Source organism: Galendromus occidentalis, unplaced genomic scaffold (assembly GCF_000255335.2).
Source record: "Galendromus occidentalis unplaced genomic scaffold, Mocc_1.1 scf7180000077446, whole genome shotgun sequence".
In the NCBI taxonomy this organism is placed as follows: Eukaryota; Metazoa; Arthropoda; class Arachnida; order Mesostigmata; family Phytoseiidae; genus Galendromus; species Galendromus occidentalis.
This window is the reverse complement of record NW_003805434.1, coordinates 283,020-347,202: the sequence shown is the minus strand read 5'-3', so window position 1 is coordinate 347,202 and position 64,183 is coordinate 283,020. Positions and strand designations below refer to the sequence as shown.

The window sequence follows — 64,183 nt, the reverse complement described above, 5'->3', positions numbered from 1 at the left end:
CTCCTATACTACAGCATTACGAAGAACCATCTGGAGGGGCTATAGCCCCTTTAGCCCCCCCCTGCGTACGCCCCTGCTCAAAGAGGAAGGGCTGCTCCGGATCGAGTGTCCCGTTACGAATCGCGTCCGAGAGATCACTCTCGGGGGCAGGTTCCCTTCCTCCGCTGGGAGCTGCAAGAATCCTGGAATATGTTGGTGGAGGATAAACATGATGAAATACGCACGTCACCTGCGAAGGGAATGAATACCTTCCGGACAGGATCGACTCTTGTCGCGACCTGCACCGCGACGGTAAATGTTGACTCCCCGAGTCCATTCTTGCGACTGTTTCCACCACATAGATCAATCGAGGCGAGAGCTGCGTTCTCCAAGTAGGAGGTACAAGGAAATCCACGAGCGAGCTCCGTTGCGAGGGCGGTCGGATGGTATGTTTTCCAAGATCCTCGCACGGGCAGAGTGAACGAGACGTCTTGCGAAGGCGATTCGCTCGCAGAAGCCTCTGGCAGCCTTCTAAATGCCTGGATATTCATTTCTCCTGCCTTAGGTATTTCTTTGCTCACGATCTTGCCTCGATATCATCGCCGACTGAGGTAATGTTTCCAGTCGCTCGATCACCGGGGATCGGGGATAAAGGAAGGGCTGATGGGAAAGACAGATATTTAGTCGCTCACAGTTGACTGAACCCCGGTTTTATTTATAGGCGAACGAAATCTCCGGACTATGAGACCGTCAGGCTCCCCTAGATGCATAGAAGAGGCAAGTGAGGCACTACTTGCAGTGGTGTATTGTTCTCTATTCCGTGGTCTCCTGGAATTGATTAGGTCTATCAAAGTACCTCTGCCCCTACTCGACACCAGCCGGAAGTATAGGCGATCTGTGCGAGCTCATCGTGCCGAGAATTCCGTTGCTCAATGTGGACACTGGCATAGTGGAGGTAGCCTTCAGCTAGCCTTGCTACACGCGCTGAATCTCTAGCTTCTAGGAAGCAACACTCGGGACGAGTTGCCGCGAGACGCAAACAGCGCCGACAGATTGGCGAGGAGTGGTGCGTGCTCGTACATGTAAGACAGGCAGGGGAGGGAACCCGAGATCCCTCGGGCTCACTATTGTGTTGAAGCTCGCCATTCGTCTCAGTAAATCTAGCCATGGGAGATATGTACCTACGTGGGCATCAGCAACGTACAGAATCCTCAAGCGACGAGTTGAACGAAGACATACGCCCGCACGCAAGGAACCGGAGCCTCTAAAGCAGAACGAACGGGATGGCTTCTCTCGTTGATCGGAAATCCTGAGGAGATATCCGAAATACGATGGGCAACAGTTTCATGAGATCGGTAGTAGGGGCGGTAACCCCCTCCCCCCTCCGTTGACCGACGGCGAGCAGCTCTGCTGCGGGGAAGCCTCGCCATTTTCGTCTAGCGAAGAGTTCCTCGCAATTTTTCGTCCGACCAGGATGCGAATCGGAAGTCCTGGATTACAGCCGCTCCCTTACAGAAACATTCTGCCGGGTTTCTCACGGATGATTACCTCAAGAGCGAGGTTCCCGGCTGCGAACGAGGGAGCGCGTAATCTCCCGTCGAGCAGCAAATGCTGGAGCTTGGAACTCGTCCGTCCTCTGTCTCGACCACGAGCGGTGTCGGAATATTTCGACATCCGCCGCGCCGTGGTGAGAATTCCGAGAGCGACCTACGTGTGTGACCCCAGAACAGTATTCATCAAAAAGAACAATAGACAGAGGCTCGGTTCGGAGTAGAGCTTGTCTTTCCCGACAAGGGAGTTCAGAGAGTGAGCAGGGCAAAAGGCTCCCCACCGCTCGCAAGGAAAAAAGCAATTTTGATAATCCTCCCGGACGCGAGCTCACACACATTTGCACACTCCGTCTGATCCCATCCGATTTGAGTTCTGTTCAATTTACTCGACAATCAAAGAGAGCTTTGCGAAAGAGCGGACAAAGTTCCAATCTGTCACGCATTCGCCGTCGGAGGCAAGCGTCCCAATGAGAAAGAGATAGAGATGGGGGGAGAGAACGGAGGGGAGGCCGGAGCTCTCCGCAGGGAAGTCTGCGTTGATTAGAAATCTAACCTTTCAAAGACTCGATAAGACTCGCTGACGCAGAGCGCCTGCAAGTGACTCACTCGGAATGCCTCTGGAAACCATCAACTACCACCGATAGTCTGACGCCCCGATCCGAGGCGCAGACACGTCGCATGCGGCTCCCCCCCTCGTGCTCGAGTCCACCCGCCTGATTCAGATGAAAGGGACGAAAAGCACCGGAGAAGGGTCACGAGCCTCTCGGAGTCCCATTCCGAATCAGATATTATTGCCCCCGAACCTTGCGATCAGAGTCCTGGCGAATAATGAGTTCAAGGTGTCCTCACCGGCCATTTTTCGGGGACATCTTGTGATTCATTCTCGGCCGTCGAGTCGTGAGGTAACGCCGACGGCGTCGTTCCGGAATTGTAGTCTATCTGCTCGCAGCTGGGAACGCATCAGAGAGAGCGAGTCTTGCATCGAGACTCGGCTCAGATCTGCGAAACCGTTCTGGATCGGAATGCTGACCGACACCGTCGTTCTCGGAAGCATCGTGAGGGCTCTACCTGTCCGGCGATTATTATCAGCATCGATCCGGGCGGGGTAAGGTGTCGTTTATGGAAACATCGGAATACATGAGACAATTGGATCGAGAGGTATTGAAGGTTCGGAGCGTCGATCACGGAGGTGCAAATATCGAAAGCCGCCTCATCGCATCGATGAGTCTGATGTTCGTCTTTCGGGAAGAACGTCGAAATTCACCGAGCAAGGGAGAAACTCGACCCCGACGGCGTCGGCGAGAGCGTTCTCACGGGGCGCCAGTTCGTGTCGGACGAACGTTCCTGTGGAAGCTTTGAATTCCCATTCCTCGAATTTCTTCTGATTCCTGCCATTCAGCGGAGCAGGCGCGATAACCACGTGACTCCTGCCTCGCTGGCGCTCTCGAACTCCGGGTGGAAGAGCGCGGTACCTCGCCTATTAGTTCTTGACTAGTTTGGAGAGCTTGATTGGATAGAATCTGCGACTTGCTCACGGCTTTTCTTGATGCCGTACACGGGGGCGACTCGAATGAGAAACTCATTTCTCTTGTTAATTAGTAGTTCTATTCGAGGACAAGGACCCGTGTCTGGTGATCAGGAGATTCTGGCATTGATGAAATGCGGAAGGCGAGTTATCAAACCCTTCCGAATGAGGGGATCCTGGCCTGGGGGCTGGGGATGATTTATGCTCCGACAGAATGGAGAGTAATGGAGAAAGCAGATATCCGATACCACTGCGATGACAGGCTATGCTAGAGCCACCGCGCAAGAAAACTTGATTTCCGAACAGGCTGATACGACAGTGGAGAGATTCCAGCCTCCAGACGTCGCTGCGAAGAAGCCTCTGAGGGATCGAAATAAGCAGGGAAGCCAAGGTCGGAATGGACTCGAGGCATCTCCACAAGGATGGAGGTCCCTAGGGCGAATCCGGATCGAGCACGGACTTCCACCAGCAACGCTAAGTTTCGTGCTATTATTATGTCTATCCTCGAAGGTATCAGACATTTGATGAGGCTGTGACGGGCAAAGTCTGTGCTGTATAGGTTGTAGTGAAGGTGTCATCAATCTAGAGTAACCTTTGGAGCCGGCGGGAGCTAACAAGAGATTATCTGACGGTTGATCATCGCTCACGCGCCAGGTCCCGTCAGCGCTCCCGAGAATGAGGATTAGTTCATTCACTTGGAGAATGGAGTCGAACAAAATCAACGCGACGAAAATTCTGCGGGCATTCACAGCTCATGAGAGTGCCGTTCTCTCCGAGTGGAACCGCGTATTTCTTTCTCGCACAAATCACAGAATGAAGCCGTTCTTTCCGAAGCTCATGAATACATCTTGACATTAGCTCGTCGCTGACAAAATCTCGAGAGAATTGTATAGCCAACAGACGACGTGTCCTGCCGAGTCGAGTCCGCAGTTTCTCTAACATCGTGTACTGTCCATTCGCTCTGGATTCGGAACAAACTGAATCAGGATATGCTCCAAATCTCCCTCAATGGGAACCACTAACAAAAGACGCTCTAGATAGATCAAACTGTCTCTAAAACTCTCCATCGAGCTCGAGAAATTCAATCACGCAGAGGGCTCCCGAGAACGCTGGCTCTTTTCTAAAGGTCGCAAACGGATAGAGCTCAAATATTTCATCCTCTCTGCTGCGACCCGCTCGATTGCGAGGAACTCTTTCAGGTAGAGGTCAAGTCCGAACGAATGGTTTTGATCTTATCTTGAGAGTGGGGGAACCTCACTTTTGGGAAAGATACCCGAACCTTTACAAGTTTGAAGGTTCTCCGTACTGTTGTATCAGGGAGCGGAGCTCCATGTGCGCGGAAAAGCTGAATAGCGGCGCTCAACTAAGTTCTATGAGGAATCACATATTTTTTCCCCGGGAAATATGCGGAGGTTAGCTGAGAGAGCCGGGAATTGCCGAGTGAAGTTTCGTTCTGCGACTGTCTTCGAGGGGAGATCGAGTGGGTCTGCTGTAGCATCCTGCGAATTCGACGCTGCTCAACCGATATCTCACGTATGGCTAACTTCCGGAGAGCGACACCTTGTAATTGAATTCCGAGCATGCGGCTCCGGAAGCGCCTCTCTTCTGCGGTCGCTTTTCTTCTCTCAAAACTGTTATACGGCGTTAGACTATCGATAATGAACCCCGTAGGAGGACACGCTGCTTGATCTCTGAGGGTTAGACCGCCCCGCGAGATCGCAAACGCTGTACGAACGCTCGCTCCCAGTGTGAGTTGGAGATGGGGCGTACTGGACGTGGGGAGCGCGAAAAATCCTTCGAGACGAAGAAGTTTTCCGCTCATCGGTGGAAATTTTCCTTGTCCCACGAGATCCCAATGAGCGCTATCCCTCAACATATGATAAATGGAATCGGGGGGGGGGTTGAATCCCGGAGGAAAATCGCGCCATACGAGGAGAGTCGGAGCAATTCGAGCAAGGGACTTCTTCCCGTGAACAGAAATTAAATAAAATGAAATCGTTGCTCAGCTACTCGTTCAAAGGCGTTAACCTAGGAAGGTCAGCAGGAGCATACGCCTGGACGGGGACCAGCCGAGAAATGTAAATACCAGTAAATCAGGAGAGAAGGTGGAACGCTTCAGCGACACACGGCGACTTCGCGCGAAACGAGCCGTCGTCTCGCTGAGATCCTGGAAACTACCGGCTTTCCTGGACAGTGATGCGCGGAAAAGATCAGTGAGTTTCCTGAGAGATCTCTCGAGTCTCCTATATTCGACTCCTCGATCGGGGGAGAGATTGCAGAGCTCGAAAACTCTCGGACCCCTCCCTTTCAAAGCTCTTCAGTATCATGGGAAACCTATGGCGAAGCCGAGGATCTCAGTGAGTTTGATCGGGCGAAAAACACGGCGTAAACCGACCTGAGAGGTGGCTTTGGGCAAACTGTCCCGTTGAAGACGCGGGAGAGAGCGGAGAGTCGGCACTCTGGGGAATCGACATTCCGCTTCTATTCAAGATGGTTTCGAATCAGAAGGTGAAACCGACTATGGAGCTCAAGTGTATCACTCGTGCTTCATCATCGCCGGAAATGCCTCCAAAAGCCCACATTCGCAGAAAGCATAACCGAACAGCGCCTATTCTCACGAGGTCAATCGAAGCTTTCAACCACTCATGTCGGCTCATAGAGTTGAAACGGGCGATGTCCGCACGAATGCACGTCGTCCCGGCAGGCCCGGTCGGCATGACGAGGTATCTCGGAGTATCTCATTCACCTGATTCGGATCCAGTCGAATTTTTGTGTCTGCGTTCAGAGCGCCGGCCTCATCTTGACAAGACCGACCTTCTTTGTCGAACGGAAATTCGAGGGTCGGGAATGATAATAATTCACTAAAAATTCCACAAAATATGCTAACGTTCTAGCTGCTTTCACTTGTATGAGTGGAAGGAATGGGAAAGAGAACGCGAGGGCACCTTACGTCACCTTCGAGTCTAGCTCACTTCCTGTTGGGAGCGTGGTCAGCGTTCAAGCTCTCAGTAAGAGTTGCAGCTTCTGCTCGGGATCCGATGGAAGGCCACAACTGTAACGGTGAGGTCGCAGTAGGATCAGACCAGTTGCTATTACCCCTCGATAGTTTGTAGTCCAAATCATTATTCTGATTCAATCAGTATGGTAGTCCTCCGCGCGGGGACTAGAGCAGACGCGAGTAACTTTCGTTCGCGTAGTGCGCGGAATACGCCCAGAGGATCCAATGTACGAGGATCGTTTCGGAGTGATAAACTGATGCTCACGACATGCGTCATGGTCGTCCTGTTTCACCGACGGAGTTAGGCAAGTGACACGTGGCTGTGTCACTCGTCTTCTCATCGAGCCTGCGCGACCTCCTCTCGGATCTTATATAAGACTGTCACTTGTCCTATGGGGAGTCTCGAGTCTGGGTAGATGCTTGTGGGATACTCGAGCTTACGCTTGTCCCATTGATGCCGCAGTTCCGTCCCGCTCATTTTCCGTCGGACGTTGAACGTGGAGTTCCAGATTCGTTCTTGATGATCCGCAGATCGCGCAGCGCCGGACGAATGATCTTATGGGTCTGATCGTGACTTACAGGTTACGAGCATCAGTGCGACTGGTTCTACCCGTACGAATCCTGTGCGAGCGCCGGTTTCGTGGAAGATCACCAAGATTGCTACGATGTAAGTATTTCGCGATCGCACTCTAGTCAGTCAGGGACTTCATGACTTTGGGACTTCATGACTTCAGGGACCTCATGACTCGAACCCGTAAGCTGAAGGATTCTTTCCCGTTTCTACGACGTTCCAGTCCCGCTCGCTGCAATGTTTCCAGAATCGTCGCTTGAGCGTGAATGAGCACTTCGTCCACCAGGAATACACGATGCCCGTCGGTCGCTACAATCGTCGCTCGTCGGTGACTTACAGCTCGTCAACCTATTCGCTCCCTAGCACTTGCTTCACTCAGTGGCAGCAGCCCTACACGTGCGCCGGGTACGAATCGCAGCACTGCTGCGCCTGCAGCGAGGAAGCTTCGGAATCGGACAGCGAGGCCGATTACGCGCCGTGCGGACGACGGCGCGGGGTGTGAGGGAGAGCCAAGCTCGGGGAACATGCTGCAAGATGCCGATGATCTGCCGATGGTACTGGAAGATTTTCAGAAATCGCACTCAAACCTATCGCCTGCCGAGATCATAGCTTGTTGCTCGCTCCATCGTCTCCGATCGGATCCAATCCCATCCGGCGCGTTACTCCTTCCGCTCCGTCGCGCATTGTGATAATAAACGGCCTCTGATGGATTTCTGCGTTTTCCATGGGCTCGAATTCAGTACCGAGAGACAAGACCACTGTTTCTCCATCTATAACGTTTCTATTCTCTCATGGATATCTTCCGATGAAATGCAGTCTTTCAGTCCCGATTTCGGTAGGACGTTGGGAGGTTCGAGAGATAAGCCCAGTAGATTCTCCAGACAATTCATTGCATCCGTATAGAACACCGTTGCGTCTGAGATCCTCATTTAGTTTCAGCAGCTTGGTCTCTCTGTTGCACCCCGATTCGAATCAGCAAGGGTCACGATTCAAACCTTGAAGGTCAAACTCGACCCGGACTGAGAAGTATACGGTAAAACTTTGAACGGCCGTTTCGGGGAGTGAATTTGAGGAAGGTCGAGCTCAATGCGTGGGTGGGCTCGTTTGCGGAACGTTGAGCAAGACTTCGAACCGTCCTTAACGAGTTCCAAGGAGTCGCGCGCCTCAGCTGACACTCCTACCGCTCGTTGGATACGTCGAGGAAGCTTGAGATAATTAATTGATGCACTGAGTTTGAGCGAGGTGTTTCTAAGTCAGGCTCAAAGCTGCTGATGAAAGACTCTGGCATGCAGTGACAGTTTCCCAGCGTATCGGCGTTGTAGACGATCGCGTCAATTCCCTTCTTGATCCCCTCCAGAGTATTTCTCCTGGCTTCACCGTTTCTCTCGTGCCCGATCGAGTGTATTTCGATCATTCTCGTCGGTTTCGGTCGGAGCGTAGATCCGTCCCCTGGGGTGGTTGCCGAAAGCCGTAACGGATTATCCTTCGATCGCGTGGGAAGGCCGCTCCGCTTGCTCGCAGGGATCTACTGCGCATATGGGACGTTCGAGCGATGTTCCCACCGGTTTTGCAAAACCAAAGCGGCATTACGCAGACAGCCGGGCACGTGGTCGCAGCCGCCGTGAGTGCTTCATTAGACGGAGAAAGAATGAATGTCGCAGGACGGAGGCTCCAAGATCAAAAGCTGATTCCGCGGTCAAGCGGTCCTTGCGCTTGGTTCAATCGCACGAGGGACACGATTCTATAGGGCGTAGTCCTCCTGTTCACAATCCAGAAGGAGAAGCCATGTTCATGCACTCGAGCCGGAATCGATCTGATGGCTGACGATCCAGCGACAGAAAAATGAGAGTCGGATAACTCATCACCGAAATATATCCTTGTGAATACGGCACCCGCTCCCGATTCAAACGCGTCAAGATAGTGATTTCGGGATAGCCCTGATCAAGGTCCCATGAGTTCGAGCAGATGCGGTCTCCACGCGCTCCCCCTATTTTCCTACTGATCTCCGCTCTTAGGGAGAACGCCGTTCTCGATCCGTCGATTATTCGGTAGCGGAATAGTCGGGAGCTGAGACGGGAAACTTGGATCCTACGCAAGGTCTTCGCTGCCTTACACCACATTCGTGATAGCGATCGACCTCCCCTTTAGGATTCGGTACCAGTCCTCCTTCAAAACCAGTATCGGGTCATGAAAAATCAGGTTTCGGTAGGAAGCTCTAGAACCTAGAATCTACATATACGAGTGACGAGGGCAGATCAGCTTAAAGAATCCCGAAATATCGTCATTATCTGACGTTCAAGAATATTAGCTGCAGCGAATTGTTTATACTATATAACCCTTATTTACGGAATACAAAATACAAAGAGTGATGCGAGATTTCTCCTGAAGGAGAGCCTCACCGGCAAAGATTCAAGATCGCTGCTGAGATTGGGGATAAATTCCTTCAACGACGATAATTATGTCGAGGAGAGATGCGAGATACAGTCTGTGCGATTTATTTAAGTTCGGGGTCAATCTACAAGCTCGGGGAGTAGAAAATATACACAAAGATTCATTTTTCCCATCAAGGCTCAGCATCCGGTTCGCAGTAACACCCAATCCTTTTGGCAGAGGGGACATCGCGGGTTTTGATTCACCCAGTTTGACATGCAGCAGTTGTGGAACGAATGGTTACATTCACCCCAGACGATGGCGCACGGAGTTTGATCGCCCGATTTCTTCTCGCTGCTGCAGTTCAAACAAACATCTGGAAACAAATCCGATTGATGGGCTACGTGCTCGGTTTCCGATATCCATCATCGACATTGAAGAACAGTAATAGCCAGTTTCTTTCGCTTATGCGCGGCCTCGGAACACACCCATCACTTGGATTCTGCATATGGCGCAAACATCGCATTCTACGTCCCAACTCCACATAGCGACGGCATTCCATTTTTTCAGAGTAAACATCTTCTCGTTTTTCGGAACCTCTGATGTGTCTAGCACATCATCCTCGTCGGCAGGACGCATCACGGGGGAGGTGGGGTTCTTCGCCATGATCCTGCAAAAACGGCGAGTGAGTAAGTGAGACCCCTGTGAGCAAGTCTCCCAAGCAGGTCGCGACGGAGACCTATACCAAGCCAGCACGCCCCCGGAAGAATCAACTTGTTCACCCGACGCGACTCCAACTTCGATTTTTTGCGCAGGCTGGAGACTCGCTAGGGATGCGCGAACCTCACGCTTGTAAAATACTCTTCGAAGCAGCCTCATTCACGGAAGCCCCGACAGCTCATCTGGCGTCGTTTACGAAAGTCCTCAGGAACAGTGGTTCCGCGCCAATTCGTATCTTTCATGCAAACTCCGAGGACTCGTCGCGTTTCCCACGATGGGAACGACCACGTCAAGGCGCTTGACGCTGCGAACGATGGCGCCAATCGGCATGCTGCAGCGACTCAGCAAGGATATTGAGGATGAGTCCTCACAGTATTAAGACGGGAATCGTCAATTATCAGAAGAGCTCGAGACTCGAGGGACATCGACGAATCGGAGACGACTTTTTCGCCAATGTCAAGAGGATACGATCGACTGATGCGTGAGTCTAGGAATCGCCTGTCGCGATTCGAGATCCAAGAATCCTTCATGAAGATCATGTTCATGACAAAGCTCCACAATGAGTCCACGCGAGTCACATCAAACTCGGACTGATCTCAGGACTTCATACGGAGAGACCTTACAGAGCAATTGTCATGCAACACCGAGTCATTGATCATAATCTCGAACTCACCGATGCGAACGAATTTGCCAACTCCGATTCCCACTTTTACCTCAATTTCTGAGGTGATCTGATTATCGGCTGCTCGATCACGAGAATCGGGATGGCCCCAATTGGCAAATCAGTGCGGGAAGTGATCTCATCCAACAAATTTTAAGTGTATTTCGTGAGACCGTGTGTGCTGACTTGTTTTTGTTTTCACTCTTCCGAGCGGCGGCTCATCACGAGAGTGCGAATCCCAGACACGCTTCCTTTTTCAGCAACGTAGCTACAATATAGCCGAGCAGACGAATTCGCGGGTGTTGTGGTTCCCGAAAGCCTGAGACAGACGGAGACCATCGACCGAATTAAACCGTCGTTGCCGCCTACGGAGAAATGATGATTTCATAAGTGAACGTTATGGAGTGTCTCGGTTGTATCCGAGCGTTTTTTGCGGCGAATCAACAAATTCCAGAGTATTCGAGGCTGCCTCCGGTCCATCTTGACACGCACTTCATGGGCAAGTAGTAGTCCAGACGGTGATCCATTCCGTTCGGTGAATCGAAGCCTGTCTTGAGTGGCTGTCGAGCTTTCGGCTCTTCCCATCCTAAACAGTGTGGCGAAGAGGGCCCTCAACGGATTTGATGATTTGCCGGGTGATTTTAGATTCCAGAATCGAAACGTGATTTTTGAGGGAACTTTCCGAGAAACTTCTCTGGCATTTGATTCCCCACGGAGCTCTGCGTGCAGTCGGTTGGATGGAGGCAGAAAAATGAATGTCGGACCATGAGCTTGGCCTCGCTGTTCGATCGTACCGCCCGTCCAACTATTAGAAGGCTCGACCGAGCTCCGAATTCGCGCTCGAGGAAACTATGGAGTACCGTTTCCCGGTCTGCTTGACAGCTCGAAACCGAGACTTTTCCGCCCGAGCAGCAGATTGGGCGATCAGCTGATCCCGTGTCAGGATCGTCGAGAGAGAGAGAGATCGATGGATTCGTGCATCTCGGAGAATTGAATAAATCTCTAAGCGATTCGCGCAAGCCTGTGTCTATTGACGATTTCCCTGAGGGGCCCAACCTTTCTCAGAACACAGAAGTGCACGTCAATAGTCGGACGGATCAATTCTGCACAACTTGTTTACTGTCCCAATGAGCACTAAGCAGCAACAATAATTTACGCTTTACGCGCTGATGCGACTCCCCAGAGTGTCCGAGAGCAGAGCGTTCGCGAGGCGGACATTCGGCATACTTCGATCGTGTATCCAATCCTTCTCCCTTTCTGAGTCTTGCGATCCATTTCCAGGAGAAAATGCCGTCATCGTCAAGAACGGTTATCGGTTGTGCGGCACAGGAGGCTCCTTAGCGAATCAACCTATCGCTCAGAACAAAGCCTACTTCGAAGTCAAGTTACAGCAAGGCGGTATCTGGGGCGTTGGCATTGCGACGAGGGAGGTCGACTTGAACAAGTTGCCTCTAGGAACTGATTACAGGTAAGAATGATTGCTGTCCTGACGTCTCTGTCCATATGCCTCGGCTCGATCGAACGGCTGCCCATGAATATTGATACCCTGATTCCCTCGACAGAAGTGTAGTCTTGAGAGACGACGGATGCGTTGTCGGTGGTGGTCAAATCCGGCACCGTCTGCCGCAACCGGTACAAGAAGGGGATGTGATCGGCGTCGCTTATGATCACGTGGAGCTTCAATTCGCCCTCAATGGTGTAGACCTGCAGGTCGCTACTTCCGGTATAAAAGGAGAGGAAGTCTATCCTGTCGTCTACGGTGAGTGATCTGTCATGGACTGCAGTCGGCCTGCAGAACTTCAGGATAGAATCCGAGTAGATTCTGGAGGAGATCAGGGAATGCTCCTCCTTCTGGAGAGGTTCGATAAAGAAAATTGATGAGAGTATTCCTCCGCAGTGGACGGAGGAGCCGTGATGGAAGCTGCGTTCAGCTCGTTCTACCATGCGCCACCGGCGGGCTACCAAAGAATTCTCGTCGAGCAGTCCTTACTGTAAACGCTGCGACCGCCGGAACGCGCGTCTTGCGCCCTGTTAGCCGTTTCTAAATCGTACATGTTCTCTCCTCGATGGGCCGGGTCGTCTGTCTCTCGAGACCTGGCACTCAAAACATTCCTCGTTTCGGTGGACTAGTCGGTTTTTCTGAACCATGATAGAGACTGTGTGCTTTTGCGAGTTTCGATCTTCGTCGAATGAATAGTACGTGTGATTTAAGTTAATTCTTCCCCATTGACGGACTGAATACCGGGTCTGCTGAGCCTGTAAGCATTAAGGATGTGTACAAATTGAGCAAACTTACTGACCAAAGATTTCCTTGCGTGGGCATCTCCGCCGAAATTAGCTACAGGATCCATATATGAATTATTACGCGATCGATGGAGCGAGAATAGTGAAGGCATGATAATATATGAATTGCGAAACCACGAATAAAGAATCTCTATGATTTAAAAGGCATCAGCTTTCTTATGTGGTATGGTCGTTTTATTGGCTTCATGGTTTCTCCCGAGCTAAGGTACGTAGTCTGTGGAACACTCGACTCTGATTCTAATGAATTAGGTACCACGGATTCACTCCGGCTTGGTCGAGGGGAGGCACTGATTTTCCTGAGAAAAATATCGTCGTATTCATATTTGCAGAACGTGACTGAGAATCCCAATCTGCTCAAAAAACCCATCATCATGGTCCATTCCGCTCAGAGATTGCTCTCGGGAGACGCAGACTAGAGAATTAAGTAAAAAATTCGATCTGTCCGGATTAGAGCATCTAAACCTGAACATCCGAAGGGAAAAAAGGGCTGACACAAGTTTGGCTTTGGCGGTTTCCATGAACTAAGCCGCCTCATCGGAGAAGTCTATACATCGAAATATCGTTACCAATTCTCCTCTAGACATCGCACAATACCCCAACGGCGACCGAAGGTCCCCAATAGATACGTCTGGAAGGATATGCACCGTCGCGACCCAGGGAGCCGTATATTCCTTCCCTGCTGCTGAGGGAACGATACCTAGCATAATCTGTGGTTCTTGCAAATACTGCAAACAAAGATTCGATGTGGTGGTTGTCGCCGCTTGACTCGCACTCCCCGCGCGGAGCACAGCAAGGTTAAGTAAGTCGCAATCAAGACCTTGTGTCGAAATGTACCTGAATCCTCATATTTGTTCAGAACTCAAACCTGTCTCCCTAAAATTGTCGTCATTCAGACAGCTCCACTCCTGATATCACCCACTTGCTTAGCCTAAAACCTAGAGAATATTGGATAAGCCTTAATTGAAAGATCAACACACATTCTCACGCATTCCAAGAAGCACACCGTGAACAAAACGTGCCTATCGTAATTCTCAAAAGTCATCGAAACTCTAAACAGTCGAATCAACTTTTGTTGAGCACTTTTTTCGCAGCCTTGATCAGGGGCACTATCTGACTCAAAGGGCACGCATTGTCCAAGAACGGATGACTCAGGAGCTCCTCAGCTGTCGCTCGTTTCGTCACATCGACTTCGAGGCACCTGAAGAACGAGGAGAGACATTCAAAGACTCGCAGACTGGCTCCTGAGCCTGACATTATCGAAACTCCGTCGAACTAAAGTCTTAGCGATCACTTACCTGTCAAGGAAGTCCCGAAGTTGCGGCGAGAGGTTGTCACCCTTGATTTCGGGCTTCCCGTTGGAAGTAATTAGGAACAGTGCTTTCAGAGGAGTTTCGTTCAGGTAAGGCGGTTGTCCGTCGATCATTTCCACAATCATGATTCCGAGCGACCAAACATCCACCTGGAATCGGACATTCGGCTTAATGGAGCAGGCTCGAGCTCGATGTCGACAATCAATCTCCCAGGAATCCACTTCGCATACGACGTCAACTATCCGCTTGATTGTTCACCTTGTTCCCATACTGTTTCTTGGCCACAACCTCCGGCGCCATCCAGTACGGTGTGCCGACCATGGTGATGCGTTTCTCATTCGGGTTCGAAATTTGGGCGCAGAAGCCGAAATCTGTTATTTTGACAGATCCGTCCATTCCCAGAAGAACATTGTCGCTCTTCAGATCTCGATGGATTATTCCTCGAGAATGTAGGTGCTTCAAGGCCTGCGAAAGGGGAACGTACGAATTACATCACTTCTCCAATAGGCCCGTGGCGCTCCCTTCCGAGCTATCGGTTTCCTCCGACACCTCTGACAGCAAGGGTTGGTCTGAGCTGGAAGGTTACTCGAGGGGATCGAGTTTCCTGTTTTTGCGTTCCACATGAATAGGTGCCGATTCATGTTTCCGCCGATTCCTCCAAGAAGTGGCTTATTGCTAGGAGATGACTGCATTTTCGGAACGCCAGACATCTTAATAGATTCAGCGAACAATTTTAAGCAGGATTGTTGTTTGTTTGGCACTTTCGAGCGCTTCATTGCATATGCGCGTGATTAAAACAAGCAGCGTCGAGGTCGAGCGCTTATGAAATTTCTTCTCTCAGAAGTCCGAGCAATGCTGCTGACAGCCTTCTCGGAGTGACAATCCCGCGCGGTCCTCGATTCCCGGTGCGGACGCAATTGAATGAGAAGCATCATCACAAGAATCACTCCGGGATAAACATCGGACGATGTTATTGATAACGACCCTATCTGCTCTTCTCCCGAGCGATGGCTAACTGCGTTTCTCTCAACCCCGGCTGTTAGAATTACGTAAGATAATGTCTCAACATTCAGTCGCAGAGACGCGAGATCATCCTATCAGAATTGGAGCCTCGCTTAGAACAATAACGTATAAATGTATAGCACAGTTAGGAGCACTGTAATTGACGCAGTGCGAAATGAATCGACGAGCTGTCGGATAGTCGGAATTCACTGGCCCGGGCTCGAGTCCGCAAATATTCGCTCTTTAACCGAATAGATGTCTACCGGGCCGCCGCGTTCCGCCTATCGCTTCAAGTGCGTGGGTCGAGATCAGTACGTCTTGCTCTGACTATGTTTCTTTCGGCTATCTGTCAGCTAGATGTTACGAAATGTGGGAATCCACAAGCCGTGGATGGACGTTCTCCTTAGAACGCTAAATCGACCTTTCGGTGCGTACCTTGAGAGTTTCCTTGCACACAGCAGCCATCTGGGAATCCTTCATGATTGTCTCGCAGACGACGTCCGTCAACGGACCGCCGTCCAAGTATTCCATGACCACCCAGAGATCGTTGTCGTTGACCAGATAGGAGGCGAGGTAGTTGACCAGGTTAGGATGGCTCGAGGTTTTCATCACGAGGATCTCATTCAAGATCAGTTCTTTTTTGGGTTGTTGAGAAAGATCGATCACTTTGATGGCCACCTGACACCGAGTTTGCTGGTCCATTGCTTTGTACACGACGCCGGAGGCCCTGCAATGACGAACGGTCGACCGACTTCAGAGACGTGTAATTTCCCGGAATTCCTTCACAACCCCTTCACGCTAGATTTCTGCCGATGGAGACTGGAAAAAGTACATTTCAAGCGGTTCAACTGAGTTCAGCACGATAAGAATGCACCCCGAGACCTTCTCCGGCATCACAAGATCGGACCACGACTTCCAATGATGGATACATTCGAACTTCCCGAGAGATCAATCGTGAATTTTGACGAAATCCCCGGATGGATGAAGTCGATAAATACCCTCTGTTCCGGCTCCGATTTCCAGTGATCGAATTCGAACTCAATCGATCGATTCCACCCACTCGCGTTTCCCTGCTGTTTTCCGGACACGGTGACACCGTTCGGAAAACGACGTGAAACGCGCCGACGATCCGGTGACGAGTAAAAAGAAACCTCCGCTGAATCAGAGACCGCCGCACAATGTGCTCAAGCTCTGCTAGTTTACGCCTATACGACGAGGGTCTTCGAACGACAAGCGAGAAATCATGTCATATCCATCACTCCAGCTGCCCCACTTTAGCCGAAAGCCCTGACGAGTCGCAAGCAAGCCTTCCAGAAAATTAGTCGTTGCACAGAGAAGTGTTCTGCTCCGAAGTCAGTCAACCATGCAACCGAACACAACGCAAAGAGGTCACTGGAACTTCACTTGACACGGCGACTCATTGTTCGCTGGTCGCTTGCACAAACATGTCATACATCTTGAACATGATCTCTGCGGTCAGACACCGCATGACAATGCGGTCTGGAACGAATTCTTAGCGGAAAAAAAGCGAATCCACTCACCCAGACCCGACTTTGGAAATCAACGTATATCTCGATTTCGGGTCGCCTTGATCAACGGCTTCTTGCAACCTCCTAATCGCCTCTTCCTGTGACATGGTCTGCCGCTTCTTAGGTCGGAGCGAGGGCTTTGTCTTCTCGGGAGGTTGATTCTCATTGACCTGGAATAATTAATGGATGTCATTCGTTGGGACATACATAAGTCCATGAATGTAATTTTTCTTTGACTCGGCGGATCATTAGGATTCGAATTGTGGCCGAGGGCCGTGAAATTCATCCGTCCTCGGGACAACGATCTCTTCATGAGGACGAGGGAATATTTCATTGCGTCACGGTGAACCGGCGTGAAAATGTTCCGATTCACGCTTGAATTATTATTCCTTGAACGGAATCCAAGTTGGGTGAAGTCCGGAGTGCGGCGAGACGCGGTACATCACGCATGCACACACGCGGTATGCCGCGCAAGATCTCAGAACATCGTAACCACAATTAAGCTCCCACCCACAAAAGATGCTGACGCGGCAGCGATTCTGCATAACAGAATGACACAATCTTTACCGGTCGAGCCCGATTCGGAATAAATCGACTTCAGGAGATTGATCTTTTTGAGACTGAGAGTTTCTCGAGGAGATGACCCAAAATGATGGGAGTCGATCCCTCGGATCCTCCAAACTCCAAGCAGAACGATCCGGAATCGATGAGCACTCACCTTGTCGAGATCCGGAGGGGAATCCTTCTTGTCTTTGTCTCGAGGTCGTCGTTCCGGAGGAATGAGTGGTTTGACATTGTCATAAACTGGCAGTTCCTTAACCACTGTTCGTTTCAAGGGTTTCGGAGTTCCCTGAAATCAGAATCGGTCATGTCTACGATGATATATCATTGAGTGAGCTCTACGTCTGGAACTCCAACTTCCCCTCGACATCTTGTCCCATGTTCGAATTTAGTTTGACGCCCCGCAAAAGTTCGACTCCGATATCACATTGTACGCTTCCGGCTGTTCAAGACCTTCGCACCTCCGGAGTGTGAAGACTCGAACGCCCCCTACTTTTCCATCACGAGCGTTCTGGTCGTACCGAAAGCTGCGATTGGACGAGAGGGATCACAGCGGCATTTTCGGAAAAATGTTTTGTTTCTCCTGGTAGCCAACTCGTCCTTGGCTGTCCAGCCACAGAATTCTTTCTTTGCGTAAAAAGATAATCACAGAACTGTGTAGTCCAAGTCAATCGTTCGTGATATACTGAATCTACACTCAAAAGGAAAGGCAACGAGGGAGGAAAACTCTAACAAGTTTCCACTTGTTTCGGACATGCCGCGCTGAGCATGGCCGCAAGTCGAACGATCGTAAATTCCTCTACGTCCACGAGGAAATTCCCGTCTGTGTAGAGAATGGGTCGGGACGGGTTCTCCATTCGCAGAACTCATCGGAGAGTTTCAAAAACGCAGGCACGACGTGGGCTCTGAGCTAGTATAGAAAGGATCCTCGTACGGATCCATTTTCGCCCGTTTCCTCTGGTATCCGGATCGACAAAGTAAGGAACGACCACGCAGCTACACACACATACATCGAAACCCGGTTGGAACGTCCAGATGAACTCCGTTTTGAGCAGCATTGCATCTCTCGACTTCCACACCATTGCTCAAACCTTCCGACACAGTCGTGGCATCCGAACTTCACCGCCTTAGAGTCATTCGCGCACTGCAAATCACTTCACCGTTAAATCGTGAAGCGATATAGTCGTCCCAACGAAGGCGACCCCGTCGTTCTAGCACCGTAGCGTCTACGAGCTGCCCTTGCAGCGGCGAGGGCGCAACAGACATCCAGCGAACTACAAATGTCCGTTAAGCCGTAAAAATTCACAATTCTCTTCAGAGCGAACATCGACGGCTCGGACGAAGGCTGCCGATCGAAAACACCGAAGTCTTCCACCGCCAATTAGCGGTGTTCGAGAGGTCGAGAAGTTGCCGTAGCTCACCGCGGATATCGAGGAAAAATCCGAAATTCTCGATTTTAGCTCAGCTGAAAACTTCGTTCCCCCCATCACTCCCACGCTCAACGCGCCGCCCCCAAGTCACTTCTCCGACGAAGAAATTGACCGACAAGTCAGCATGTCATATCGCGTGACGGCTATCTCCGCAGACGGAGAAAGTAGGCTGTCAGTGCCGACTACGCGAAACGCTCTGTCACCCTGTCGGAGTGACATCGAGCTCGGTCAGCGTCCGAAATCGAATGGGAGAATCTATAGAGGAAAAGTTTCTTCTGACAGTGTTTCACTGCAGCTGAGTCCCTACCGCCAATCGCAAGTAACCGCGAGCTCTCGCGATCGCGGAAGTAATTCACGCCCATCGACGTGGGTCCCGAGCTCAGATCATCTGGACTGCTCGTAGGTATTATACGATGAGGCGCGACCGATACCGCAGCCCAGAGCTCATTGAAGTCGCGGGAGCTGCCGCACATTTTGGACAGGTAGGATTGTCGGCAACAACATCTCGTCCATGGGTTGTCCTTGATTCGGTGGCGAATCGCCTCATCCAGGTCACTCGAGCGTAGGTGCCGCGATAAGTTCGAATGATCGAGGAAAATCTTTCTGGAATGTCTAGTGCCGACGGTAGCCCTCCGTGATGGGGTGGTGGACGTGAAATTGAGTCGCGCTTCAAAAGCTCCAGCACATAAACCTTCCCCGACGAGTATTCCTCAAACTTTGAGGGAAACGCGTCGCGGACCACAGTCGGGAACAGGAGGAAGGTGATCTTCGCGCCCCGCGGACTTCAGAAGCTCCCAGCCGCTGGCTCCTCAGGACATCTAGGATGGAGGCTCTGATTTCTACCTAATATCATGATCCGTGGCTTTTCTTGGCAACAAAACATGACGACGCGACGCTATCAGAATAACACTATCGAGTTCCGATGAAGTCTGCCGCGGGATCTTGTTTTTAGTGAGAGCGCGGATTTGATGAAAACTGAACGCTCGATATGGGAAGTATCTTTGTTTACGCTGGCTGTTGTGTTCCCACGCACTCAATGCTAACTCTCGATTGAAGTCAGCGCATACTCTCCAATGGTTTACAAGCAGCGCTCGGCTTTCATATTTCTTCATCCTGCAAACACTCTTTCGCACTGCGCAGCTCTGATGTGCCAGGTACGCCTCGAAAACATGAGATTCTCGCTAAAGTAGCAGGATCCGCTAGGATGGCTCGGAACTCTTCCCCGTTAAAATATCTCCCCGGAATAAGAGCTTCCTCTCTTGAGTAGTAGGGGAACCGTCGGGATAGCGGGTCACGCTACAGTTCACGCACCGAATATCTGTACTCGAGCAGAGGGTTCCTCGGTGAGATTTCAGCGCAAGGATAAAACCATGCGTTGAGCATGGTTTCATTCTTCGCTGTTCGCCCGATAATAGCGGTGGACTCAGCGTTGAAACAGCCGGAGCAGCACCTTTTTGTACAAGGATCCGAGACCCGTCGCGGCGAAAGGAAGGCTCATCAACTCACCGTAGCGTGTTTCGGGGGCGGAGGAGGCGGAGGGTCGTCATCGTCCTCGAGGCTTTGCTTTTTGAGGAATTTGGCGTGAGTTGCGTTGTCCTTAATATTGTGCTCATAGAAATCTATGGCTTGAACTACTGCTTGTGGGTTTTTTTTCTGTTCGTTTTTCGATATGTTCGCCTCCTTCAACAATTTCACCCATTCCGGAGGCAAACCTTCGACGGAGCCGGAGTCGGGATTGTACTTGACGTGGACCTCATGACAAACCTGTAATTACCAATAATGGAATGTTATCATCCAGAGTACCGATCTCATATCTCCATGTTCTATTTCTGTCTCCGGGTAATCTCGTCCCGATCTCCGTCCCCGCAACGCTCTAATCGATATCTACACGACCAATTTAATCGGACGCTTGGAGCTTTTTCGAGAAGTTGATTTCGATCGGCTTGGGAACAATGTCGTAATGGAAGAAGCGGACGCTAATCGATCGACCGATCCACGATGCAGCCTATCATCAGTCCGAAATTCTGCGTTCCATCGCGTCGAACAAGGTTTGATTCCGACGGTATTGAAGGAGGAAGAACAAAACCTTAAAACTCCTGCGATACTTTGAAAGAGCTCTCGAGATTACTGTTGATAGGTTTCCGATTGTTCTTTGACGTCGTGATTTACTAACAACGTTTGCAGACGATCTACGATTCGAGGCAGCGGATCGCATTCTTGAACTCACCCGGAACGGTGTCGATATCGAGAGCACCTCTTCAGAAGAAGAACTTTTCTTATTCCCGTTCGAGGACGACGACGATGACGACGAATTAATGCCAAGTTTAGATAGAAGGTTGTTCATTGTGGTCGTCACTGCAAAGAAACGTCACAGTTAAGAGGCTGCATCCCTAACCACGATCTCCACCGAGCCGCTCCCGCCACGCTTCTGCAAGATGAATTCACGGCGAGTAGCCATCCGATTCGCGGTTATCGAATTGAGCACGTCTCCGACGCCGGTGCATCCGGATCGCCGAAGAGAATCGGCCAATGTCGTCAGGAGAGCGATGCCAGAGCATCGAATGGATTCTACGCCGACGCCGCCACACCCGTAAATACGGCGCCCGCGGGCGCGCATGCAAGAGACCAGGAGCATGCTCGACGGAGAGCATAAAACAGAACACGTCCAGTCACTTCCAGAGAGGCGAATGCTCGCATCTTTGACAGAGGAGCAATGTCAACAACGGAATTCGTCGTAAAAAGAGCATCACGAGCTTTTTCACGCAGATCGGAGCTCCGCTGGATATCTTGAACCTCGGCAACGGTGGAAACCTTTGCCGGTATTGAGCACGGAACGAATCAACGGGAGCAGCTGAGCGCTATACGTACTATTGAGCAGTCGCTGTTTCGGGCCGTGTTCCTCCTACGTGCGGGCCCCACGAATCCAGAGGAGTATCGACAGATGGCCCGGCTCTCCGCAGCAAGCTGAACCGGAAAAGAATTCAAAATTTCTAAAAAGTTGCGGAGATTATCTGCTCACGGATGTTGCACAATCGTTCAACGCGGCCGGAATCCGGCCGAACGAAGAAGAGTTCTTCGGCGGCGAGAGAAGTCAGGCCAAGCTGCACTCGCCGCGGAAAGGCCTTGACGTCATTTACAAGACGTCAGGTCGACTCACAATCGAACACTCTTTTGTGGTAAACTCCCAAAAGTCAGAGAATCGCACTCGACTCGAACAGTCGACCGGACGACCTCTTCCGTCTCGGACAGCCGAGGACGAACGTTTTGAGGGACGAATACCAACGTCACTCAGGAGTGACCCTTCTGGAGGTTCGGGAGGTCTCCAATCGAGTCAGTCTTTTTCCAGAGCCGTTCGTTCCAGAATGATCTATGCGAGGGGAGAGTCGAGAAAACTGATTCACGTTAGGCTCGGGGCTCTCCGTCCCGGGCTCCAGTCTCTCCAGAACTTCTGGATCGCCATGCCAGCCCATGGAACATCGAGCCAGGTAATGCACAAGGTCGCCGCGCCGCATCGGGCGCGTCGTATATACCGCTTCGCCGAAAATGACTGTCTGACTGAGTGACTGACTGACTGGCTGGCTGACTGACAATGGACGGCTGAATAAGACCTGCTCGCCTACATCACCAGATCGTTATGAGAAGAGTGAGCTACCCGTATCGGAGCTTCGCATGGACCCAGATCTAATACATACTTCAGGATTTGATGATTGATTCCAGCTCTCGATAAGGGAGGATACGTATAAATAAGTCGAAAACTCGCTCCGAGTGTGGAGAATTTCAGCAGCCCGGCCGATGCTGACTCCGGCGGAGGTACCGAAAGGAGATCAGCAGGTTATCGGTACGATCCAAACCCTTGGGAGCAGCGTTTCGATGATTCATGACCAGTATTCGAGGCCTTCTCCGAGAGACTGCTCGCTACCTACTCCAGTTGACAATCTAAATGAGAACGAGAACGATAATTACAGGTCACAAAGCCAATCTATGAATCATGGTTCAAGACGATCGACGACCCGTCCTATTGTTAAAGATACAAAACGGATCAATGCACCGCGGACGTTTCAACGCTTGCGAGCTGGCTCTGTCCGATTGCAACTCTTCCATAAAGGTCGCAAACAAGCATTCGAGTACCCTTCGGTACTTGGAGCTCGTAAAGAACGCCATCAGATGCTTCTTGTCTCTAAAGAGTCGCTGAGTCTTCGTTCGGACTCGGGACAACGTTCTCCGTCTCTGTCGGCTCTGTGGTACAAGGAGGATTATCGGGCTCGAGTCAAATATAAGGTTCATCGAGAGAGAGAGACGATCATGACAAAGCATGCGCAGCTCTCGATAGTCCCCCGCGAAAATCTTGGGAAATTCAAGGAGGCAATCCAGGAAATCAATTCGAGAGTTTCGAGCAGACTTCGAGAGCAGGGCCATGGGAAGTTTTCTTTCGAAGACCACAATCAATGAAGACCGCTCCTGATGTGCTATTGACGGCAATTGTGACAAGAATGATATCACGGATGACGTTCAGCTCCCTGGACGGAGTGCTTTGGGAAACCGCGTATATGTATATCACACGGAACTAGGCTATACAGTTCCGGGATTAAATAAGTGTTGCACACCTGACGACGCAGATGAGCAATTGGAGCCCCCGAGTCGTTTTCTACGGAATAGATAGGAAAAATTCGGCAGACTCATATCAGACTTCTGCCACGGAACATTTGTGGAGCACGTCATAATGATTATGATGTGAAATCTGTCATTCGATAACCCATCCCGGAGTGCAGTCCCTCATGTTCTCCGCCGCGATTCCGAATTTCCGAGTTTGAGCGAGTTCCCCCGAGTATCCATGACGAACTCCGCTGCGGAGCTAGATTAGAGTCATGAGACAAGACTTGATCCTCCAACTCCGGAGAAATATTCAAATGACTGCTTCCCGCCGGCGAGCCCGTTTCGGCCCCGGCGCGCGGCCTACGGCGACGTAATCGAGGTTGAGAGCGGGGAATGCTCCAATGCGAGTCGCTTAGAATACCCATTTTGTAATTCGTGTCCATTCTCTCTGAAGGGATGTGCCGGGTAATAGACATGAAGTCTCGACAAGCCATACCCGGTAGGCACCGTGAGAAGAAAATATTCACCGTCTCGCCGCAACCCGTGTACATCATCCACAGCCGGAGTTCCAAACCCAACTGATACCTTCCCGTCACAGATTGATTCAGAAAGCGCGTCACGTCTAAATCCGCGTGAAACTCCGATCCATTCGAATCTACTCACTTTTTTTCTCCTAAGATTCGGGGCGGACCGGTGGATCCTCCCGTCCTCGAACGAGTGATTTCCTCCCGTCTTATCAGCAGCATGCAACAAGCGCCGTCCGAGGTATTCGAAACTTTACGAGTTTCCGCATTCAAACCGAACTCACGAGTCGTTTGCGAGAAAAGGACGCGCGAATACCTGTGCTCATTTTTCCAGCTCGAATACCGCTCGAATGTGCTCCGTGAGAGCAACGAACAGGCTGGAAATCGTCAGCCGCTCCAGTCATGCAGTCCACTCTCGCACCGATAGTACTCACTCGTTTCTGGACAGAGTTCGCCGACGGCTTAGAGCTTCATTGACGGGTAAACTTTCCGGAAACTTTTGCAGTCATCGCACTGCTCCGCGCTGCTTCGAGTAGTAAGCAGCCCGGACTCCCTGACATAAATGGTGACTACTCACGACGGCCTACCTGGGTGAGTCAGAGACCGCTCCCTTCCAAAGCTGCTGAAGCGTGGAGTTCAGCAGCCCGCTGTCGCGCGTTCGATATTCCCGTGAGCAAGATGCGAGCAGCCGACCAGGACGCCTACATTCTAGACCTTCCGACTCCGAGCCTATCTCACTGCTCCTCCTACACTGCGTTGCGTTCTCACTTCTTACAGAAACCAAACATGCGAGCCAGCAAGCGCATGAGAGGCCGTTCGGGATCCGACTTCGGATTTCGACGATGTGCTGTCTCAGCTGCTGAAATAGCCTCCGTCTCCTGTCCGAAGGGGGATCTATGATAAATTCGAGGAGGATACGTGTCCACGGTGACGGGAATCGCTTTCAAATCGTGACTCCAAGGAACTCCGATATTTTCCTTGTTCCGCTGACTAATACAGGAGTTTCCGAGCTTTAAGATCCAGACGGCGCGAAGTCATGATATATCCGGCATTGAGGGTTTGCGTTCGCACACGCGGACGTAAGCAAGGGATTGCAGAAAGGAATACGTATGCTGAGACTATTGGATATTTGTTCAGGTAGATTGCGGGTCGGATGCTTCGATATCGAATCGCTCGACGGGGGTAATTTCATGTTGACGATGAGACATCGATGATCTTTGCCTGGAGTTCGTCAGGACATTTGGCGGTAGCTCCCCTCATTCCTGTGAGAGAGGCGATTAAATCCCCCCTTGCAAGTTCCCTCATGCTTGCTTGAGTAGCTCATCCTTCGAGCTCGGTGCGATGGAAAACATCCGCATCCAGCTTGCGGATGCGATCTGCTCATCCTCCTGCACCTTCATGGGGGGAGGTCTGAGCCTCCAATCGGGCTTTGATCGGAATATCAGAACCGCTCGCTATTTTTTGTTTTCCGAGATCAACCCAAAAATGTTTCTTTCAGTTTTCCAGGCAAGAGGAGCGAGCCTGACCTGCGCTACTGGAACTGCAATTAATACCCCAAAAGGGAGCGTGATAATTATTATCTTATTGTTCACGGAGAATGACGATGGGTGGGATCCCTAATGAGTTGCTAGGCCGGCGTCCCTTAGGCTGACTCGATACTGTTCGTCGAGACCACTCTCAAGATTCATCGAAAGAATTTCATGTTGGGAAGCATCTGCCTCGACTCCTGAATTGACTTTCGAGCTTTGTTCGTGTCAAGCTGATCTAGCCGTTGGGCCCGTTGGGCGCGGGCCTTCGAATCACGAAAGAGAAGGTAGTGAGAATTGAGTAAGCTGAACTATTCATGGTTCACGAGTGATCCTTCCCCCATCGTGACGGAAGTACTGGGAGACCTTTGATCTGATCAGACACGCTGATAGCTTCTTTTCGTTTTTCTCTTCCTGAGAAACCTATTCGATACCAAGAGAGATTCGGGATTCCAATTCGTCGAGTGTGAGATTCCTTCCACAGCACCACTTCAGTTGTGGACGCCTCCTGTCATGCGGGAAGAATCGGTTCCCCTCAGCGGAGTGCCCGACAATGAGCAGGAAAAATCCATAATCGAATGTTCCTCTTGGTCTTCATTCAGCGTTCCCCGCATTGTTTCCTGCCTCAGATTTCCTCAATAGATTTCCCCTCTTATCCCCTTCATACCTCCGAGGTTTCTCGGGCTACCCGGTTGAATCAAGAAGTGCCAGCATGATCTATGTACTATAGCTTGTGAAGCGTCGTGATGTGTGACGCACTGGAGAAGTTGCGGGCTCTGAAGGGGAAACCCAGCACATATTAAGCAGACAGGTTTAATGGGATCGGATTCCAGCGATTTGGCTCAATCATTCAAACTTTTGAGGGCGACCTCCTCCCGGTGAAGTCTTCCGAAGCTCTCATCAATGAAGTGCTCTCGATTCTGTTGATGGAGATAAAAGTTTCTGCTCCCGTAGCCGATATCCGAAGGCATCAGAATGCCAAGGTCGAGGCATCATGGTCGGGACCTATCGTCGCACGATACTCTCCTACTCCAGGCCGGATTGAGGAAGCCCGTACCCTTTCCCGAGGGAACGAATCCAAGAGGAGTTTCAGTGTATGTCCTGCATGGAATCTACGGAGAACGGGCGGCGCTGGTCTGCCAAGTTTCTAGAGTTCTTGGCTCTCACGCAGAGATCATCATCACAAGCGGCTGCAGACGGAGGTCTGCCAACCGCGCATGATAACTGCTGATGATAACCGCTAGTCCAGAATTCTGGACATTTCATAAGCTTGCCATGCCGGGTCTTCCTCGACGTTTCCAAGGGATGTAAGCTAACAGCTTACCTCGGGAGAAGTGTTTGTGAATCCCTTCGAAAACACATGTCTGACCAAGACTATGGCGGAATCGGAAACCGCGCTGTCCGACCTTTCGGAGGAAGATATTCAGTTCCCTGTGCAAACTCTGCGAAGAACTGTGTCCCAAGAATCCGGCATCTCAACTTTAAGCGGCGTCAGTTACCAGCCACCGGTACGTTCGCTCGAAGAGCTTTTACGGCGTGCGTCAATCAGTTCGGACGTTGTCAGTCTCTCCGATCTCTCGTCATGACTCAAGGAGGAAGTTCTCAGAGATGAGGATTCTCTGGGAAATTTTTCCTGCGAGACATTATTGGACACCCGAAAACAGGTTGTGGATCGAATTCTCGCAGAAAACTTGGGCGACCATTTCGAGAATATCCGAACGAAACTTTCCCTGTAAGCTCTGAGCTACCGCCTATAATAATTCCTTCATATTATAATGACCTGATGATGTAACAAACGGTCCCATGCTGCTTTGACCGGTGACATGCGCTGATTTTTCTCTCCTTCGACGATGCGTGCCCTCATAGCTCGACCCGTACGGAGTCCCTCCGTACCCGCAGCAAGAAAATTATAGCCGGCCTTTCGCGCGTGTCCGATGATAGAACGCCACCCTTGTCCTTGACACAGAATATAGAGACCAGAGATTCTCGGGGAGTCTATTTTTAGTCGATGAAAAGCACCTCATCAATACCCGTGTATGCGGCGGAAGAGAACGCGCGAACGTAGGGGTCGAAGTCCTGTTGCTATCCTGTTAAGCAGGAGGATTGCCGTGCTCTCGTCCGGCTCTCCTGGAGAGACGACTTCTTCGCACGCAACTCACTGATCTCAGGTTTCGAGCCCTTCTCCACACACTTCACAGATACAGCTAGAAGCGATTCAGTCATGATGAAGCTCAGACTCCAACCAACTCTGATTGGGTATGACCAGAAGACAAACGGAAGACCTTCCATTTGACGACCACCTTCCGTGGATGAAGCTTTCCCTCCCGTGCTCGGGGGATTCCCCGTGAGCTTCCGACCTCATGGGAATTGGGGCTCACAACGGCTCTGCGGCAGTTGGTAGACTCTCGAATCTGCTTTGAGCCCCCTATTTGAGCGTCGATTTCATCTCTTCGAATGTCTGCTGGTGGGGCACTTCCCACATAACTGCGCTGCAGGAGAAACAGGGGACTCGAGTTGGGTTTGCGACAGATGTAATCCCCGGCTGCTGAGACCAGATTCTACAGATCAATTTCTGTGATAGCCGACAGCCAGGTGCTCTAATACTCTAATGGTCAGATCTCGCTGTAGCTTTAAGATCGCTGCGATCCCATCGGAGACTCTTCGACGGCTCGGACCCTCTCCTCTGATCTAATAAGGGCCATGACGATAGGCCGGGCCCTGCGGATATGAATCAGCATTCTAGATACCCGCAACTCCCATTCGGATCCTTCGCAGCTTCGCGTAGGGCCGCCGCCTTCCTCATGATACCTCAGTCAGTGAAACTCATTGCTACCTGGAGCGCTTTCAGCATTCTCAAATTCTCTATGAGGCGACGAGATCCCCCTGGTGCAAACCACGGAAACCTGAAGGTGCAGCGAGGATGGGTGATTCAGAACGGTCAGCGATAGAAGTCGCGAGCCGTTTCCCGATGTGCTGGTCTCTACAAGGTTCTCGCATTCCAGTACAAGTTCTCCCGTATCGATATTCAGTGTTGTCCGCTCATTCCGATGAGAGCAAATTATGAATGCAAATTAACGTTCGTGGTGATGTTACATATCACTGCGGCATTCGACAGAGTCACATGAACTTGATCCGGAATTCCACCGTCCGTTCACACTGTCGGATGCGCATTGTTCGATAGAATGAAACCCATCGACGGCCCTCACGATCAGATTCAGACGCGAGATTACCAGCTTATTCTGGCCCAGTGTATAGGGATCATTCGCACGAATTTGCAGGAAAGGGAGATTTTTGTAGCTTATTGCAAAAAGGATCACGTAAAGGGTAGCGAGAAAGTCATTCCGCCAGCTCGGGATGTTGGCGAATCCCGAAGCTGGTCCTGTGGAATTTTTGAATCCGGGCTGTGTTCCGCTATTCAGTCGGGCAGTCAGAAGTCCGACGGCCTTTGAGCGAGATGTGCGCGCTTCCGGATGCTTTTAGGAACAATTCAATGAAAATCACAAGAGACTCTCACGAGGCGGAACTTCTTCCTCGATTCAACGCGATGTGCTCAACGTTCATCCTACCGATATCATTCCGGTGAATTCCGCTCTCGGACGGCGCTCATATTGATCGCTGTGCTCGATTTTCCCTCTGCTCCCCAGCTCCGTGCGCTCCGAGGAAGTGGGAATTCGTAGCAAGTGGCTGACACACCTGATTCCGCGATCGCACAAGAGCTCAATTCCAAATTTCTCATTTCCTTTGAATATCTGAGCGGGAGCGCTTCGGTCTCGAGAGGGAAAATCAGATGATTTTGATCCTCCCGGAGGGAAGAGTGAGAAGAATTGCCGACGGCGATCGGTCGTCCGCCAGTCGCTGGCGATAGAAGCTCAAGGAGAAGATGATCTTTGCAAGAGAGTCTACCCTGGAACACACTTGGCCCCCGAATAGACTCAGACGGAGGGATGGCCGGGTTCGGAGGAAGACTTGTGGCAATGGGATGTCCATGAGGGAAAGATGAGTGAAAACTTCCGGAACACCCTGCTAATCAGCTAAGTTCTTTCGGTCGTGACGAACCAATCATTGGTCATCAACTACCCAATCGACTTCGCAAAAAAATTCTTATATCGAGCCCAACGTCAGCATTCGCCGTTGAAACCTAACAGCGCTTTTGATACTCTCACGACGCGTCCGATTCCGTGAACGGTATGCAGTTGCTGCCGAATCTATTCCATCCTATCAACGGGAACGTTCTGATAGATCGCGTCCCAAGCGGCTTATAATTGTAAAATAAGCATCAGCTTTCGCGCTTAAACGTTCGGAAGCAGCAAAAACGCGATCCGGACTCCGCACACCTGTTGATCCTCATCGGCCACATCAAGTATTTTAGCTATCGACCGAGCTCTCCATAATTTGCTAGAAGACACGAAATGGCTGCTGTTGCGAGAGCGTCCTCTGTGGAAACATCTCTGCACCTTCGGGTATAGAATTATATTTCAACGACATTGAGTGACGCGCCGCTCAACGGGACCCGCCGCTGAGACTGACCACCTGACATGTTCTCATCCATCGTGGCATTTGAAAAGTGTCCGGGGCCAGCTCCCTGCGGCATTCGAGGCGTCGCTCTTCGGGCCACCGTACTCTGGATAATAATTCCCTTTGATTGCGGATACAAACGGATGGCTCCATCGGCCATTACGAAAGAAGTCGATCCTGTGAGTCTCTTCACTGAACTTCCAGAGCCTCCTGGGAGATGCCTGCGCTCACTCGGAGATTTATTGTTTCCAGGAACGTACCTCGACGCCCACGGGATACGATGGCCGTTCGTCGATGGGACCGGAGACGCCTTCGAGATCGCACGACCATAGGGGCGTCTCCGCGGATGAAGTGAGAGTGGCAATCATGAAAGGCAGACTAGACACTGTTCGCGAGCTCTATCTCGCAGGTGAATTCCATGAAGTTCCTCGGCGAGGAATGCATTCGTTGTTCTGAGGGTGATTGACGAACCGACTGCATTCATCAGACAAGGGTATTTTCCGTCAGGGATCGATATCAACTCGATGTTGAACGGTGGTTGGACCGCCTTGATGTACGCCTGCTCATACGGAGAAGACGAGATCGTGAAGTACTTGGTCGACAACGGAGCCGACGCGCACTCTCATAAAGGTTGGTGTGCTACTCGAGGGGTCACTTCGAGTCTCACGAATGCTCTCAGAGAGGGGATACATTGCGATTATGAGCTTGATCCCTTCTTCGCAGATATGTTCACAGCTCTCATGGCAGCTTGTGCATCCCGAAGAGATTGTGAACCTCGGCTCCTTCAGTGCTGCGAGTATTTGCTGGAGTACGGGGCCGATGTCAACGCGGCCGAGAGGCACTTGATGACACCTCTCATGTTCGCTTCGAGAGAAAACCGCCCGAACATCGTCGCTTTCCTCCTGGAAAATGGCGCAGACATAAACGCCAAGGATTGTCGTCACTGGACGGTAGGGCCCGAAAGACTTGACGACCCTTTCGATAGGCGGGGAATGGGAGGAGGACGACAACATGATGGGAAATCTCCCTTGTCTGTATCCGCTCGAGCCATAGAATTGTCTACTACTCTACTTCTTACCTTTTCTCCTCCAGCCGCTCTGTATTGCTGCGTACGCCGGAAATATATCTGTTCTCAACCTGTTGCTGAACCACGGCGCAGATCCTAACAAAGTTACACTCAAAGGCCATACGGCTTTTGATATCGCTGAAGTGAATGGGAAGAGAATTGTTGCAGATGTATTGAAGAGAGTCACGAGGATCGCACCGGCACCCCCAAGATCACCCATGCCTCCGAAATTGGAGACTGTTGCAGAGGTTTGAATTTTCGGCCGACAGCGCTTGATTTTCTCATTATTCTTCATTCGCTGACGAGGACCACCTTCGAAAGAGCGACTCGTTTCATTTTAGGAATCCTTGGAGCTCAAGACAATTCCTTTGAACAACAATGCTATCCCGTTGAAGCCGAAACAGCATACCCGTCAGATGTAGGTTCTCCCGACTACAGAAAAGAACATTCTCTATGCTCTCGGGCTCCCATTGCGATTCTCATGTCCAGTATTTTTCAGTGTCAATAAAGTTGATCAGAACGACGATCTCTATCTTTTTCTGGCTGGAATCGATCTGCTGGACTATCTACCGTTGTTGAGGGAACACAAAATCGACTTTCAAGTGCTGCTCCTCCTTGAAGACTCCGATTTTGAGAAACTCGGAATCACGGAACTCGGAATTCGGAAAAAATTGTGTGCCGGAATCCTGGAAATCCACAAACAGCCATGGACCAAAGACAGCCTCGCTAAATTGCCAAGCAGATTGACGTGAGCTGCGTGTCCGATTCGATTGCCGCTCCAATCGCAGGAACCGCACCGAGAGCTTAGTATTCAGCAGCATTACCGTCTGATAATTCCTTCCAGGTGCCATGATGTGAAGAATATGCTCGAGAATCTGACCTCTCACGTTGTGTATATGAAAACTTCTATTTCGTTCATGCTGCGCGAAGTGAAAAACGACGCAACCGTCTTAGAGAAAGGAGTTCAAGACACTGGGGGCATACAAGCCTTGCTTCTCGAGGTAAGCGATCAACCTTCCGGCGGACTCAGTCAGCGAATTGGGGAACACCTCCCATAATCCATCGGACTTTCCGCCGAATTCTACGTTTGCTATGTTTCCAGCACGAGTCTTTGCTGAGAGCGGAGAAGGATCTCCAGACTGAATGCGAATCTCTGCAGAAGTACCTACAGTCGGTTAGCGGATGTTCTCAATACAATTACATTAGATACGGTTCGCCCCGAGACTCGGGGTATCTAGGGATTTTTCTCTCTTTCCTCATCGGAACGGGCATGCTTTTCGTAGTCAAGAGGATGTTTTAGTCCACGCGTTGCATGTTGGACTATTCGAACGACAATGGTGTTTGGAAGGTTCCGCGGGCATCTGGATTCTTGATCATTATTAGCTGGAACTCAGCACAGATGAGCCACGGAAAACCCGTCTGAGTTCCCGCTCGAGGGTGTAGTTCAGAACGTCAACACAGGGCTTGGCGGCTCCGGCCACCCGAATATAACCCGGCTTTAGTCCTGGCCCGATTGGGGGACCCGTCTCCGATCGTGGACCGCATCTCCGTCTACGAAAAACGTCGTCAGATAACGTGGAACCCATCGGATTGAGCATGAATGAATCAGCCGCCAGGTGAGCGTCTGATCCTGAACTTCGGGAACGGTTATCAAAACGGACCGGATATGATTCGAACACCGACTTACGGAGACTCAGGATCTACCGGAACTCTGGGTTTCTAGCTTCTAGACTTCGATGAGAAATGGGAACTCGATTTCGAATAAATGAAATCCTTATTCTTCAGCCTGTGTCTCTTATCTTCAATCGAGCTAGTGCATTCTGTGAATCAACATTGTTCAAACAAAATCTTGCTTTCCGATTCCGATCCATGTCGGAGTTCCTGGATTTCGGCGGAATTCCCGTCAAGTCTGTCTTATAAGGGATCAAGTCGGTCTCTTGAGAGCGTTCTAATGCTGTCTCGGACGGGCAGATTGCCGAGGATCGAGGATGCGTGCGCGTGTTCAGAATTCTGGATATAACCGTCCCGTTGGCGTCGATACCAGCGATGTATCGAGAGACCCAGAGCAGCTCTGCGAACAAGGTAAACGGTCGACGACGGAAGGGACGGAATCGAACAGAAGGTGACACGCAGTTTCAATGAGCGGGACCATTCGAGATCAGAAGGAGTCACGCAGAGTGAGGGCTCTACTTCTCGGAAATTGAAATTGCATAGGCACTTTGTTCAGTTCAGCCAGCATGGTGATGCTCACGTGGTGTTTGTTCTGTCTGGTACCTGTCATCAATGCGATAACCGGAGGTCATGGGTCAGAAGCGCGGTACGATTGGTTGGTTAATGGTCTATTGTGGTGTCATCGAGCATCGAGAGACGGAAGGTTTCACCCCGACTCCTCAGACGGGGAAATAAGTTTACCCCAATGTCGCTCTGAGCGTTCAGGCATTGAGTGCTTCACGTTTCGGACAGGTTGAACTCCACGCAAGCCCCTAACGCGACGTCAAATGGTACTCCAACCGCTCGGCTGCATCATCGCTTCAGGATCGATCACCGGTCTCCAACTGGTGACTTCACTCCAATGGAGCTGAGTTTCCTCAGGCGAGTCCATTGGACGATCCACATCCTTTCCAGGCCTTTCGATCGCTCCGGAGGAATTGAGAAGAGGTTAACCAAGTGATTCTCTTCAAGGAACAGACTGTTGGTGAGGAAATACTCGAAGGAATCTAAACTTTCCAAAGAAGGGGCGAAAAAACTCCTGAAAATCTTCGAAAATCATCCTCCGAAGATCGGGTCCAAAGACGAAGACAGATCTACTTGGTCCGAAGAACAATGGAAGAAGGAGGAGGTCGATGCGAGAATGCATCGTAATCGCCTGAAGAATCTCGCCTATGAGTCAATCGACGAGCACAAACAGCTGAACGTCTTCTTCCGCAAAATGGAAATGCACGAAGAAAACTTGAAACGCGAGCTCAATCGTCAGATCGGGGAAGATCTCCGGAGAATCGCGAGGAGGAATCATCTCGATGAGAAAGAGTTCAAAAAGTTCATGGAATTCCGTGAAGCTAACAGACCCGATATCCATTGGAGACGAAATATGCATGCGAACGAACTGAAGGTAAATCACAAGGAATCGGCGGTCCTCGGCTCAAACGTAGAGATGCCAACGCTCCAGTTTAGGACTTGGAAGACACGAGAAAACGCTTGATTCTCATATTAGACCCTGAGCCTCCGAGCTCCGCTCCCTGGGTATATTCCTACCATCATTTCTCCGCAGAAAGCAGACAAGGCTATCGAAGACAGCTGGAAACGCACCAAAAACGCAACGCTCGACTGTGTCAGTGAGAAGGAGAAAACGCATATGGAGAAGTTCTTGAGTGACGTCGAAGAAACTTCTGCTCGACGACAGCATCAGAACAGCCGGGTCAAGCTCTTCTTCGGGAAACTCTCAAATTGGTTCGTTCGTCGACAGGAAATGCGAAATTCCGTGGTCATACCAAGGCTATGACTAAGAGCTAAGCTTTCGCAAATTCGCCTGAATGACTTTTCAGGCGCCAACAATTGCATCGACCCCTGATCGCGGACTCCAAATCTCCCTCTCAGCTCTGAGGTGCCCGTGATTGACTCGAGTTTATTGCATCGGACCACGAATGGCATTCCCCAGGCAGTTATTTGGAACCCCAACCCCAAACCTGAAGCTTTTGAAGAATTCTAGCGCGTGGTGAACATGGCTGTGCCGCGCGACGTCGAATATGAAGTTGAGGTGCTCGAATCGGTGATCATCGATTTTATGGATATCCCAGGGTGGAATGCCGATATCATTCGCAATCTTCAAGTTCTCCGTGGTTCAGATGTCTAGCTCTGCTGATGTTTCCACGATTAAGCCATCAGATGGGATGGGGGCTCAAAGAGTCTCCGACTCACTTCCCCGGTGGATGGATAGATCTTGAATGCTGTAGTAGAGCTTGATGATCTTAGCGTCGAGCAGGGGTGGTCCGAGTGGACCGTAGACTATAATGTTCTTCGATTCCTTCAAACCTAAATTGATGAGCCTTTTGGTGAAGGGGACCGTGATCATTATCGCGAACAGAGCCGTCGCAGTTGCTCTGCCGAGTCTGCAATATTCTCACTCTAAGATGAAATGAGGGATCCTTCCTCGGAATTTCATGCGCGATGAGCGCCCGTTCCGAGGCTCGAGGTCCCATCTCACGGGGACAGAGAATCCTCGATCCGCCGCTTGTGGGGAAGTGCTCCAGTCGCAATCACGGTTTCCCTGAGTCTGCGAATACATTTAATCCTCACCTGCGACAGGTACGCTAGATTTCGGAACGATTTCCCTCCGGGAATGTGCTCAAAGAACATAGGGAAACGAGTCTGTAAGTCTCGAGGAGATTCGACTAGATCGTTGGAGTCTTGAAGGAGCGATCACTTGATCAGATTATCTTGATGGACATCAGCGGCGAATTTCGCCTGATAGTTTCGTCCCTCGGGGTTATATCGATGAATTCCTACATTATTCATGTAAGTTCCTTGTTCTAAGAACGAGATCGCCAGCAGCGAGTCGGCACAGGTATGAAACTCTCAAGGGCATAAAATTCCCAAGACTTTAGGGATGCTGGTGAAAAAAGGCCCAAAACGATTCATCTCCATGATCAGGTCCTAAAACTAGGTGAGAATTAGTCCGGCTGGCGATCGTCGGATTTATCGGGGAACGCGATCTATTGGAAGACTCGAAGAAGGAGCTCTACCCCAGATAGGGGATCTCTGCCATCCGAAGACGGAGTATCCCTACCGAAGGCCAAACCATGGCTTGGCGATTATGTCAGCACTCCGGCACCAAGAGAAGCATCCTCCGCGCAGTCCTCCGGAGGGAGCCATCGCATGGATTTTCGAGTTATACGACGGCCGTTTCGACAGAAGTGCCAACACGGAAGTTACACTCTGTGAGAAAAGCGCGGCGAACACCTGGAATCCGGAATCTCGTGGAAAGACACTCGGAAGCCGAAAACAGCGATCTCCCGACTTTTTGCTCGCAGAAGACCTCGGAATGATTAGTCGCCGAGATCACGAGATCGATTTGAGCTGAGTAATCGCACAACTTGACATCCAGGAGTGAGTAATCGGAGAACTTTGTGCTATTCTTAACCGGGTCGGGAGTGCGATGCCTCCGACCGAAGGGCCTGCCCCGGCTGCTCAGGAGCCAGACGTCGAAGCCGGCGCCGGCCAACAATCAGGCTGGAAAGGAGTTAGGCGGACCTTCTGTTCACATATCTCTCGATTCAGCTCGAAGCAGATGCTCATTCATCATCAGATCCATATCCGGTCCTCTGTTCTAGCGGCATGTTTCTTCGATAATTCTTCAAACCTCACCGTTGGTATGATTGTCTCGCTTGGAGAAAGAAGCTGTCGAGCTCATGAAGATGCCCAAATCTCCGACGACTGGAGTTCCCCTGCTCGGATGATTGTATATCCTGTGCATCTCGATTATATGTCCGTCCTCCGTTTCCAGAGTGTGCGACTCGAAGAAGTAGCCCTGATTACGAGCGAAATCCTCTTGCGAGAATCACTTCTGGGTGAGATATAGACCCTCGCCCGGCTAAAATCTCTCAGCGAGTTCTATAATTTGCAGCCAAAACATTTCGACAGTCTCGAGTCTCGGGCTAACTGCTTCAAGTACGGGGGCAAGCTACCTCACGCCAATCCACTCGAGAGGCTCGAAATCTGACACCCTCAACCAGGAGAGAAAAAACAGGCAGAGCTCCCTATCGCTCGCTCTTTTAGCTCCTTGTTCGAATCGAGTCTTTTCCATAGTCCAGCGAAGGTGTCAAGCTATCGTGAATGAATTATACGCCCCAGAAATCGGTGCAAGATGTTCCATCCGAATATATAACCCCCGATGCGGGCTCATAGCCAGGAACATGGAGTACCTCCTCGCTGGATTCGCCTGAGGTTATGAATTGATATGAATTCAACCTCGAGGAAGCTCTCTCAAGCCTGGATTTTTCGGAAACGTGGAGTCGTGCGCATCCAGCCTGTCTGATCTCAGAAGAATATTGCCTTTCACGTTCTCGGAATCCCATCCGAAAGCACAGCTTCCGACTTCTCGGTGCCAGCCTATCCGCTCTAAACCGCTTTTTATCGAAGTCCCGCTCGGAACACTGCGAGCCTTCGGTACCGTTGGTATCGTCAAGGCGATGATCGCATGGAACGGTGGAGTTGATGGGGCTCTTTCGACGTTTTTCCGGATGTATTCTTTATTGAGGACAGCTTCGGAGACTCTGATATTCTTTGGGGATTTCACCAAAGAGTTCCCGAAATCTGGATCCTCTATACCAGGCGGTAAAACTCCCTCGAGGAACGGAATGATAATTCGAATCACTGGTCCGTCTGTCCACATATCCATGAGCAGGAATCCGAAGCCTATTGCACAATCGGCGATGGCCAAGGTACACCAAGAAATCTTGCTGATGCATTTCCTGATCGTAGAATTTTTGTGACGCCTCATTGGATTCCAGGAAAGTCAACAGAAAGACGGAGGCCACACAATAGCTCTGTCAGTTTTTCTCTGCTGTTGACATAGAGTTGGCGTATGACCGCACTCGAGCGAGGAAAGTTATCTCCTCAAGTTACAACTTAGCAGAACGGTGGGAGTGGGAGTCCCGAAGCTACCACCTGTCCTCTAATTTAGGGAACGGGGGATAGAATCTTGTTGGATTATTCGATCCATCAAATGGGTCGCCAACACTTATCGGCGTCGTCTCATTAGCGCTTCCTCGAGCTCCACGGACCTGATTGGATGCGCTTGGAACTTAGTCAAGGGGAAAAGGAAAATTGGGAATCCCTCCTCGTTCGAATAGGCTCCTGGGCAGAGGCGCGCGCGGGGGGGGGGGCTAAGGGGGCAATGGCCCCTACCAAAATTCTTCGGTTTCGATGCTAAAGTATGGACCCCGAGAAGGCGCGTCATCATCTTTGGTCGTCTGGCCCCCTCCAAAACTCTAGAACGGGCTCGATTGCTTCTGACTCAGACAGGACTTACTCAAACACGGCCAGTTGTGACATACGCTCCTCTACCGGAACACCGCGCCAGCGTGTCCTTGAAGGGACCGTGTAATATCTGAAGTTTGATGATGATGTCATACAATTTATATTACAATCGACGAATTCCCCTACAGCCGATGTGCTTGAGCCAGGAGTGGCTTCATCTCCATCAGAGTGTCCACTATGCTTCGGTAGAACCGTTCTGCGGAATGGTCTTCGCTCCGGAATGCGGTACAAGCGACGATGATACTGGAATATAAGAATCGACAGCCTTAAAATGACTCGGAGGATCCAGTGAACGATTTCGGTATTCTTTCTATTGTCAAGCTCACTTACTTATCTTGATCGAAACTGTAGAAACAGCCGTAACCGTCGTCAACCATCGGCGTGACGCATCCGATTAGCGGTGTGAATCCGTTCAGTGAGGTGCTGAGCTTGAACTTGCCGTTGCCTCCACTTTTTTCGAACGACGCGTCCTGGAACAGCTCCGGCAGGGCATCTCCCCCAAGTTCCAGCCACGCCTGGATAGCCAATCCCATGAGGTGCCTGTCGCACCCTTCCGCGTTCAGACACTCGAGCATTGTGAGTGTGAATTTCTCGACGGCGAGTCGCAACAATATCGAGAGTTCCGATGGTTTGCTACCTGCGAGGAGCGCTCGACTGAAATCAACCGTTTCCTGGGAACACGATCGGCAGGTTTCCGTTCGTCCGTGATAGAAAGCTCGCGTTGAAGCCGTGCAGTACGTAGGAGCCGGTCGCTCGTGTAGTCTCATGAAGGCAGTCTGGATAACGATTTGGAAAAAAGCTTCCGGATGAATTTGCGACCCTTTGAGGAACTCTTTGCCGTAGACGTTGAATTCTCCAACGAAGACGTCGATCGTGTCCGCCAGCTGATCGTATTTCGTCCGCGCCTGTGCAATGTTCACTTCGAGTTCCTCATCCAATCTGGAAGTGGAAATAATCAGTGGGGCAGGAGCTGCCATTCGACAGGACCGAAGACAGAGTCAAGAAATTTCGCGTCCACAACAATTTACCCACTCGAAATCGATATTGATCGGCTCCCTCAGATTCGTCGGTCTTACGGGTCCCATGGGCTGGTCGTTGAGATCGTCGATCATGGTCGAGAGATGCGCCCAGTGCGATACACAGATAGGGACCATACCGTCGAAGGGACTGTGATCCGAGCTGGAGCCCACGGTGAGATTCTTGAAGAATATTAATTGGAGACTTTTGTCAGCCCAGCGGTCCTCGCATCGACCCTTAATCGATTCTCGCATGATTTCCGTGCGGGTTTCCGGAGAGGTTTCGTCCAAAACGCAAACCATGAGGGCGTCCTCAATCAGTCTGGGAAAATGGAAATGCGATCTCACTCAGTTTGTCGTTCATATGATATAATAGTTCCACCATGGAAAAAGTGAAGGAGAGCTGCCGAGTGATTAAGGGAGGAGAATCGAAGATGCTGCGAGCAGATTTGAGCTCGCGGGACTCACTTGAGCTTCTCCGCATTCGCTCTCGATATATCCTTCAAGTGCTGCCGGTCTTGAGCCCACTGATCTCGGTCCTGACACGTGAGACCGGACACGCCTTTACCGCGAGGCTCCCTCTGACAGAATCTCTCAATCTTCTCCAACGACAGGGCAACTTCAGCCGTCGTGAGCGGCTGTTTCTGAGCATCACACATCTCTACAGAAAATATATGTCCCCGGCTCAGAACGATAATATTAGTCGGAATGTCCATCTGCTCACTTTCCGTCATGAAAACTGTGCGTAGTTCGTCCATGCCCTTAAGAGAAAAATTCCAGCTTTCAGTCGAGGTAATTTCCTACTTGAGAATCCGGAGGTACTATTCTGAGCGCGATCTGGGTATTCGAATCAAGCCATACCTCTTGAGGTATGCGTGTTGTGTTGAAAGCGCGTCGGAACTGATCCATGCTCCATGGCGTATCACGGAACTTTTGGGGCTTCAGCTTTTCGCGTCGGATTAAATGCCAAAAATTCACGTAATGGCAGAGACCTTTGGCCGCGTATTCGGAACGAGGTCCCTTGTAGTTTTTAGCGAATTCAAAGAGGCCAAACGCTCCCGCCATATTACTCAGCGGGATCAACGGACTTCTGTTCCTCAGGTAAGCAACGTCTCGCCACCAATCTTCGAGCCAATTCCTGTGGTCGTTCGCTCTCTTGAGAAGCTGTTCCTGCAGCTGTCGGCCAACCCCTTCGAAGGGAATGGATGTTCAATTGAAATCCCGAACTTGGATCATTTTGATCGTCCGACATTACAGTCGAACCCGCTTATAAGAGACCTCTCGGGGAATTGAAAATGGTCTCTTATATCCGGTTTCTCTAATATCCGAGGTACGGTCTTTCGATGAAAAGACCCGAAACATCTCGTTCTCGTATGACTCGGATGCCGGTATCATGATCCTGTGGAGAGACGATCATTTTCGGAGCAATGATACTATCGAACTGGCGTATTATCTCATTCGCGCAGGTTCCGAGAGGAAGAGGAGTCATGGAAGAGCAAACAGAAATTCTACTTGAGACGGTTCTCTCTTATATACGAGGTCTCCAACATGGAACTCTATGGGGCTGGGGTTTGAAAATTGTCTCTTACATCCGGTTTTCTCTTATATCCGAGTTTCTTATAAGCGAGGTTTTCAACATGAAGCCCTATGAAGAAAAAATCGGGGAATCGGGATCGGTCTCTTATATCCGGTTTTCTCTCTTAACCGGTTTTCTTATAAGCGGGTTCGACTGTATTATGACTGATAAGAAGCCTCCGGGAGACATTCCCTCCATGTCGATCCGGCTCGGCTCTGATCGGCTCGGGCTATCAGCTGGGGCAAACGTACCATTCTCGAAACGTCTTCCGAGCTCTTCCGTCTTTGCGAACTCATTTTCAGTGACAAAAGGTTTCACCGAGTCGAGATAGCGATTCAGTGTGCGCTGCAGACTCGGCACCGGCAATGGCGCCTGGGACTCATCGTTCTCGAATGTTGAGCTACCGTCGGTGCTCACGTAGAGCCTTTCTCTTTGAAGTGCGAGTGAATCCGCGAGCTTCGAACTCTGGAAATAAAAACAGAATAGATCATCGATAACCGATACGGATCTCGGATCTCTTGGAATCGATGGTGAGGGGACGAGGGATCCCCAAGTTCCCCCTGTTCGCTCGTTCGTCTCCACCATCCTCCAAAATGATCGGACTGTGAAAATGCCGCCAAGAGAGAAACGACTGTCGTTACTAGTTATCTATCCGAATCTATTTTCTATCCTTCCGCCGTTCCGCAGACTTGGGCAGCGATAGCACGACCAGCGCTGCGGCACAGCCTTGGCTGCATCGGTGTCCTTAGCTTCTGGATGTACCGTTACAGAAATCCGTAGTCATATCGGCAAGTCATCGGATGACTCTGAACTGCTGTCCGTATGCATTCCTGGGATCGGCCTCACGATCATGACAGGCCTCTCCCACGACACGCAGGGCTATCTTTGAATCATTGATCCCCAGTCTAGGTTCCGCGGATTCTCTTCTGCGCTCCTCTTCTGAATATCACCAAAGCGTAGAACGCTGCGTTACGGCTACCGCTCAGGCGGTATGACAGTCTTCCGAGTGTTCAGTCCTACTGCCGAGTACACACTGGAGCTTTCTTCTACATCACAGTCGAATTCAAATCGGGTCCTGTCCTCAGGGTGATGCTCATGGGAAGCTCGTCGACAGCGTAGCCTGCGATTCGAGGCAGAAGAGGCGAGAATAATTCGAGAACATGCCAAATATTTACCGTGGGCTTAGACGCCATTGCTTGACGGGACAGACAGCCGGGATCGTTGTGAGCCGAGAACGATTAGATTCGGGAACGATAGTGAATGGTGGTCGCGAGAGTGGCGAGAGATCTACCTAATTGTACAGATTTCGAGAAGATAATCGAAGGAAGTTTAGATTCCGCCCAGGAGGATTTGATAGGGGAGGGCTCCTGTATAGCTTCTTGTTTGAGGGCTTAGCAGAGTATTGGATTTTTCCCCGGAATGTGGATCTAATGATTCAATGGCTCCGACAGAAACTCCGGAAACGATCAAATCGAGTACTTCCTCGTGAGCAGAGATTTCTGTCAGACTCTGAGACTCGGCTCGTGTGGTTTTCGTAGAAGTCGATAATAGAGGGCCCGCGATATCTTTATCGTTCAGTTATTCGCTATCACCTTATCATGTTCGCGGGTGGTAGATAAGGATCTTCTCCCGGACGAGCATCGGAAGATCCGACTCCGAGGAGGATGACAGATCGCGCAGGACCCGGTGGTTCGCAAACTATTTCCATCCCTCGGAGAGAGTCGCGCGAGAAGACCGAGCCATAACAGCGTTGAATTTATAGAAACTCCATGACGGTGGAGGATTCACCAAGTTCGGTATTGTCAATGTCCCAGCCTAGCTGGTCGCCAGTTTGATGGGTTGGGAACCAGGCAGATCAGAGGAATTAATCTGAACCGAGCGGAAGAGCACACAGCCACTCAGAGGTAAGAACTTCCATTCATCAATCAGTCATCACAATCGATGGCCACAGAACGGATTCCGGGGAGAGATCGCGATTCCGAAGACGGCGAAGTTCACTGTCCGCAGAACCACTGAAAAGCCAAACCTACTTGATCGTGGGCTTCAGCCCAATCCATGAAGGATGAGAGGCCGAACTGGAAACTCCGACGAAAATTCTTGTTTTGAGTCCCCGAGAAGGGCTAGACGAAGCCGTGTATCTTGTGCCACCAAAGCCGCCGTCAAAGTCGCCGCAACCTTCACCGCGCTTGGAAAAGTCAGCTGAGAATGAAGACTTGACTTCACTTTCTCGCAGTGCGGATCACGGCGAGACCCCGACGGACAGCCACAGCAGAAGACGCACACAGACGGATGACGGTCAGACGGACCGTCCGCTCGTCGGTCGAGCGAAGCCGGTCCGTCTGCAACCCCACCACCAGGGGAAGAGTGTTTCCTGCGCTGTCCTATTGCGAGCCATTCAATCAGCGAGGAAGAAATCGATATCGACCCTTACGCTATATGAACGATGACAGAAGTCTGAGCATTGATCTCAAGATATCGAGCCCACGTTGCCGGAGAAGAGGAACGCCGAAACTATCTGAGCCACCGGGGTTCTGCCTACCCCTCTCCGTGCTCCGGAACGATTCCAGATTTTACCTCGCGCAGACGTAGCGTAGGGGAAATGCTCGAGGAGATTGCCCGAAACCATTAGAGAAACTCTGTTCAGTCTCCTCTGCTCGAACATATCGCTTTCCGTCGAGTCCACTATTCTCTACTCAGGATTTCCATTGTCTAAGAAGGAGCGGTTTCTCAGATTACAGAGGTCTCACTGGAGAGGCGAGTTCCGTTCTCATTTTATGAGAAGCAATCTACCTGATACCGTACTAGACCCGGGACCGAGATCATCCACGAATACTGAATTCCGCCGCAGGACGAACCGGGTCTTAGGGGACCGTCAAGCTGCGGGCAAAAGAGTTTGTTGCCCACGCTGCCCAAGTCAGCTGGGTTTGCTGAAGCTCCTATGGTAATCATGGTACGACTCATCTCTCACTGAAGGAACCGATCATCGAAGTTTTCAGTCCATAGAAATCGCTTCGGGTGATTCCCACGGAGGGCCTATTCCAGATCATACGCAACTCGCTGACTTGCTCAGCGGGCTCTTCTTGCCTCTCTGCTCCAGGCTCAGAATTAGTTTTGTAGCGAAGCACTTCCGCTGGAGTCCCATCCACGATCTACCTATGTATTCAACATGAGGCGGGCTGGCAGGCAAATGCTCGATAGCCGGCGAATATAACCGTGCAAGGAAACGACCGTCATCGATCAGATCTCTCTTCTATTCCCCATCGACCTTTGCTGTCGACCGGGACACCTGTCCGGGTCAGCGAGGGACTCCGTCCAACGCTTTCCCCGCGCGCGCGACGCTCCTCAATACGACTGGTCTCACAGTCATAAGCTCATGAGACGGGCCTCCGGCTGTGAAAGCTCTCAAACAATCAATGACTTCGAGGCCCGCGAGGCGCAGATCTCCGAGAAAAATTGAATTATAAGGGTCCCGAGTGCAATCACGACGGATACAGAGCGGCATCCACGGATGCTTGGATGATTCCCAAGTTACCCGTCACGCCCACCATCCGACCACCCTACGGTACCGGCTTGTTCCTCAATCCAGAACCAGACTCAGTGACTTCATCATCTCCCTCAGCCGTGCGAAATAAGCTCAACTTGTTGGATCGATTCAGTACTGATCATTTTTCTGCGTAGACTGAATCTCTAGCAAAGACCAAAGACCGCCTCTCCATCAGAATTGGAATGCAGTGGAGACAGTCAGCTGGGCTCCGAGCGCCGAGTAGGGCCGTCGATGGTAGATGGCGATCCGTCGTCGCTAAACGACGGAAAGTTATCCTCTTGCTACCAGACGTGGATCAGCCATCAGCCGCTGTGTGACATGCACCGTGAGCGGCTGAGTCTTCTGATCACACACAGTCAGAAGCAAGTCTTCCGGAAGCAGTGTTTGGCTGCTCTAATAACTGTCATCGCTTAGGCTGCCATTGAGCGGATAATCAGACGTTTCTGAGCCGACTCGGTGAGTACGGTATTGAGGATCATGCTTTTTTTTCTCTGAGGAAATCTGGAAAGAAGGAGAGATTTTCTCTAGAAGCCTGGGGCATCCCATCTGGTCGTTGCTTCCCTACTCCAAGTCAACTCCTTGGTCCTCGGTCTCCTAGAACTCGACCTCCTCGTGATGACGGTCATTGGCAGCCCACGAGCTCGTCGGCGAATACTGCAGAGAAACTTCAGATGGGTTAATTCGATTGGCTCTCGTGCCTGCGTTCTCTGAGCTGATTCTCGACGAAGGTTTTTGAATATAAATCCCCAGCATCATACGCATTTTGAGGGAAAGAAGTCGTTATCGATTACACTGGAGCAACGCTTTCTTTTGGATTTTTTTTCTCACGGATCTGAGATCATTTCGATTCATCGAGCGAAACATTTCCTGAGACGAGTTTTCCCGCTCAGCCCCAGGGGGAATCAGCACGACGAGATCACCTGACGTCATACCGTACTCCGAACGAGTGTATCCGGCGACATCCCTTATATATGTTGCGTTCCGATCGGTGTGTTCCTGGTAGACTTACTGGTCCCACGTGAGACTGCTTTGTGCGAGTCCCTCGACTCAAGTCTTTTTCTCCCAGAGCAAGCTTGTGAAAGCATCGGAAGCGCGTCGAGATCCGGGGCGCGACATCTGATTTCTGTCACGGCCGGGTGACAGCTCATCAATGAAACCGCGATGAAATAGGCAAACGATGATCTCTTCTCGTGATAATTCAGCCCCTAGAAAGGCGCCTCCTCATTCGCTTCTGCTCCATCGAGAGTCCTGGCTGTTGGAGGGCAACCTGACGTTGGAAGGCCAGACCCATTTGAGATGCCGTCGCTTTTCCTTCGATTTTCCCCTGCGAAACTCCGCGGTCACGAATAAACGGCCCCGTCCTATGTGAAGCACATTCGAAAAAATCGTAACTCTCAACATATGGGCGAATATGAGCGATCGGACTGATTTCATGACTCTTCACAAGCTCGCCATCTTTCCAGGAACGAGGTGGAGAGGGCCCGGTGCGATGCGGTTGAAAGTTTGATAATCATTCTGACTTGAGCCGCTAGTTTGACTTCGTAATGGGGGACGGGTGGTCTCTATTCCTTCTTTCAACGTCGATGTTCATCGGCTGTTACCTGAGCGGACTGGTTCCCGTCTCGTTGAAGCTGACCGAAGATAAGATGAACATAGTGTCGATTTTCGGAGCTGGTCTCCTGGTAGGAACCGCGCTGACTGTGATCATACCTGAGGGTGTATCTACATTGTATATGTCCCGTTTGGAGGCAGCTCACACAGAACATCATCTCGACCTCCCGACCAAGGACCATCACCATGAAGCTCATCATTTCGACGATCCTCATGCTCTTATAGGAATTACGTTGGTGAGTAACATTCGCCTGATTCTGATCGACGCAAACTCCAGGCGAGACCCTGTACTCCCGATATCGAAGTCCCACGGTTCGAATGACTCGTTCAGCCATCATGGTTCTGCTCTCTCCACAGGTCGCAGGCTTCGTATTCATGCTCTTGGTCGACCAATGCAGCAAGGGAGGGAGAAGCACGGAAGAACTTTTACCTCAGCCGAATGGCGTGGGCCGCAGAGCGCGACCCGGGACAGCGACACTGGGTCTGGTTGTTCATGCGGCCGCCGACGGAATAGCTCTCGGTGAGCGGTCGAAAATCGCACATGGAACCCATCGTGGCTCCTCTCACTTCAAGCGCTCCAATTCTTATCGGTTTCCACCGTTGAAAAGTTTTTTTCTCTCTCGTTCGCAGGCGCCGCTGCTACCACTACGAGGGCAGAAATCGAAATGATCGTTTTCCTCGCGATTATGCTCCATAAGGCGCCGGCCGCATTTGCTCTCGTTACATTCCTGTTGCATGAAGGCTTGGATAAGGCCACCATAAAGAGACATCTCCTGTTATTCTCGGCGGCGGCGCCTATACTAGCGCTCACAACCTTCTTCGGAATCAGTCAAAACACGAAGGAATCCATGGCGTCTCTCAACGCAACGGGAATCGCCATGCTGTTCAGCGCGGGCACATTTTTATACGTTGCAACTGTGCATGTTCTGCCTGAACTCGCGGCTTCGAAAGGTTGGTGAATCGACTGGAACACGAGTTCTATAAGATTCGGATATTTCACGTATACTATCTTTGAACGTATACGTCGAGACGTATTATGCGGGGATGCTGAGGTTAATGAATGGGAATTGATCGATCCTTCCCTCGCAGCTTCGCATGCTCATCATCTGACCGAGATGAGCGACACTTCGGGATTTTCCCGGAAGGAGTTGGTAATCCTCGTATTCGGGGCCATGATGCCGAGCTTCCTGTCCTTCGGGCACCACCATTGAATATTTGTAAATGATTTGGGAATATCTGTTCCCTATACGTCTGTGGAATGTTCCTCGGGTGCGTGACTACGCCCTTGTAAATAAAAACGTTTTTAGGCCGTCAATGTATTCCCGAGACTTATGGCGGATAATATGTTCATGGTTCAATGTGAATGGTCGATGATGGTCACGAGAGCTTTATAAAGAAAGACTGTGAACCACCGGGAGTTAAGGAGTCTTTGGCCTGCTTGAAGCGCTCCTCTCATTACAGCTGGGTGCCGAATCTTCGGGGAGGGACGAGCGTCTAGAAGTTCTCCGAGCTCTTGCATGGACCGGAACTCTCTCATATGCGCAGACTGTGATCAATTACGAGAATACATGCAAGGAGAGAACTTTATCGGTATCGATTGCTGCCCGCCGCGGATTTCTTCGCTATTTGGGAAAGAATTTCGGAGCCGGCGCTACCTCGGAGCGCTTGCCTTAGCAAGGGAGAGACGAAGGAATCCTATCGATTCATCCTACAACCCAATTCAATGCTGATGCCGGACTTCAATTCACCGCGATTTATTCACCACCAGACGTCCGCAAAAAAGAAAATAAGTACATATAATTACTTCTTGCGTCCTCCTCTCTCTTTCAACTGAAGTTGAACGATACCATTCGTGATGACATTATAGAACGCCAATGAATTGTTGTCTTTCACGAAAATTCCATCGTAGACGAGCTTCTGTTTCCCAGGTGGCATACCCGTGATTTCTTGTATCCTCGATTTCAGCGCACCGAACGTCTCCTTGAGAGGGACATTCACCGATGCGATCTGTCCGTTCAGACGCCATTCTGGTTTGTCCGCCATGTGCGGCACAGCTATTCTGACCGCGATCACATCGGGCTGAGTTCTCAGGAAGTCTTCTTCGGGAATCAGCTGATCTTCGGTCTTCGCCTTTTTGGTTGTTGGTTCCTCGCCCGGCGGAATCTCGTCTTGCATAGGCTGTGGAGGAGGCGGAATCGCCGACGGGACCGACATCACGGGCACAAAGGACGGCGGCTGCGGGATCATCATGATCGAGGGATTCGGCGCCATGATCAGAGGTGCCATGATAGGAGGTCGAGGCACCATGACCTGAGGAGGGGGTGGCGGGTGAACTCCGGGCGGGGGCGCTTGATGAATTGCGGCTGAAATACCCGGAGGAGGCGCTTGGCTTAGACCCGGAGGCCCCTGCTGTATTCCAGGTGGCGGCGCCTGATGTATTCCGGGGGGTCCGGTCTGATGAATTCCCGGCGGGCCGGTTTGATGGAGTCCTTGTGGCAGATTCTGTCGAGCGACAGGAGGAGGAATCGACGGAGGAGGTTGAGCCGGCTGGGCTCTACTCGTGCCCGGTTTGGCCGGACCGATCTTCTCCTTATCGTCGTCAGCCACCAGACCCTTGGTCTTGTGGATCTGTTGGATCTGTTGCACGACGGTGATGTTGGCTCTGGCCTGCCTCGCGACGGATTCCGCCGTGGCCGAGTGTCCGTCCCAGATAGGTCTCTCGGGCGGCTTTTCTTCTTCTTCTTCACCCACCCGCATACCGATGGCGGTCTCTTCCTGACCGAAGATATCCGTACGACGTTCAGCGAAATGTTTCAATGAGCTCTCGATCGAGGAGCCTTGGGCGAAGACTTCCTCCTGAGTCATCTTCTCCTGGATCTGTTTGTCTCGCTGCTCGACCCAACGAGGATCAAGCAATCCAATACGCATGTGTTCTTCCATCTTGTCGGCCGGCACGCGTTCTCCAGTGATTGGCGAAATGAGGAATTTCTGCTGAGCGGCCGCTGGAAGGGCTCGCTTCTGCTGGGACGGGTTGAAATTCTTGACGACGACTTTCTCCGGCACGGGAGGCACCGGTGGTGGGGGCAACATTTCTTGGGGTGGTACTTTGTGCGGCGAAGCTGTCACTGGCATCGAAGGAGTTTTCTTCGATATTTCTATTTCCTCGTCAGAGTCCTCGACTTCCATCTCGACGTCGATCTCCTCGCTCTCGAGTCGCTGTTGCATCAGAGCTCGCGTCCCGACCTCTTGCGGTGTGGTGGGAGGCGGGAAGTTCCCTTGTTCACTCGGCAAATAGTCCACGGTCTCGACGATGGTGAAGTCGTGCCAATCGATCTGAGCGTACTGAACGCGTTCCCTCTCTTCGTCTTCTTCACGTTTCCGTTTCTCGGACTCCTGTAGTCTGATCCACTCGACTCGGTATCGTACGTCATCTAGTATTTTCTCAGGGTTCAAGATTTGTTCGCTGAGCTCCTTCTCGAAACCATCGTCCGGTATGAGGATCTTCGTGTACTGTTCGACTAATTTGCGAAAGTAGGGGAACAACGAATGCTGCGGCCGAAGGAAATCGAATTGGAAATTCCTCTGCTCACGATTCATTAGATTCGTTTGAAAATTCTTGCCGTTTCGCGCGACGAATTGCGCTGTTAGCTTTACGATGTCCAGCTCGATGCCGGAAATCGAAGGGGGATCGACGATGAACTCGAACTCTTTCGGAGGGTCTTTTGGGACGATTTTCGGCTCGATCATGCGCACGATCTCCGGCTTCTGTTGAGGAACCGGCACCGGTTTAACTTGGGCGACAACTTGATTGGACGGTGGTGCCGGTACCGCCTGCACTTCTTCTTGACCTTTTCCTTCCTTGAGTTCCTTGACTTTGTGCTGATAGTAGGCATGGTAGGGATCACCGGGATTAAGAAAGTTGAACTTGGCATTGTTGATCTCGTTCTGACGGATCCTCGCCTCGAAGTCGGGTCCATTGCGAGCGACGAAGCCCGCTGTTTTGTCAACTATGTTTCGGAGCTCGGGCGGCGGATAGATGATGCCGATCGTGGGAATCTTGAAAGCTTCCGTCACATCCTGAGGATTGTTCTCCGAAATCGGAGGCATCACGACGCCGCTAGAGTCGGAGCTTCACGAAGAAAACAACAACTACTCCGACGAGTGACTTGTTTTCTGTGTATCAACGTTCCACACGAGAATATCAAAACGTTTTGAGAGCGACGATGGATGCATTCTGTTTACAAGCGGCGGACGAACCTTCGCCCGGGACGATTTGAATGGCCGCGCGCCTTACTCTCGGACCGCGGTGTGGGACGTTGGCTGTCGTCAGAACTATCCACAAGCAAATGTCCAACGAAGACTCCGTAGTAGAGGCCGGAGTTGCTCGTGTCTGATTATTCACTCTCCGTATATGTACGAAATACCTGCTTTCGAAGACGGCGGAAAATTCCGAAGTTCATCATCCATGCTCCGCAAAGATAATTCACTCACGGGTATCGAGTCGAGCATACCATCTCCTTCACGTGACATCTTCCCGCAGGAACTCCTCGGGGCGTGAATACCCCTGTAGTAGTATCCCGCCGGGCTCAAGCCTTGTTACTGTTCAGAAACATTTCGTGGCGAGCTACCCCTTAATTACTCCCGCGCGGGATTCGTTCGGGATCTTGGAGCCCCTACGGAGTCCGGCTTGGCGAGTTTTGCGAGAAAACCTCGAAGCGGACCTGGTGAAAACCATAATTCGAGCGAATTCTGATCGCTGCTTATTGTGTTCTCCGAGGTGGCATGTTCCGCTTAGGTAGCACCGTACTCTTGGAAACCGCTTTGTTGTTCGATTACTCCCCCGTAGACCTCCATTATTCCCGAATCATAGAACAGTGTCCTACGCATTGCTCATGCGGAAATTAATCATGCAGTATCTCTATCTGTTCTCCTATTTAGGCAGAATTCGGCTATGAGGCGGGCGGAGTTTCAGAAGACTCATGCCCCTTCGACAAAGCTAGCAAATGAAAGTTTCCGCCGACGGCTTGTAGGTTTATCAAGAGCCCTAATCGCGATGGCACCGCTATGGCACGAGGTGTGGAGAAGTTCTCCTGAGGAGCAATTTAGCATTCCGAGGCCATCGATCTTACCATAATACGAATCAACTTCCCAGAAACCGGGAAGATATGACTTTCGTGGACGGATTCTGGTTGCTCACGTATCCGGGCGGATGTCGTCCGATACTTGTATATTTCCGCAGGCGGCCAGGATCGAACCTTTGTGATGGACAGCCCAGGAAAAGCTGCGCGGAAGTCTCCTGTGGAAATACCAATTCTCAGTCCTACTCCGATAGCGATGCCGACGTGGCAATTCAACGTCCGAACTTGAGCCTCTCGGCGGCGGCGCATTGACCGTTCGACAATCCCGTCGGTTCAAGAAGAGCAATTCTCAGGGAAAAATAAGCATACTAGAGTCGGATTCTCCAATCGTCAACTCGGTCGTGTAAGGACCTGGTTTTCTCTCGAAAGGGGCAGGGGCAAACTTTCGCGATCCGCACTTTGTCTTCAGAGCTTTGAAGATGGCAAGATTCACGGCCCGTTAACGTCCCGTAGTGTCGACTTGCCGTTCGGAGGAAAAATCTGTCAGTCCTGCGAATTACGAAGACTGCACAAGGAAAGGACTCCGATCTTCATCCCTGCTGCTCCTCTTCCTAAGTCCGAGATGAGCTCACCTCGTTTGCTGAGCCCGCAGATCTGATGAGGATGTCCACATCGAAAACTCGATAATTTCTCGGATCTCGTCCGGATGAGGAGGCTAGAAAATCTCCAAAAGAAGTTCCGAGAAAAAACATGCTCGATATACGTATCACAGGATCACTTCGCGGCCCAGAGAGTCGGGAATCCTGAGATGAATCCGCAAAAACGGCGACACACGGAGGATCGCTCCTCTGGACGAATATCGACGGCTCCGTTTGTTGCTGTCTCCCCCTTGATAAAACACTGTAATCCCAAACCCCGATGAACGGATTCGCGCCTAACGGGGAAGCGAACCGAGGTTCCAATTACGAACTAGAAATTTGAATGAGTTCGTATGTGGAAGCGTGTGGTATGACGCTTACTGTTGAAACACTTTTACTTCTACGACATCCGTAGCCACAGAGGTGAAAGTTGTGGTAAGAGCGCGCTGTGACAGCCGATTTGCAAACGCGAGACATGAACTCCAGTGACGGCATCTGATTCTCCCATCATCCGACTATTTTTCCCAAATCGTTTGGTCGAGAATCGAGAGCAAGCGATCGCGGAATGATTTCGATGTCTGAAGAATTCCTGCCCATGGCATTCGATCTTTTTTCTCATTCTTCCCCGTCGTTTTTGGAAAATTCATCGCCCCTCGATAGAAGGCCACAGGATGGGTACCCTATCGACCGCGCTTATTCGATGACTCTCCGTGTGACTGATAAGTCAGTTGTATCTAAGGTTAAAGGTACTGGAAAGAGGTAGGCATGGCGTGTATGTATTCCGGATAAGTTGACTGGAAATCGCCCATACGAGCCGACAGTGAACGAGCTTGCAAGCTCTTTTCTGGCGGTGGAGATCGAAATCTTCGCATCGGGAGCGTCACCTTCTGCCTCCGTTAGAGCTCCGCGGCGGACTTCCACGGATTGGGACGAACTGAACTTCTTGCACAGGAAGTGACAGCGGCGCTGAGCGCCCGACTAGCCGTCGATACGAGGACGACTTCAAGCTCAGACGAAGTCCCAGTCACGGAAAAATTATGCCGCGACACGAATCCAACTCACCTACACTATTCTGAGCATTCTGAACGGAAATTTCCCTCAGAGGTCAAACTGTGGACATTATTATTGGCGAACACAAATGACGATAAATCAAAGCAGGTCGGGCCACCGTGACTGAATGCTTTGCAGTACACATCGCGAATTTATTCGGAAACGAATTTTTCCACGATAGAAGTGGAGGAGTCCTTCCGTTCGGCGAAAGTCGAGACAGGCCGTTGAGTGCGGTTTCTCCGAATGCTCTTGTGCTGTACCAATCGACCGTACCTCCCCTATAAGTTGAGCTCAAGTGCGATTCCTATCTCATTCCAAGGGGATGTCCTCCGGACTTCCCGCAGCCTTGGCTGCCACTCGAATGAGTACGCGGGGCTTGGCAAGATATTCCCTCGTGGATTTAGAGGAAGCCCCACGATTTCAGATGAAAGTCGCCGTCATCCTCGAAGTGTGACGAATTCCGCTGTGCTCCCGATAATGATCCTGTCTGATGCTCGTCGCATGCCTGGAGCCGAAGGAGTCTCGCTCTGAGCATTCATGTAGCGAACATTGCTGCGAGCTCCTCCAATCTCAAGGCTGGCTGCGAACGGTAGGCTCAGTGGAAGTTTAGCGTCATCGAGCCAATAAACATCTATATAAAGCTGACTCGATCCCTTAATAAGAACATCCTGCCCAGCTCGTTCGTCGGCTCACAACCGATCCCTCCGTACTATCATACAGTAGTCCATTATTGCCGTTTCGCTGCTCGGTCTAGCAGTTTGAGAGAAGAAGAAGATAAGGCACTCAGTTTGGAAACCATCGCTCCTCGATTTATTTGCATGTATCATCCCGAGGACGGGAGTCATACGGGCAAGTGGTACGGGCTTGAATCTCAGTATCTCGCCGATAGAAACCATTGCTCTAGCGCGGAACTGTCGCGTTTATGAGCCCTGCAATGCTCTCGCCTCGGTGCTCGGAAGCTATCCGAGTACCCCGGCCGGATCCGAGGGATCCCGGAAGAACTTGCCAGGAGGTAGGAACTCGACAATCTAACCATCATCGATTCCGACTCAATGGATTCACTTCACCATCATCCCCGCTCCCCTCGCTCCAATTCCACAATGACCGCAAATGACCGTGTACGGTTCCCGTTCAGTGTTCCATCGCTCTCGATTGGAATCTTTCTCATTTCTCACCCTGGGATTTCCTGAATGACTGAGTGAGCTCGGTCTCTCTGGAAAGGGCTGCGAACGACGGGTCAAAGTGTTTGCGAGATGATCAAGTGCGGAGGATGCCAAACGCATGTTGAGCAGCCATCAAGAGCCGGTATCGGATGACGCCGGGAGAGGGGGACAGCTATTCTAGTATTTTTCGATTTCTTCCAAAGATTTTCGGAAAACTGGAAAAAAGTGGATGGCTAACATACGAGCGGCATGGCATACGGGAGAAAATCCGTTTTTCGAAGCATGGCTCGCAGGGTGACGGAATCTTTCCATCCCGATGCGCTGTGACGATTTCCGGTAATTGGCACGGGACTCGGACTTCCCGTGAACACGATAAGTTCCATCAGAGGAAAGTCTCGCGGCTTGAGCTTCCAATCAGGTGGTGAGAATGGAAAAGGTCGTTGTGCGTGTGATGAAAGTTGAACTGCATCGTCTGTCCTGTACCTCGAAGAAAGAGTGTTAGAAGATGTGCAATGTGTACTGTACACGCGACAGAGCCGACTTGACTAGCGGAACATTGATTTCATTGTAGACCGTTCGTTGCGCGCGCTGATTCAGTGCTACGACCAACCGACTGAGCGGTGTCTAGCTGTGACTGTCATATTTTTCGATGCGACGGCCTCAATGCTCGTTCGCCCAAGCTATCGCGACTTTGGATCGAGAAGGCTTCCCGAGGGCTTCGGTTCGGACGACCGTTCCGGCTCCAGAGTTCGGTGAGTACCGCTTCGGCTTCCGTAGATCTCAGCTAACATGAGCAGAAAATGAATCTAGGTGACTCTGTCCGAACAAACAATCGCTCGCTCGATTAAACGGGCGGACGAAGCAGCAAACGGTCGGCCGATCTAACTCACAGAATGTCGAACCGAGCGGCAGACAGACAGACGAACTAGCGTTCGTGAGGTGACAGTACGCGAGCATCGCCGCAGCCTACAGTAGCGCTGGCCGCTGCTACGTGTGGATCAGGCGCGGAGAGCAGCGAATGGGATAAGGGAAGGAGAGGTGGAACCAACAGCCATCGATGATGATCAAGTCCGTTCGTGCGTCTGTGCGTCCGTTCGTCCGTCAGCCAGCCAGGCAGTCCAGCCCTCCGTTCATTCGTGTGTTCGTCCGTATCTGTCCATCCAATGTCTCCTCTCTCCCTCTTTCCACTGAGAAGAGAAGACACTAACTACTGTAAATATTCTGTTCTCCGCTGCGAACCACAAAACGTACCACAGAGTACCGCGGGAGCAGGATGAGAATCGGACTTGGGGAAGGTGCGGCGATTCCGAGCGAGGAGGTTCGGCTCGTGACGAGCCGAAATTCAGGGAAGCTCATCGGCTGCTAACGATTTGACTTCCGATACTTTTCCAGGTAGTCTAACCAGGACCAGCTTGGGAATCCGAAACCGGAGAAGAGGCCGCTGCGGCGGACTCGTCGTCGACTTTCGAAATTCGCGGGCTGCATCTTGGGTGCGGAGTTCGCTTCACCGTGCTAGAAACACGTATCAAATCAGTTCAGTGTTGGTAGTGGCACTTTCGGGAGATGAGTGTGGTGATTCTGAGGGGCGCTTCTCCCCGCCGACTCGGCGGCCCCCGAAACATTTCGGCAGCGATCGCTACCACTGCAAATTCTGTGAACTAGTGCGGACTTGAGGAGCGCCCGTGACGTCGGAGCACCGGGCCGCTGCGCCGTAGGCATTCGCGCTGGCGCTGATTTCGAGCGCATTTCGCTTCGGAACTGCGGACAGCGCGGTGTCTGAAATGAGTCGATTGGTCGGGCGGTCAGTCAGTCAGTCAGATTGTCTTCCAGCCAGCCGGCCAGCCAGCCGGCTGAGCTGCTGCTCGAACCAAATCCGCTCTCGGAGAAGAACAAGTTGAGGAGAGACAACTGCTGGAAAATTCAGCCGCCGACACGCTGCTCTTGAGGAGCCTCCTCAGTTATGACGATCTTCGATATGCGCTCAGTGTCGTGGAAGCAGGATGCAGGACGGATGTGTGTTCGAGTGCGGCTTCATCCCCATCGTGGAAAAGTTGAAGTTTCTTGTGGTGCTGCTGCGGCGGCTGCGACAGTCAGGTGCGCGATGAGAGCATCGTGCGAAGTGCAAGCCGAAATATCGAGCTGGGAAAATTGTGTACTATCATCATCGGATGGAAGCCCTTGAATCAAGTGAGTGGACAACTCGACTTTTCGATAGCTAGATTAAGTCGCAGAGAGTTATGAGGAGCTTTCCTCGAGAGGTTCACCCGTGCCGCTGAGTGCAGCCATTTATTCGAACGAGCTCAACCTGATTCGAGGCGCTCAGGTGGACAGCGGCGACACTTCGGCCGATCGTAGATCTCCGCGTTCTTTCATCGCGACTCTCGATGAGCGAGTTCCGGAACCCGGATAATTCGATACATTTAATTACCAACGATGGGATCGAGGGGAGGGGGTTGATCGACGAATGCATGAGACGGCATGTGTACCTCGAAGCCGGAACGATTTCGAGGGAATCAAGAATTCCGAGCGCGGGACCTCGGTCGTCGTGAGGTCTGAATTCACGGTTATCTTGCCGAGTATTGTATTGCTGACCGAGAGCGAAATCGGTGTGCTCGCTTTCGCATGCGACGGCTGATGCTCGCGCCGCCGCCACCGCCACAACCGATGTTCGGAGTTCGCGACGATACCGATAGGCTGACGTGTTTCGAGTTCATGTCCGGTAGGCGGTCATACATGTTTCCAACGACGGAGCGTTCCCCCTGCCTATGTTGCGAGAGGAAATGCGTCGTCGCCGCTTAGTTCGTGGTTCGTTGGCGGAAATTCTCGCCCGACCTACCTCTTCGGAGTTCGTAAAGTGGGGAGTTGGTCGGTCGGTCGGTCGCTCCCTCTTCGTCTTCTTCTAGTTGAACGAATCATCATCGCTCCAACGCCCGTGAAAAGAGCTTCCAGAGGATTTCCACTAGGAGGCAGAGGGCGCTGATGAGAGACAGTTGGATAGACAATCAGACGGAGCTAGCAAGCGAGTTCGGCGAAAAATTTCTCGCTCACATCCAGATGTTCTGGATGGTGGATAAGAGAAATATAAAAGAAGATCCTCCAACACCACCGCCTCCGTAGCCAATGGGAGAAGCTGACGCTGCTGCGGCCGCAGCCGACGCTATACGCCTGTGGTGGAAAAAGGCAGTTACGACCAGACTACGATGAGGCCTCCGAGCTTTCGGATACGAACTTTGGAATTTCGAGAGTTCGATTTCTTCATGGAGCCGAATCGGCTGCGAGCTTCCTCGCCGTCGTTCCGCGGAGACTGGAATTTGACGTGTGCCATGCTCCGAGCACCTGTTGCCAGACGTATCAAATGAGCGCGGCGTTCGCGTGCCGCTCAATCCGACAGTTCCCTGGAGACTGTCGGTCTAGCATACGGTTGTTTCAGAAGTTGCCAGAACTTTCTGCCCGAGAACAGATTCGAGAACGACGTCGGATAAATAATGATTCGCTCGGGCTCGCTCGGAAACCAAGTCGAAATTGAAGAAAGCTCTCATAGTGCTTGCTTGCTCGCTGTCTGGCTTTCATTCGATGAGGCAAAGGCAATGCGCTTTAGTCGGGAGGCACCTCGACGCTATGTTGACTTCCTTGAACGAGGGGCCATGCGACTTATGACTAGAAATAATAATAATCGTGATAATAACAATAAGACGGGAGGAAAGAAGAGGAGAATTGAAAAACCGTCAACGGGAGAAAGAGGGATCGGATCGCAAAACATAAGCGAGACGCCATTTCAGTGTAGAATCGTTTTTCGAGTCATCACTCGAAACGAATGAATGGAGGGAAGGGTGGGTGGGCTCGCCGACTCACGGAAGAATCTCGCGGAAAGTTCAACTTCGACGTTCCGACCCAAGGCGTGAACACCCCCTCGCGCGGCTCATGGATCTAGCGGACATTAGCGTGAACTTCGAACGAAATTCCAGTCGCCAGTCGGATTCCCGGGAGTTAGCCCTGTTAGAGCTGAGCTTTTGGAACAAAAAAAACGGTGTTGGCTGCGGCAAACTGTTGCTAGCGGTGCCTGTTTTGTTGTAAGGCCGACCAACAGCTTCAGCTCGCAAGCATGCAGTTAGCTCTGAGTCTGGATCACTTTCGTTCCCATTATTCGTGGTCGTGGCCGTCGTCGTCGAATTACGATACTGCTTCTGCCTGGTTGGTTGTTGTTGGTGGGAAGCGGTGGTGTGGGGAGAACTTATGGGGAACGAGCAGCGGGGAACGCTTGCAGAAAACAGACACCCAACTCGAATCGAGCAATGAGCAGTGACGGCAACATCAGGACAGCGGTCTGCATTCTGCTTCGGAAAGGCCTGCAACGTTTAGGTTCCTCTTTTTTTTACTTGGCCGTTCCCGAGCTAGACACTGAACTCGGGTGAAGCCTCGTTGTTGAAGCGGGACTCCGTCCCTGTCGGTCGATTAGTTATCGGTAGGAAGCGACCGAGACTCCGTCATGGAGACGGAACCGTCGACAGCGTCGGGAATGATGATGATGGGATCTGAAAGACTGGCGAGTGGATGGGGTCTCGAGACATTCACCCCAATTGACTTTTCCACCAGTCGCGCTCAGCCGCGGAGACTTTTTTCTCCTGGAAAAAATCGACACATGAAATGTTCTTCTTTTTTCTGCAATTGAGTGACAGTCCCGACGACGGCAGCAGGAAGACGGAGGGAAACGATTACTAGAGCTTCGACTCAAGAAATACGACTAGGGGAAGACGCCACGCATTATGGACCTTTTTTTCAGTTGGTTGCAGCAGCGGCGTCGACGACGGCGACGACGCACACTGAACCAAAGGACGATGAAGACTGCTGACTCTGACGACTGAGGTTCGGCGGGATGCGGCGTCGGCGTTACTGTCAGAGCTAGCAAGCGACCAACTGACTGACTGACTGACTGACTGGTGGTAGTAGTAGTGGTGGTGGTGGTGGTAATGGTCGGTCGATGCTGATGACTTCACTGGGGAAATGGGCTGAAAAACTCCTCGGAGGGGAAGAAGAATATTCCAGTCGACAACGACGGCGGCTGCCTGCTGTCCAGGTCGTATCCATCCGCTGCCGCCGCCGCCGCCGATGGCTTCCAGATGCCGCCATCGTAGCCGCAGCCGATGTTCTTACTGGCGAACCATTGTGTGTAGAACGAACACTGAGGGAGCAACTTGGCACACGTGCGACCGCATCAAGAATAGATCCATCGAAAACGACAGGAACGTCAACGGCGGTCGGCTGACTTGCGTTCCAAGTTCCGGTTGGCAGTTTGAAATTGTTGCCGCTGCTCTCGCTTCGAATCACTCGATTGTGAGAAGCGTTAATGAACTAAAGTCGTCGGAGGAGGTCATGAGCTCCTTGTCGGCTCATTCGGAAAAGGGGGTCTTCGTCCCCGCAATTTTTCCCGCTCCCTGTCAATCGCCCGCTGTCTGAACCATCACCGCTGTCGTTATTATTCTCGTTATTCGTCATAATAGTCGCTGATTTCGTCGGGAAAGTCCGCGAAATATCGATCGCAGCGTCTACAGTCCTGCACAACTTGCGTCTGTTCAGAATGAATTGACAATAACGTGGTCTCCGCAGGATCCATCGACGTCGCGGCGACTAGAGCGTCCAAGACAATGATCGACGGTTCCGTTTACTTTGAAGAACAAGAAACTCGAGCCTGAGCATTTGGGCATCTGGAATTTCATTAACAACTCCGCCCAAATAGAGATTGTCTTTCTCGACGAATTTCTGCCGAGTGGCCGCTTCGGTGTCCAATATCGGTTTCCTCTCAAATCACCAGCGCACTGACTTATTTGTCGATGGGCCTGGTCGTTCGCGACCTCCGAGGACCTCAGAAAGTCGAAAGATCGTGACGTGAATTTATTTCTTTTCGGATCATGGTCTCTACTCGATCCCCTTAGAGAAATCTCGCATACACGCTGGACGCTGCTGGTCATCATTGACAAACGCTATGGGTCGCGTTACGAGAGCAGAACAAAGGACGATCGAATTCCCGCCGAAGGAACGCTTGTATACGTATCAAAAAAACGTTATCAATCACCGTGTCGACATAACTGCGAGCATAATAGTTGTTAAGTTGCTCAGGTGTGTGTGAGTGGCCGCTCGTTTAAAGGCGGCAGGCGTTCACCGTTCGGATAACGACCGCGATGAACGGGTTGAACCCTTTCCACACGTGATTCTTTCTGTGGCTGCTGCTTCGTCTTTCCGTAAACAAATAAACACGCACAAGTAAACACATAGATGAATGGATGCAAATGTTGTTTTGAATCCCGTTATGCTTGTTGTTCGTGGCGGTAGCGGCGGCGTCAGCGGCGGCGCCTGCCACCACCAGCGATTTTCTGCTCTCCGGACTGAGTGAGTGTCGGTGGTACGGAGAAAACTCTGTTTGGCCTTCAACGTCGACGGGGAAGTTGTTCGCTTTCTTTTCTGTTACAGAGCATCAAGGAGCAGAAGAGCTGCCAGAAAATTCTCCCGAACTCATAGGAGCGGCGCGGCGGCGCTAGAGCCAATTTTCTGGCATTGCTGTAGCCCCGCTGTGGCGTAGCATCCTTTGCCTGGCTGGATGCCTGGCACTCTTGTTGAGTTGCCGTTCGGTCGGTCCCTCGCTCGCTCGCTTGCCTGCCTGCCGAGCAACCAATCAGCCAGGTTGACTGGATCGCCGTTTGCCTTTGCGTACACGTGACAGCGAAGTCGGCTGACCAGAGAGGGCATCGAACTAGCAGCTCACGGGGAAGATCTACGTCGCCGCTTTTGGCTTATACTCACTGCAGCCTGCAGCTCGCTCGCTCACTGGTTGACTTTGTAGTGTTCACTTTGAGGGGAATACATTTTCTGCTTGCTTTTACTGCTGCTATTTCTTCTTACCCTGGCAGAATCCTAAATGGTCGGAGCCACTTGGATGGCTGAATTCCCGGCGGCTCGGCTGCTCGGAGCTTTGAGAGACCCGTTCCAACGCCGATCTTTCAACCGATGCTCGACTTGCCGGTATCGGGAAATCTTTTTTCAGGTGCATAGAATCGCGGACTTTCGCAATCGTTGAGCGCTTCATATGATCCGTGGCTGCCGGGTCTGCCCAACCGGTCGGCTTCCAATCTGGATCTCGGGATTATCTCGCGCGCACCCTGGTCGCAACGGAACTCCCGGCTCAGGGCATACCCGAAGGAGTTCCGAGCGCTTCAGGATGTTCCCGCTGGTCGCGGACATCGCTCTAGCCGCAATTTGATTTTCTAGAATTCCTCGGGGATTTTTGATTTTCTAGAATTTCTCTAGGATTTTTGATTCTTCGTGAATTCTCGCCGATCCGATATCATCTGGTGCGCGCTGTCGGTACGGTAGACGCGTCCATGATATTCTCCAGACGACGCGCAGGATCGCTTTTCCGATTGCCTTGTTTGCCGAAGCATCCAAGCAGTATTTCCTTTTGAGGTCACACGGTCAGAAGACGCAGTAATAGACGGCCTGGAAACTAACTGGTTCCCTGGGCTAGAAAATATTCCGAACACTGCAGCACAGTGTTTCTTCTGCCTATTCTTCTCGCTTGCTCGCTCGCCAGCCTGTCCGTTGGTTCGCTTCGTTGCTCGCTATCCGAATACCTGGTCATTCCGTCGCTCTGTCGGTCCGCAACAGAAACGCATAGACCGACCATAGGATGGATTGCTCGGCCCGCCGCCCGGTCGGCCGACCCAACAGCCGGCTGGTTGGCATACCTCCTGATCCTCTCCCTCTGCGGATTCCTTCTTCATCTCGTGAGGGATGTACTGCAGTTTATCTGTTCGCTCACTTGTTCTTCGGCTACTTCGCTCGAAACTTGCTTCCCTGGATCTAGAGGCAAATAGCGTCGCAAGATCGCCCCGCTCGTTATCGCGGAAAGGGCGGGCGGACGAAGAAAAGTCTTCCGATCGATCCTGCGGCCAGCCTTCCGCTAAGGTAAAAGGGCAAAACATGCAGGCAAAGAGGCAAGTGGGCAGGCAAAGCGGCATTCGGGCGGGCGGCCGTAATGGGCCTCCGGAGCTTCCCCCTCACCGAAAGCAAGAAATCCAAAAGAGGCCACGAACTAGACTTGGATTCAAGAAAAGAAGAGAAGCCACTTGCTGACTGAGAAAAATGGAGAGGATAAAAAAGACTGTCTTCTCCGCCGCTGCTGCGACGGCCATCGGTCGTTTGCTTTCTCCATGGTACAGCACTGTAACTGCCGCTGGAGCCGCGATGGCGACGACGTCGACGAACACATGGCAAGCATCTAGAGGGCGAAGACTTAGAATGAAGCAGCGGATGGATGGACCGATGGATGGATGGATAGATGGACGAAGTCAGCGAACGAACGACGGACGGACGGACAAGGAGGCAAGCAACTAGCCTCTTGGTAAAGGGGCCCCCTCCTTTTTCGTCTTTGAGAGCCGATGCTAGCAAGCAACCAGTCGTCGCCGCGGCGAAGCACTGCACCGCAGTCAAGATACACTGCTATGTCGTACAGGTTCGGCTCATCTGTCTGTATGTCGTCCGTCGGTTCGTTCGTTCGCTCGCTCGCTCACTTGTTCGGTTGGCCTGCCTGTCTGTCTGTCTGTCTGTCTGTCTGTCTGTCTGTCTGTCTGTCTGTCTGTCTGTCTGTCTGTCTGTCTGTCTGTCTGTCTGTCTGTCTGTCTGTCTGTCTGTCTGTCTGTCTGTCTGTCTGTCTGTCTGTCTGTCTGTCTGTCTGTCTGTCTGTCTGTCTGTCTGTCTGCTGGTCCGATTGTGGGCTCTCTTTCGTTCTGGCAACGGAATGACGCACGAACGGACGGATGGACGGACGAAGGGACGAAGCAACCTAAGAACGAGCGAGGGCGAGAGCGGGCGAAGGCGAAGGCAGCGGGCGTCAGAGATTCGGTGGATGAACTTGGAAAAATTGAACCTCTGCAGACTGCCAGGAATTTCGATCGGCTGGAACTGTTCGCTCGCTCGACCACGAGTCCACGCGTACATTCAATCGCGTGGTCGCTCGATTTGGCCGCTCACATCGGCTCGTATTACTCGTCAATCGTTCTTGAGTGAGTCGATTCCCATGTGACACGATCGTTCGACGCGATTGCTCCAAATTCCCTCGCTAGTATGCGCACTCAAGGACTGGGGTTCCGGAGGGCAGAAGATCACGATTGTACTCATCGCAGCGCTGCACGGGACCAGACCGTCTAAATGAGCGATGATCGATCTCGCTAATACACCCTCGCGAGTCCAGAACGCGGGGAATTCCAATGCGCCCCACTCTCGAACAGAGTTTCTCGGATACTATCACGGAATAGAGCTCGAGTGTGAACCCTTGGTGCGCGGACCCTGGCGATATCTGATCTTTCGCATGTGGGTGCGGAAATTCCTTTGCGCTTTCGGGGATCGAAAGCGGGCTAGAGAGTCTCGATGCCGGCTGGCTATCCGATGTTGCGGTCTACTCGTTCGCTGCCGATAAGCACCCACTTCACTGAGTTTCGGCATCTAGAAATGAATCTCTCGATTTTTGTTCGAAGGCTCAAGCATCCCATGGCGGAAGCCAGTGTTTTCTTTCGAATCTATATCTGAAAATCTAAAGCGGACGGCTTTCCGGTGAGAGAATTTCATTGAGTTTGTCGATCTGTGAAGGGTAAAACGTTTCAGGAACGGGTAGAGAGTTTGACTCATGAGAAATTCGCAGCATCTCAGCGCTCCTGACATTTTCTTGCTCACGCATTTCGAATGACTCCGCAACGAACGAAAGTTCGTCAACACATGGGGAGTGCGCTGAGCGAACTCCACAAGCAGCGTGATCTGAACATGAGAGACGTCCGAACTCCTGCGTCAGGGTCTTTCCCTGGCGGTGCGTGTCATCGGATCCGGGAACCAGGTACTGTTCACCGAGCGCGGCGGCCCTTGGCGAAAGCGATCAAAGGAAAAGAGAACGGTGGAAATTCGGGCGAAGTCAGGACCGTCTCGAATGTCCTCGGAAACGATGCCGGATGAATTGGTTATCGGCGGCGGCGGCGGAGGCGAACCGGAGACGGCGACCGGTGGAGGCGGATACGGGAAACGAAAAGAAAACTTCGGAGAGAAAAATCCGATTTCTCCTGTGACTCATTTAGTGAACGAGTCGGGCGCTCGCTCGCTAGGCGTCTGGAAATCGAGCCCACTTGATCGTTATTTATCATCTTGTTTTTGGCGCCAGTTTTCATCGCATTTGACGAAAGATGCTCGTTTTCTCACGCGACCAGTATAGCCGAGCTCCAATGCAGTGCGTTAGGAGCTCGCTTGCTCGCGCTCGGAGACGCGGCGGCAGAGGTGAATGCGATGGCTTGAACACATGATCGGAGATGTCTGCATTGTCAAGCCAGCGTAAGGATTCGTTAACACGAATTTTTAGCTCAGTGTCGCGTTGGTTAACCAGGTGTCTAACCGACGCCACCGCATTGACAGAGCCATACATCATAGCGATAGCGGCGGCTTAACACGCTTGACTTATGTTGCCTTGAATTCCAGTGAGTGTGGGTAATGAGTGATTTAGTGACTGATCTGCCGAGCTCACCGATTAAACCCTGAGTTATGGGTTGGTCACCAGATGGCATTCGGAAGATTCCGCGGGTGAAAGATCCGCGCTCGAATTCTCTCGATCAGAGGCGAATCCTTTTCGGGTGCTCTCGATCCCCCTTTCCGGGGAGTCACCGTAATCTATTATGAGCGCTCGAGAATTACGTGCAAAGGAAATTGTTCG

General features: G+C 51.5%; 7 protein-coding genes and 1 pseudogene across 7 annotated transcripts; 4 read left to right on the top strand and 4 right to left on the bottom strand.

Moving 5' to 3' along the window:
* Nucleotides 1–6,025: 6,025 nt before the first annotated feature.
* Nucleotides 6,026–7,300, top strand: LOC100899328 (uncharacterized). The gene is made up of 3 exons (XM_003743416.2): nucleotides 6,026–6,114; nucleotides 6,634–6,719; nucleotides 6,847–7,300. The coding sequence occupies exons 1-3, from the start codon at nucleotides 6,093–6,095 to the stop codon at nucleotides 7,123–7,125; spliced, it is 387 nt and encodes a 128-aa protein (XP_003743464.1). The 5' UTR covers nucleotides 6,026–6,092; the 3' UTR covers nucleotides 7,126–7,300.
* Nucleotides 7,301–10,697: 3,397 nt separating this feature from the next.
* LOC100899042 (SPRY domain-containing protein 7) lies at nucleotides 10,698–12,821 on the top strand. The gene is made up of 4 exons (XM_003743414.1): nucleotides 10,698–10,873; nucleotides 11,656–11,842; nucleotides 11,937–12,133; nucleotides 12,272–12,821. The coding sequence occupies exons 1-4, from the start codon at nucleotides 10,774–10,776 to the stop codon at nucleotides 12,367–12,369; spliced, it is 582 nt and encodes a 193-aa protein (XP_003743462.1). The 5' UTR covers nucleotides 10,698–10,773; the 3' UTR covers nucleotides 12,370–12,821.
* A 15-nt stretch (nucleotides 12,822–12,836) lies between these two features.
* LOC100898896 (serine/threonine-protein kinase PAK 1) lies at nucleotides 12,837–24,397 on the bottom strand. The gene is made up of 10 exons (XM_018639593.1): nucleotides 24,215–24,397; nucleotides 21,379–21,474; nucleotides 20,738–20,865; nucleotides 20,017–20,274; nucleotides 17,238–17,369; nucleotides 16,532–16,689; nucleotides 15,426–15,717; nucleotides 14,247–14,453; nucleotides 13,974–14,137; nucleotides 12,837–13,876 (listed from the first exon to the last, which is right to left on the bottom strand). Coding segments are annotated over exons 2-10 (1,476 nt in total). The 5' UTR covers nucleotides 21,380–21,474; nucleotides 24,215–24,397; the 3' UTR covers nucleotides 12,837–13,740.
* A 1,988-nt stretch (nucleotides 24,398–26,385) lies between these two features.
* On the top strand, nucleotides 26,386–32,504 carry Gasz (ankyrin repeat, SAM and basic leucine zipper domain-containing protein 1). Its single transcript, XM_003743412.2, has 9 exons — nucleotides 26,386–26,661; nucleotides 29,921–30,077; nucleotides 30,176–30,298; nucleotides 30,392–30,618; nucleotides 30,761–30,982; nucleotides 31,076–31,152; nucleotides 31,234–31,482; nucleotides 31,579–31,735; nucleotides 31,837–32,504. The coding sequence occupies exons 1-9, from the start codon at nucleotides 26,530–26,532 to the stop codon at nucleotides 32,032–32,034; spliced, it is 1,542 nt and encodes a 513-aa protein (XP_003743460.1). The 5' UTR covers nucleotides 26,386–26,529; the 3' UTR covers nucleotides 32,035–32,504.
* A 1,852-nt stretch (nucleotides 32,505–34,356) lies between these two features.
* Nucleotides 34,357–37,592, bottom strand: LOC114828236 (uncharacterized; annotated as a pseudogene).
* Nucleotides 37,434–41,580, bottom strand: CROT (Carnitine O-octanoyltransferase). The gene is made up of 7 exons (XM_003743462.3): nucleotides 41,537–41,580; nucleotides 40,613–40,826; nucleotides 39,647–39,975; nucleotides 39,254–39,546; nucleotides 38,802–39,107; nucleotides 38,100–38,708; nucleotides 37,434–38,012 (listed from the first exon to the last, which is right to left on the bottom strand). Exons 1-7 carry the CDS (start codon nucleotides 41,552–41,554, stop codon nucleotides 37,892–37,894), a joined length of 1,890 nt encoding a protein of 629 aa, XP_003743510.1. The 5' UTR covers nucleotides 41,555–41,580; the 3' UTR covers nucleotides 37,434–37,891.
* A 3,822-nt stretch (nucleotides 41,581–45,402) lies between these two features.
* Nucleotides 45,403–46,902, top strand: Zip102B (Zinc/iron regulated transporter-related protein 102B). The gene is made up of 4 exons (XM_003743411.2): nucleotides 45,403–45,752; nucleotides 45,874–46,036; nucleotides 46,147–46,467; nucleotides 46,606–46,902. The coding sequence occupies exons 1-4, from the start codon at nucleotides 45,450–45,452 to the stop codon at nucleotides 46,725–46,727; spliced, it is 909 nt and encodes a 302-aa protein (XP_003743459.1). The 5' UTR covers nucleotides 45,403–45,449; the 3' UTR covers nucleotides 46,728–46,902.
* Nucleotides 46,903–47,316: 414 nt separating this feature from the next.
* Sf3a1 (splicing factor 3a subunit 1) lies at nucleotides 47,317–49,623 on the bottom strand. The gene has a single exon (XM_003743461.1). It carries the CDS (start codon nucleotides 49,621–49,623, stop codon nucleotides 47,317–47,319), a length of 2,307 nt encoding a protein of 768 aa, XP_003743509.1.
* Nucleotides 49,624–64,183: the final 14,560 nt, after the last annotated feature.

Coding starts and splice junctions, on each gene's coding strand:
- LOC100899042 (XM_003743414.1), top strand. CDS start 10,774: ATGGAGTGTCTCGGTTGTATCCGAGCGTTTTTTGCGGCGAATCAACAA. Junction 11,843..11,936: donor CCTCTAGGAACTGATTACAG/GTAAGAATGATT, acceptor TTCCCTCGACAG/AAGTGTAGTCTTGAGAGACG. Junction 12,134..12,271: donor AGTCTATCCTGTCGTCTACG/GTGAGTGATCTG, acceptor ATTCCTCCGCAG/TGGACGGAGGAGCCGTGATG.
- Gasz (XM_003743412.2), top strand. CDS start 26,530: ATGGCGGAATCGGAAACCGCGCTGTCCGACCTTTCGGAGGAAGATATT. Junction 30,619..30,760: donor AGGATTGTCGTCACTGGACG/GTAGGGCCCGAA, acceptor TTTCTCCTCCAG/CCGCTCTGTATTGCTGCGTA. Junction 31,483..31,578: donor AAATTGCCAAGCAGATTGAC/GTGAGCTGCGTG, acceptor AATTCCTTCCAG/GTGCCATGATGTGAAGAATA.
- LOC100899328 (XM_003743416.2), top strand. CDS start 6,093: ATGGAAGGCCACAACTGTAACG. Junction 6,115..6,633: donor GGAAGGCCACAACTGTAACG/GTGAGGTCGCAG, acceptor CGTGACTTACAG/GTTACGAGCATCAGTGCGAC. Junction 6,720..6,846: donor ATCACCAAGATTGCTACGAT/GTAAGTATTTCG, acceptor ACGACGTTCCAG/TCCCGCTCGCTGCAATGTTT.
- LOC100898896 (XM_018639593.1), bottom strand. Junction 14,138..14,246: donor AGAAACAGTATGGGAACAAG/GTGAACAATCAA, acceptor GTCCGATTCCAG/GTGGATGTTTGGTCGCTCGG. Junction 13,877..13,973: donor CTTCGGGACTTCCTTGACAG/GTAAGTGATCGC, acceptor CTCGTTCTTCAG/GTGCCTCGAAGTCGATGTGA.
- Sf3a1 (XM_003743461.1), bottom strand. CDS start 49,623: ATGCCTCCGATTTCGGAGAACAATCCTCAGGATGTGACGGAAGCTTTC.
- CROT (XM_003743462.3), bottom strand. Junction 39,976..40,612: donor CGGAAGACGTTTCGAGAATG/GTACGTTTGCCC, acceptor TTCCCTTCGAAG/GGGTTGGCCGACAGCTGCAG. Junction 38,709..38,801: donor CCGATCAATATCGATTTCGA/GTGGGTAAATTG, acceptor TTCCACTTCCAG/ATTGGATGAGGAACTCGAAG.
- Zip102B (XM_003743411.2), top strand. CDS start 45,450: ATGGGGGACGGGTGGTCTCTATTCCTTCTTTCAACGTCGATGTTCATC. Junction 45,753..45,873: donor CTCTTATAGGAATTACGTTG/GTGAGTAACATT, acceptor CTCTCTCCACAG/GTCGCAGGCTTCGTATTCAT. Junction 46,468..46,605: donor TGAACTCGCGGCTTCGAAAG/GTTGGTGAATCG, acceptor CTTCCCTCGCAG/CTTCGCATGCTCATCATCTG.